This window comes from Malaclemys terrapin, chromosome 3 (assembly GCF_027887155.1).
Source record: "Malaclemys terrapin pileata isolate rMalTer1 chromosome 3, rMalTer1.hap1, whole genome shotgun sequence".
Classification (NCBI taxonomy): domain Eukaryota; kingdom Metazoa; phylum Chordata; order Testudines; family Emydidae; genus Malaclemys; species Malaclemys terrapin.
Genome location: NC_071507.1, coordinates 54740822 through 54812910, shown reverse-complemented (window position 1 = coordinate 54812910; position 72089 = coordinate 54740822). Strand labels below are relative to the sequence as shown.

Below are 72089 nucleotides of genomic sequence, written 5' to 3'. Positions count from 1 at the left end.
ATGTGGTCATTTACACCTGTGTAAGAAGGATGTAACACCACTATTGAGACTGCAGAATTCCAATCTGATAACGTTCTATAGCTGCTTTGCACAGATGCCAGTGACTCGGCAAAGTACAAGGAAATCCCTAACGGTGGACCTATGGACCATGCAAGGGTCTTGCATCTGTAGGCTGAGGCAAATGGCACACAGTAACATATTTAGCAAGCGATCATGCAAGCTACAAAAAAACAGTTCAGAGGAGAAGAAGGAGAAAATACATTCATTAGTTGGGAAGTTATATTTAGAGCCAGGCTGATTTTACACACACACACACACACACACACAGAACCAATTCCCCCTCAGATACATTGCTGCAACTGCACTGATGCCAAATGAGTTGTAGCAGCAACTAGGAGAATTTGGTTTTTGTATCTAGGTAGATAATAGCAATGGGAAAGAGTGGGTCCAGTGAAGCTTGGTGTGTTCCAATAAGAGGACACCTGCCTACTTCTGAATATTTTAACCCTGGGGCTGTTTCAAACAGGTTGAATATTTTGGATTAACTGTCAAGAGCAGTTCTTAATATATGGAGATATACCTATCTCATGGAACTGGAAGGGACCCTGAAAGGTCATCAAGTCCAGCCCCCTGCCTTCACTAGGAGGACCAAATACTGATTTTGCCCCTTCAAGGATTGAACTCACAACCCTGGATTTAGCAGGCCAATGCGCAAACCACTGAGCTATCCCTCCCCCCAAAGACAAGCTAGCAGAGGATGGTTTCAATCCATTGACCTCTGGGTTATGGGCCCAGCACGATTCTGCTGCACCACTACAGTAGGTGGACGTAGCAGTGAGACTGCAGAAAAGCCACACATTCAGAAAGCTGTTACAGCAACAGGTGGGTGACTGATACAGTACTTAGATCAACCTAGAGCCAAAGACAACAATAAGGGCCCGGAAAGAAGGAACTTTAGGCAAGTTTGAGGAGTGGGAAGCGGTCAGCTTAGAAATGGATCACTCTGTTAGTTAATTCCAGGAACAGGGGAAATCAGGAGAGTATAACCAGGATCTGATTTTCTGGGTGGAAATGGGGAGGAGGAGTCTCAAAGCTCCAGCTTCAAGTTGCTACCAGTGGTGCTTTGTGAATGTCATGGAGTGGGTGGAGAAAAAAATAATAATTGCTTCCAAGCATTTCAATGTCTGACTGTGCAGAGCTGGTTGGAATGTTTGATAAAATTAAGTTTCAACAAAATAAGCTGTGCCATCAAAGGCAAAACATTTCAAGGAGAGATTGGTTTTGACAGAGTTGTCCCCCCTCCCTCCTGAAGGTTTGTGAGGTCCAGGGCTCTCTGCTCACTTCTGACCAGAGAGACCCCCTCTCCCGCCCCGCAAATCAAAAGGCTGAGCTTCTTGATTCGCAAAACAGAATTGCGTCAATGGCTGTTTTCCAAAGCCTTCAACAGGCTTTGGGTTTGCTCCAATGAGGAATGAAAATAAAGTTTAAACCCTGAAAAGTGGTCATGAAATGGAATGGCTATTCTCCAGACAGCACTAGATGTGTGGGCCTGCTGGGGAGTTCTGGCTGAATATTGCCACTTGCTCTACCTGTAGCAGTTTGAGCAGGGCAAGACTGAAGCACAATTCTTAGGATGTTGGGAACTTGCTGTCTAAAAAGAACCTGACAGTGAATCAGTGAGAACACAGGGGCCAGATGTCACCACTGGCCTAAGGGGGTGCAGTTCTGCTGATTATGCCAGGGCTGAGGTTTGTCAGAAGAGTTTCTCCTTCCACATGAATACAGACCAAGCTAGCAAAGACAACATGGACGAGGAATACCTATCCAAGTCCTAACCTGCTGACATAGCCAAGCAAGGGGATTAGATGGTATTCCTTCATCCCCTAGCTCCTGATAAGAGTGCAGCAGAACCATGATGATCTGAGCCCAGGGAGTGGGTGGGGAAAAGGGTGAGTAGATATTTCCCTCTTCACCGATTTCCCTCTCAGCCTGGGCAGAGGCATACTGGTTCTACTGCACACTCAACCTACCTGAGGCGGTAGGTGTGGGGAGGAGGTAGATGGGAGGAGGGAGACAGATCACATCTCAAGTTGCTTTTAAGCAGCCTGTTCTGACACATGCTCCGAGTTCAGAGGAATCCAGCCCTCCTTTGCCAGAGGAGGGATTAGTTATAGGGCCGGTGGAAAGAGGAAATCCTGGAAGAGCTCCAAAACAAGCCTATCCATTTAGAAAAAGGTAGATTCTGTGCTCCCTCTCCCACCAAAATGCCCTTGCACTGTAGCTTTCCTAGAAGAATCACGTTAAATAATCCGCACAACATCATACTCTAGACTAGCAAGCCCCCCAAATGTGTCCTCACCTACAGCCCGGGAGAAGGAATCCCAGACCTTAGCTGACTGAGAATACTTACGGGCTTGAAAGTGATTGTAAGTGGGGAATTAGCCCAGGCCCATGAAATCTTTTACACAAACAGCAGTTGAGACATTTTGAACTTGCAACGAATGTGCTTAACCATCAGTGCAGCCCCCTCCCAAGACCCAGGCAACGTGTTTGATATGCAAGCTTGCTGGACTGAGGATGTGTGCCCAGATTTCAATCATTGGGCCAGATTCTCAGCTAGTGTAGGCTGGCATAAGATCCATTGGAGTCAGAGCAACACTAGTTTGCACCCACTGAGGATCTGGCCCACACAGTGTCCAAGGGGCTCACAATGAGTGAGGCCAATTAAACTAACGTGTCTAAACCCAGTGACACCCACACTCCATGATCTAGTATGGCAATCGCAATCGAGTTGGCCGCTTGAACTAACAGGCCCTAGTTTTGTTGGCTTGACTGATTCACCAATATCTCATGGCTTACTTTTGGTCACTACCTCCTGTATGATGGGGGGATTTTAAATGAAACTTGGAGAGGACACTAACTTTCTTATTTTACCTACCTAAATTCACCTTCCAACTGTAACTGGATACTGCTGTTTATTTCTTGCCCTAAACTACTATGTAATAGTGCTGAACCGCGGCTGAGTTTCACCATAGAAGTGGCTGAGCAATCCATGTACACACACACACACACACACTCACACTCTTTAAGATCATTTACGATGAGGCGCTACAGAGCACATACAAAGAGCTGCTAAAATAATGTTATAAAGACTGCAAAATCCAAAGTTAACAAATGCCAGAATTAAAGGTTACTTTCACAACTTTAGTTTGGCTCCTTGTCCGTATGCCTTATGATACAATCTTTACTTACAGGGTCACATACTATTCTTTCCACAGGAGCCCTGCCTAAATCAGTGCACAAGCAAATGGTCTGTTTTGTCTGTGGCTGCTTCAGGATGATGCAAAAGACTCTGGAGTGTTTGGGATAGTGCAATTGGAAAGGTCACAAAATTTGGAGGAGCCAGTGGTTCTCCCCCCGCCCCCCTCAGATTTTGTAACTTGACCAGATCTGGATTTTCAAGTGGACAGTAACAGATACTTCTATGAGCCCACAACTATACCCCCTGCCAAGTTTCAGGTTGGTTTCAATGTAGTTTTCAGACCAGTTCAGAAAAAGGTAAATTTAAAATAAATAAATAAATAAAAGAACTACCGGTTGTTCCTAGCCTCTGTCCTGATCATAAATGGTTCAGGCCTCTTCAAATATTCTTTTAAATCTCAACCTCAGAGAGCATTCATAGAAAATTTCAGACTGAATGCTCAAGATTTGCTAGAATTAAAAGCAATGGAAGAGAGACAGTGTTAGGCAACTTTAAGAGAGATGCTGCTGCCACAAAGGAGTGCTCAGATATCCATAAGGACATTCCCCATTTAAAAAACAAAAGACACTATTTCTTTGTTGAAGTTTAGCTGCCTTTAATTCCTTTGGGGAGATCAGTCATTCCTCAGGAAGAGTTCCCAGCTGTGGGAGTCTGACAAGAGATTCCAGTGTACTCTAGCGCTGCCTTTCTCCCAGTGCAATGAAAGAGTGCTCTTTGTGTTGCCTCTCCTTTGAGGGGACACCACACATGCAAAAACCAACCACACCATAGAGTGAAGCAGAAATCATGGTGGATATTTCCAAAGTCATCTGAGACAGAGACAGACAGACAGACTTTTCTTTTTCATGGAAGGTATGTGTCTATCTAAATCCCCTAGAGTTAGACAGACACCGAAAAACATCTCAAGCCTGCTCCTAACCACAGCCACATCGAAGCTTAAAAGACTCCTGCATCAAGGGCTGCAGATGAAGGCACTGAAATCTTCAGCACAGTTGACTAGCTCTGCTGCAGGTATTGCGTAGAACAGGACTTCATTTCAGGAAGTCTTGGAGTGGATGCCTAGGGACTCTGCTGATTGGCCCAAACATACATGCCAGAAAGATACGCTTCACCCTTTGCAGTGTCTTTGTAATGCAATACAAAATGCATTTCTCTTTGTTCCTATGAGTCAGTTTGGTTTAGTCCTTCCAGAAGGTAGCTCCTGCGTAGAGCAATGAATTCTCCAAATAGGTATCCCCAAGGAGAAATCGTACAAAACAATTGCTTCTGTTTATGAGCTAGCAGACTGATTAGTGTATAGAAAGTTTTCAGTACCTTTTCCATTGTCAGGCTAACTGAATTCTAGCTTGTTTCACAGCTGCAGCCTGAATTGGAGATTCAAATGTGATGCTTTAAAGTGCTTTATTTTCCACCAGAGCTGTCGTGTCAATACTGCACATCATGTTAGCATTAAATGCATCAAAGATGGAAATGGAGGAATTCTCATGGGCTTCTCTTCACTATTAGGAATAAATTGCAAATAGATTTCCCTCCTCCCCCTGAACTATTGAGGATCTTTTTTAATTAAATCACAAACATTCTTCTCTGGCAAACTTTCATTGATGACTTCTCCAGTTAATTAAAAGGTTTAAGCTGTGAGGAGATGCTATGCATAAAAAAATTAAAGAGGAGAGCTTCTTTAGTAGTGATGGTTAATTGAAAATCTCCTCAGACTGCCACAGTAACATGGGCTGTTCCACGCGTATGGGGTCAGGAGGATTAGGACTCAATCAAGGGTTAATTAACAGAATTGTCTAATAGGCCTGGAAGCTGGACTCTTGCTTTCATTCTAATTCACACTGAACTAATTAAGAACTTAATGTAGGAATTCCTCCATTGTAGAAGGTAAAAGCAAGAACTTCCATCATGGAAGATCTTTATAAAAGGTATTAGTGGCACTTAAGTTGTCTGGAGAGCCTTTTATAAACCCTGTTTGCATGGACAGAGAGGGGTAAAAAAACCAAACCAGTCCTTGATGATATATTAAAGCTTTCCAATCTTTAGCATCTGTAGTCCAATTACTGATGTGTATGAAGTGCCGTTCAGGCTCATATCCGCTCCCTCCTCCCCGCTTGCTGTAACTGATTAGCCAGAAGTAGACCAGACACAGGCATTTTTACCAGTGTCATTTAACCCTGTTCCAAGCAGGTCTCAGTGTCTCATAGACTCATAGACTTTAAGGTCAGAAGGGACCATTATGATCATCTGGTCTGACCCCCTGCATGCTGCAGGCCACAAAACCGTCCCTACCCCTTCCCTTGACTCTGCTGTTGAAGTCCCCAAATCCTGTGTTTTAGTGACTTCAATTGGCAGAGAACCCTCCTGCTAGCGATCCCTGCCCCATGCTGTGGAGGAAGGCGAAAAACCTCCAGGGCCTCTGCCAATCTACCCTGGAGGAAAATTCCTTCCCGACCCCAAATATGGTGATCAGTAAGACCCCGAGCATGTAGGCAAGAGTCTCCAGCCTGACCCTTGTTAGCCATTATACTATTTACCTGCCATTGCTTGGTATTCCTTGGCTAATATGTTTTACCATTAAACCATTCCCTCCATAAACTTATCTAACTTAATCTTAAAACCAGACAGGTCCTTCGCCCCCACCGTTTCCCTCGGAAGGCCGTTCCAATATTTCACCCCTCTGACGGTCAGAAACCTTCGTCTAATTTCAAGCCTGAACTTCCCCACGGCCAGTTTATATCCATTCGTTCTCGTGTCCACATTAGTACTAAGCTGGAATAATTCCTCTCCCTCCCTTGTATTTATCCCTCTGATATATTTAAAGAGAGCAATCATATCCCCCCTCAGCCTTCGTTTTGTCAGACTAAACAACCCGAGCTCCTCTAGTCTCCTTTCATAAGACAGATTTTCCATTCCTCTGATCATCCTAGTGGCCCTTCTCTGCACCCGTTCCAGTTTGAGTTCATCTTTTTTAAACATGGGAGACCAGAACTGCACACAGTACTCCAAATGAGGTCTCACCAGCGCCTTATACAACGGAAGCAGCACCTCCTTATCCCTACTAGATATACCTCACCTAATGCATCCCAAGACCGCATTGGCTTTTTTCACCGCCACGTCACGTTGTCGACTCATAGTCGTCCTGCGGTCTACAAGGACCCCTAGGTCCTTCTCCTCTTCCGTTACTTCTAACCAATGCATCCCCAGCTTGTAACTAAAATTGTTGTTAGTCATCCCTAAATGCATCACCTTACACTTTTCACTATTAAATTTCATCCTATTTCTGATACTCCAATTCACAAGCTCATTCAAGTATCCCTGCAGAATATCCCTATCCTCCTCCGAATTGGCAACGCCTCCCACCTTCGTATCATCCGCAAACTTTATCAGTCCACTCCTGCAATCGGTCCCGAGGTCAGTTATAAATAGATTAAATAAAATGGGTCCCAAAACCAAACCTTGAGGAACTCCACTGGTAACCTCCCTCCAACCTGACAGTTCACCCTTCAATACGACCCGCTGCATTCTCCCCATTAACCAATTCCTTATCCACCTCTGGATTTTCATATCGATCCCCATCTTTTCCAGTTTAACCAATAATTCCTCATGGGGTACAGTATCAAACGCTTTACTGAAATCCAGGTATATTAGGTCCACCGCATTTCCCTTATCTAATAAGTCCATTACTTTCTCAAAGAAGGAGATCAGATTCATTTGGCACGATCTGCCCTTCGTAAAACCATGTTGTAATTTATCGCAATTGCCATTAACCTCAAGGTCCTCAACTAGTGTCATAGTGATAGGAATGCTAATGATCAGTCTACTCTCACTTTCCCACCTTTGCTGGCACTGATGGAGCTGCACAAGTGCTTTAGAGCAATGGGAGGAGATTAAGGAAAAAAAACTCACTTTAAAGATCACTGCACAACTGGGGGATGTTTTAAGAAGTCATCCAGTGGGGAACAGCCTCTGCATCTAACTGCGTTAAAGTCAGTCGTACGTGGGGTTTAAATTCATGACTGTGTCTCTTTAACCGTCTTGCCTATTGCCTTAGTGCCCCAAGATGTGGTGGAACCAATAACCAGGTCCTGATGCCCAACCTCTTTGGACTGGATACTTTTTTCCACATTAAGCAATAATAAGGTGAAGCAAAGCACAGAGCCTCAGTGCAATTTCTTGCCCAGAAGGACAGGAAAAACATTTTGCAAAGGTCAAGGATGGCAAATGCTCAGGGCAGTCCTGGGTTGGGCTATTGGCAGACTTGACTCTGAATCAGGGCAATAGCTAGAGAATTAAAGCCACTCAAGGCAGCCAGGAAGTCACCAGCAGCTGAGCAGGGGAAAATGTGAATGGCATCTTTTTTCCTTTATGTGCCAAGTTACAGCTATCAATTTGCCTGTAGACTAGCGCAGCAGAATTAGCGGCTTATATCAAAGCTACTCACACAGTGCCTGGTGCCATCACCTTTTGCTTTCATAGACTTCCGTGTGGGAGCTCAGCATCACACAGGAGCAGGCCTCTGAGAAGCCTGGTGTCTCAATTCCAGGTCAGACCAATGGAAGGACCCAGCAGCATTGGTGGAGCAACAGTGAGAGGGTAATATGCCTACAAGACGGCGCAAGTACATCTTGGTCCGTTTATCACGGGGCGCACCCTGCTGACAGCTCCCTACCAATCTCGTAGTGAATCTGTCACCACTGACATCACAGTTGTCATTAGGCTGCACTCCATGGCCCCTGGCAGCTGTGCCCAGTTCTCGAACTCTCTTGCTCAAAAAGAGCACTTGAACTAATGGAGTATCTTGTTTAACAGCAGTACAGGTCTTATGCTGATGCAGTTGAGCAGTTCTGATTCCATCCAGTAGAGGGCAATGGCGTGCATATACCCCCCCCCCCCACTGCACATAGACAATGTTCATTAGAGCTGAGCCACATTGCAGATCAAAGGCTTATCCAGATGTGAATGCATTAGCTCATCAGTCTCTCATCTGGCTGCATGATTATCCATTAGCCACATTCAGAAATAGAATCACACTTCAGACAGGTGAAATTCAGACAGGAGACTAAAGAAACCAAGCAAAACGTTTTTATCTTAATTGGGTGTTGTCCCTTTATCACTATCCCATGTGCAGATGCTGAGTAGTGTTTGGAGGCCAATCACCACAGGCATCTCTTTGGCCTGATGCCGGTGAGCATTCAGGCTTGAGTTAACACAGCTGGCAATGTGTAGCTTTACATCTCCCATTTGTAGATAGGAGTGTTTTCACACTTGGACACCAGGCTTCGCCCCACACCTTCCTCCTGGAAAAGCTTGCAAGCATGCACAATCCTGACAAAAAAAGCTTAAGGTATCAGGTGACAAAGCACCCAAACTTGTTTTTATTATTATTATATATAAACACTTTTAAGCAAAAGTCAGAAGAGATTCACGCCCCCTAACTCCCCACAAAGTGAGAGATCAAATAGCCCAGCTAGGCAGCTTTGAGACAGCTATCTACTCAGGAGCAACTCTCAGCCCTAGCTACACTATGAAATTGACTGTAAATGCAATTGTTTAATAAGCTTCGACCGTGCCTCATTTGTAATGAAAGTGGTACCAGGGCACAAGAAATTTTTTTACATTCATAACTGATGCGGGAAGCCCAGAGGTGCCAGGGCTACGAACTGCCAAGCCCAGAGGTGCCGGGGCTACGAACTGCCAAGCCCAGAGGTGCCAGGGCTCAGCCCTAGCACAAATTAAGCACTGAGGGAGGGAGCAGTCATGCAACAAACAGTGCACTCTTGCTTGGGAGCAGATGATATTTTCCAGGACTCACTCATGGCTTTATAAGTCAGTGATAAGAACTCAGTCCCATCCACGTTGCTTGGATGTTGCCTGGGTTAGAACATGGCCAGGTCGAATACACAAGGGGCAGAGCTGAAATGTATCAACGCCTGTTGGTTTTTAAGCTCCGGAGCTTCTAGCTCTAGGATACGCACATGACCCCAGTTTAAGCCATCTTCATAAGTGCTGAAAACTAATTATCCCTTTGATCAATGGACTGACACACTGTGCACAGCACGGAACTGAAAACTCATCCAGGCACTTTGTTTCTTAGATGAAAAATTCATGAGACTAACCGCTCATCCTCTTGTCTGATACTATCAAAGCTGTGTAAGTGCAAAGACTGGGTGACCTGCCATCTGATCACTCCACCCTTGCTTTCTCAAAGCATCAGCTTCAAAGTGCTAGCAACGGACATCTATAACCCAGCTACTCAGCTCCCTGAAAGGCACACACAAGCTAGAGGTGGCTGTGATCAGAAGAGAGGGATAATCAGGAGGTGTCAGTCTGTCCCCGTGCAACTTTGAGTCACATCCATTTATTTTAGTGGCATAAGCAAGTGTTTACCTCTGCAGAGCCAGTACCGCTACGGTAGAACATGCTGGATTCTATTCGGGCTCATGCATATTCATCAGAACTGACAGCTAAGTTCTGATTGCAGGGCCATTACTACTCATTGTCTAAGGCCTTGGCTACACTGACGCTGTACAGCGCTGCAACTTGCTGTGCTCAGGGGTGTGAAAACACCCCCCCCCCCCGAGCACAGTGAGTGCAGCGCTGTAAAGCACCAGTGGCCTTGGCTACACTTGCAGATATACAGCACTGTGAGTTAAACCTGACTTCGTGCAGCCGAGTAGGGAAAGTGCTGCAGTCTGTCCACACAGACAGCTGTCCAGCGCACTGTCGTGGCCACATTTGCGGCAATTGCAGTGCTATTGGGAGCGGTGCATTATGGGCAGCTATCCCACAGAGCACCTTTTCCCATTCTGGCACCGTGGGTTGTGGAAAGGGGGCGTGGGTGCAGGGGATTCTGGGTCCTGTCCCAATGCCCCATGATGCATCGCTTCGCATCCCAGAAATCCCATTGTTTCCGTCCACCTTTGGCGCCATCTTTCAACGGTTTCTGTGCAGCGCGATCTGTCTGCGGGAAATGGAGTCTGAACTGCTGAGGCATATGCTGATGAGTCTCGCCAGCACATCATGTTTGGCTGTCGAACTATTCCTCAAGCTCCAAAGTGACAGTGAGAGTGAGGGTGAGGAGTCCGACGATGCTATCAAGCCGCGTAATGCATACGACACAAAATTGCTTGTGGCATTCACGGACATGCTCAGCACCATGGAATGCCACTTTTGGGCTCAGGAAACAAGCACCGAGTGGTGGGATCACATCGTCATGGAAGTCTGGGATGACGAGCAGTGGCTGCAGAACTTTCGGATGAGAAAAGCCACTTTCATGGGACCGCGTGAGGAGCTTGCCCCCACCCTGCGGCGCAAGGACACGAGATTGAGAGCTGCCCTGCCAGCGGAGAAGCGGGTGGCTATTGCATTCTGGAAGCTGGCAACTCCAGACAGCTACCGGTCGGTCACAAGCCAGTTTGGAGTGGGAAAGTCGACCGCTGGAATCATGTTGATGCAAGTTTGCAAGGCCATTAATAGCATCCTACTCAGAAGGACCGTGACTCTGGGTAACGTGCAGGAAATAATGGGTGGCTTTGCACAAATGGGGTTCCCTAACTGTGGAGGGGCGATAGATGGGATGCACATTCCTATTCTGGCACCACCCCACCTAGGATCCAAGTATGTTAATCGGAAGGGATATTTCTCTATGGTTCTCCAGGCGCTTGTGGATCACCGTGGGCGTTTCATTGACATTAACACAGGCTGGCCCGGAAAGGTGCATGACGCACGCATCTTCCGGAACACTTAGCTGTTCAGGAAGATGCAGGCCGGGACTTTTTTCCCCAGAGCGGAAGATCACGGTAGGGGAAGTTGAAATGCCCATTGTGATCCTTGGAGATCTCACTTACCCGTTAATGCCGTGGCTCATGAAACCCTACACAGGGAGCCTTGACAGCAGCAAGGAACGGTTCAACTACAGGCTGAGCCGGTGCCGAATGACTGTGGAGTGTGCCTTTGGCCGTTTAAAGGGCCGCTGGCAATCTCTGCATGGGAAGCTGGACTTGGCCAAAAACAGCATCCCCGTAGTTATATCTGCGTGCTGTGCCCTCCATAATATTTGTGAAGGGAAGGGTGAAAGCTTCACTCAGGCATAGACCTCCGAGGTTCAACACCTGGAGGCTGAATTTGCACAGCCAGAGAGCAGGGCTATTACAGGGGCCCAGTGAGGAGCTGCCTTAAGGGAGCAATTTGAGGCTGAAAACCAGCAGTGATATCTGGTGCCCTGCACGGGAGTGAAGTGCAGTAGTTCCAATCTTTAGGAATCAGTGTCTGCTTAGCAGACAAGCAGACTTGCAGTGCCTGTTTATTTTCTGGGCTATAGAATCTTTTACTTTATGCAATAAAGAATGTTTTCAAAGCCAAAGAATCCATTTATTGAAAAGAAACAAGGAGGTGTAGTGGGGAACAGTACAATCACAGATTCGCGTATGTCCTGTCTGGTGTGCTGTGCAGTGAGTGCTGCACTTCAGGACAACTATACTGCATGGTAATGGGGGTTGAGTGCAGAGGGTAAAGGTTGTGGTTTTCAGGGCTGGGTGGTGAAGATACTGCTGTTGGAGGCAGCAAGTGGCGTGAAGAACACAGAAGTTGGGGAAAGTGGGTTGGAGGTGACAGTGGGGCACAATGGAAACAGTTTTGGGACAAGGGCTGTGGCGGGGGGTGGCGTTTGCGGTACCGCTCCTCTTTCTGCATGGCTACCAGCTCCTGGATAGCATCTGCTTGGTGATCCAGGATGCTTATGAGCCTATCAGTGCTTCGCTGCTGGTGCACGGTGCTTTGCCGCCGGTGCGCTGAGTTTTCCTGGCGGATCCTGCTTTCTCTTTCCCTCCAGTTCTGTGCTCTCTCATTCTCTTTAATAGATTGCCGCATCACTTCTTGCAGCATGTCTTCTTTGCTTTTTCATGGTTTCTTCCTGAGTCTTTGCAGTCTCTGAGCTGGCGATAAGAGGGACGGCTGAGGTCTCAAGGTTGATGCAGCTGTATAGGCAAAATGCAACATTTAACAGAGGCAGCATTGTTTATACCAGACAGAGTAATGTTTCCCCCTGCACTTAAGGAGTAGAAAACACACAGGGTCTATACAATAGCATAATTTTCCTGTCCAAAACAGAGCACACATATCCCACAGGAGCCTCAAAATGGTGAGTAAGGGGGACTGATTGTTTCAGGGCTGCACTGTCCTCTGGGTTTCTGTGCCTTGGGGAGAGCCAACAGCTTCAGGGGACACCTACACTGAACACTGTCCCAACATTTTCCACAGGAGTTCATTCTGGACGATATCTCGCTGCTGAGGGTGACCTGGAAAGCAAGGGAGGTCTTACTGCAATGCGGCTTCCGCCCTGGCCCATATGCAGCTTGCCTGTGTGCAGCAATGGTGCCCCCGCCCCTCGCAGCACAGTGGCGTGGACACGTTAGCCTGGCTGGGACAAGGACCACGGTGGCTCTCCCGATAAACCTGCGCAAGCAAGTAGATTGAGTCTACTTCATTTGGAGGCCATTCACAGCGCATTGGGTGGCCACACTGGCGACGCAGCACTGCAGCGGCAGCGCAATACTTGCTATTCCTCTCAGAGATGGAGTACATGAAGCACTGCAACCACGGAGATACAGCGCTGCAAATCCCTTGCCAGTGGGGACGGGGAGTGAGTCACAGCTCTGGGGGAGCCTTTACAGCGCTGTAACTCGCAAGTGTAGCCAAGGCCAGCGTGATCAGAGCCTGCAGCGCTGCACGCTCACTCGCAGCGCTGCAAGCTACTCCCCTTGGAGAGGTGGAGTACATACAGCGCTGCGAGAGCTCTCTCGCAGCGCTGGCGGCACAACTATACTTGCGCTTCACAGCACTGCCGCGGCAGCGCTGTGAATTCCCGAGTGTAGCCAAGGCATAAACAGAGCTTGATTTTCAGATCCCAGGCTGAGATCTCAGGGCTACTGGTTAGGAAAAATAAAATTATCTTTCAACTTGCCAATAGTGTGAATTTGATCTGGAGTCACTGAGGAAGAATTAAAAAAAAAGTTAGGAATCCAACAGTGTTTTTTTTTTTAAATTAAAACCAAAAAACCTCAATCAATCAACATAAAAACACTTCACTAACATACAGAACTGTTAGAACTTGCTAGTTCCAAAGGCTGTTCTTTTTTTAAGCCAGAAAGATCAACAGATACAAACAAAGCAGGTAAAGACAGGCAATCAGTGTTCTAGCAGGTCTGAAATAAAGCCCAGCAGGGCACTGTAATAATTCCACTGAATAAGCAATTAAACAGAGTGATACAGGACAAGGAGGATTTCTAGGTAGGGTGACAAGAAAGCAGAAGCCGATTGGACTTAATTGCACTGGGAGGATTTTGCTCTAGCGGGCAAAATATGTTCCAGCCAGAGTGGGTTGCCCCATTTATGGGGAGGGGCGGGGGGATGTTTCACAGGAATAGACATTTGAGACATGCAGAGGAACCCATTCCAAAAATGTTGGTTTCTGATCTCCTTGCACTAATGAGCACATGGGCAGATGATGCTCAAGCATATGCATCATCTAAGAACGGTAAAACCTGGAAGGTTTCCAAACTCCATGGCAATTACCAACTTTTAAAAAATTAAAATAACCTTCCTTTGGGTGTCGGGCTATTATTCAGAGTGTCTTACCTCATTATAGTTAGCGCAAGCAGCAGGGTAGGAAACAGGGGAGGGTTGCCTTCAGTTAGCAGCAGATGCAGTCCCTGGGAGGAGTAGGAAATGCTGCCATCCTGTTGCTGTTGCATGGACATCACAAATCCCCCATAGATCCTTCATTAGAACAAAAACAAGAGTAGGGAGCACGCGAGTCTCAGGTTGGGCTCCCCTGATGCTCCTTGGGCCTCTTTGGCTAAGAATGTTCATGGACAGAGCTACCCTGGGTAAACAGATTCAGTAAATAGATGTGGCAATTATACAGACTATCATTCTCAGTGGAACAGCAGTAGGGAAGATGATTTGCATAAGAAATGTGGATTATTCATGTAAATGAATGTGTTATTTGTTTATAAAAACAGATTAAGATGTGTCTAAAGGCCTAGAACTAAGCTATATGTAAGAGTTAGCACTTAGCTAATGCCTTACGCACTTCAAAGTGCTCACGTGCATTTATCTAATTAATCAGTGGGTGTGTCCACACAGTCTACTTCATTTGGAGTTTGCTCATTATGGAGAGGGTAAATATTCCCCATCATTAAGGTAATAGTCACCTTTGTAGTAGGTGCTTGATTTTGACGGCCAGTAAAAATGCTTGTTTTAAAATATATACATAGAGTCTTTTCAGCTTCAAGTTTCAGCAAACAGAGGTGGGTGTCAGGAAAAATCAGAAGAGTTCTTTCTGGGATAGAGAAATTTGAACTCATGTATGGAAAAAAGTCTGGGGTTTCTTAAAGCACACACACAAGAACGGTTTGGCTAATAGGCTAGCTTCTCTTCTGTGCCAGAACTCTGCTCAACACAGGGAGGTGGCAGGGCTGGGGGAGTCAAGGAGTTGCATATACTTCCTGGTTTTCAGGGCTGACCCCAGCCCTGAGACAACTAAGCAGCCCAGCACCTGCTCTAAACTGTGCCACTGATGTTGGGACCTTCTGGTGGAGGCTCTGACACCATACCCCCTCCCTGAGCCTCCCTTTCACCTTCAGCACATCCCCTTCATAGATGCAGGATCTGGCCTTGGCCCACTCATACCAACAGGTGGTTCTCCTCTGACAACTCTGCTGGGCATTTGCAGCCAGGTAACAACCGCTTTGTACCACTTGAGCGGTGCAATGGGCTGTAGCACAGTAGAGAATCTGTATGGGAATGAAAGGTTTTAGGAAGGCTGCAAGCGTAGCTTTGAGCAGTTTTCACACAATTCAAGCAGGAGACCAACCTAAGTCTCATCACGCAGTTAAAATGTATTATCCAAGTTTTAAAGACAGACAACAAAAAGTTCCATAGGACCAGTCTTGTTTCCTTGCTGGCTGCTCACAATTAACTCCAGGTAAATAATTTTATTGGAGAGAAGTTTGTAAATGAGTCCAACACCCACACACCCAGGACATACTCCTTTAAGATCAAACAAACCAAACCAAACCAAAACAAAAAAAACCCAAAAAACCCACAGAAGCTGGAAGTATGGAAACGCAGAGTTAGGGTAGGCCACACAACCTTCATTCTGCCCCAGATCCCAGCCAGTCTATGAGCCCTCTGGCTTCATCCTCTTATAGCAGGAGTGAGTTTGGTGCTCCCATACTCTTAAATACTTAACCAGGAGTACTACAGATGCTCAGCCTCCCCTCTGAATTACTGCCATGGCTCAAAACTATGTTCTTCTCTCTCCCCAGGTTAATTGTTCAACTTTTACAAAAAACCACACACGCACACACACACACCCCGCAGTTTATTCCCTGTTCCTGAGTTTGATAGAAGGTTCCTTTCTTCTTGTATTTGATGCAATTAGAGCTGTGAAAAACTCAGCAATTTCAATCGTCAGATGGTCATACAAGTTACAAAATGCTCATCCAGATTTCAGACACAAGGATGTCCAATGTGGCTCAGATCTGGAGGTTTGGTTCAGTCATGTACACAGATGGGGAGGTGGAAATTACATCAGTATTGCCAACCTGAAGTGTTCAAAACTCAGCAGTCCGGCCCCAAAATTAATGCACTTTTAGAAAAAAAGCGCACGATTTTTAAACCCAAAAGTTTTAGGTTCTTTGTGTTTGCCATCTGATCTTTGAGCATTTAGGGTTCATGTTCCCACTCCCCTCCCCCCACCTCACAAGAGAAGGGCTAAAAGCTTACTTTTTTAAACAGAGATTCTCATGCTCACCTGATGCCAGGAGCTGGGCCTTTAAGAGAAGGCCACAGAGATCAGGAGACTTGTGATAAAATTGCAGGAGTTGGCAACAATGACTGACTCTCCAACATGAGGTAATGGTCTACAGTGGTTCATTGAAAAGAAACAAGCAGTGGGGTGGAGTTTACCTGCGTTTACAATGGGCTTCATTTTTAACACACCCCGAGAAAAGCAAGTGGCCTCCCTCTTTAAAGGTGACCTGCCAAGGAGATTTAGCAAACTGAGCTTGTGACTCAGTAGAGAGATCTACAAAAAGCCTGGAAGGTTAAGAAGAGTGGGAAACTCCAAGAGTGGTTTTGCCACAGGATTTCCTGTAGGGTACCTGGGAAGGCACAACAAGAGCTCTCTCACCTGAAGGGTGTGATGGGTTGAACCTCCTTCCTTAGAGGTTTCTAAGGTCAGGTGGCTGGGATGATTTAGTTGGGGATTGGTCCTGCTTTGAGCAGGGGGTTGGATTAGATGAACTCCTGAGCTCCCTTCCAACCCTGATATTCTATGAATCCCCCTCTTAGGGTGCCACCTGATGTGCTGGGGTCTCACTGAGCCCACCCTTTCCACCAGCCTGGGTTTCCTCACCCTGTTCTCTGTGCTAGGCTCTCAAGCCTTCTCCAGCACACACAGGTAAGGCCACACCCAGCTGCAGGCACAGACTGAAATCAGCTCTGTGTGGGACAGCTTAGCTAAGGGAACAGCCAGCACTCACATGCACCCCTCCTTTGGGGTATAAACCCAAAATAATATTGTCTTGTGCTGTATAAAAAAAGACCTGCACAGCACAAGCTCAAAAATTCACCCTCTCTCTCAACGTGGAAGGCGATATGCACAGCTTTTTGATGCCTCCCCTCAGATATGAATTGCACAAACTGGGTTTTGTAATAAACTACAAAAGGCAAATTTTAAATGATTATAAGGGATCATAAACAGAATAAAGCAGATCACTGAGCAAATAAAACACCACATACAAACGAAGCTTAATACCCTCAAGAAACAGGTAACAAAATGTAATTTCTCACCTTAAATGTTTTCGGCAGGTTGCAGAGTTTCTGTAGCTTACAGTTCTAGTTATTTCTCTTTGCAGAAGAGATCTCTGTCTCAGCCTAGACTTAGCCCTTGCCTTTCCCTCAGTTTAGTTCCTTTTCCTTCAGATGTTTTTAGCAATCTTCCTTCTTGGACAGGAAGGGTCCTGTCTTCTCCTTGGAGAAGAGTCTTGATTGACTTACTTCCCAGCCTTAAAATAGAATTTACATTAGGAAGGAATATTTTGTTTCTCATTCTAACTCCCCCCGCATCCCCTCTTAATGGAAAAACACTGAAAGTCCAAGATGGCGGTCTAGAACCAAATGACCTGATCACCTGACCCAGTAGTGTCAAAGCAGCAACCCTGGCAACTTCTCAGGAAGGCAGGAGATTAGTATCTTCCAAGTCTTATTATTCTTCTTAATGGCTCATTGAGGCTGATTGCCTACTGTCTGGTGGGCGTTCCCCCAAATGCCCGCACAGTTGTAATTGTTACAATATCAATATTCCTAACCTGAGATACAGAAATGATACATGCATACAAATTGGATAAACACATTCAGTAGATCATAATCTTTTCAGTGATACCTCTCATGACCCATCTTGCACAGAACATTTTAGTTAGGGCATATTCATATCATAACAATATTTATATTAAAAATAGGGGGTGCAGTGTCAAAGGGACCTGGGTGTTGTATCTTTAGCGAAACCATGTCTCCAGAGTGTTCATCAGGCAATGGAGTTAAATAGGTGTTAACAAAAACAACTAGTTTAAGTAGTCTGACCGAGGAGTTCTTTCCCCTTTCATTTACTTAGCATAATTCTAGATAAAAAGGTGTTTAAAGAAATTAAAGCATCCATTGGTACCTTATCCAGGTTAGCACTTACATTTTTCCATTGTTGCAGTTACATACAAGGGGAATAGGCTAGTGCAGCCACAGCTTTGGAGTCTTTTAGACTAGGCAAGTCCTGAATTTCTACTGGTAAAAATATTAAGACTTGGGGTTATTTTTTGGGGAGGGAGAAAGGGGTGACTATTTATGAGTCATCTTTAAAGGCCCAGGTACAATAAGTTTTCTTAAACCACAATCCAAAAGAACAGCACCATCAGAGTTTCCTTCAGCCAAAGTCAGAGCAAACTGATCAGAAATTTCTAATCTCCACTTCCTCACTCACTGGTTTCAACTCCTGCACCATGTGCTCAGGGTCTTCTCAACTTCCTTTCGCCTTCCATACAGCAACAGCTAGTTTATGCCCATAGGTGTCTTACAAAAAGGAGAGAAATTCTGCATCTTCCCAAGAGAGAAAGCTACTGGTTGGGGGATCCCCTCTTTATTTTGTCAAGCCTTAATGAGCATCACCTGGAAGCATCTTCCTCTTCCATAACTGGCAGCTCTGCTGGGTGAGGAGGAGCATCTCCTTATTTCTTTCTGCAGGTGATTAACCTCTTCATGCCTGTCTTGGTGGGGGAAGAGGGGAATGTACTCTCTTTGGATCTACACCTAGGTTCAGATTCAGGGCCCTCCTCAAAGATGGGGGTTGCATTTATGGTTATGGTTTGGACCAATGTTTAATTTGGCAAACCTTATTGTGGGTAGAGAGGTTCATTCTTGTGGGTTTGTGCTAGGGCTGGTTGCAAATTTTCATTCAGAATGTTTTTTCAAGGGAACAATGATGTTTTCATGAAGTATAATTTTGCATTGAAAATTTCTGCAGGGAGAAAAATCCCATTTTTTCGCTAGCGCTATTTTTCACACCTGGAATGTTGCTTTGAAGGAATCCCCCTGCCCCCAGCCCCAAAGCAGATCTCAGCTAATGCTGCCTAGTTTTACGTAATTTCAAGATGAAACCACAATGTATCACATTGTTCCCCCCCGTAAAACCAGCCCACACTGCATTGAAAGTCAGCCTGGGAGCGTGGAAATCTTTGCGAAAAATAATAGCACTGACTTCTTATAGCACTAGATCTCAAAGCACTTTGCAAAGGAGGGCAGTATCATTAACCCCATTTTACAGACTGGCAAACGCCAACATCCACAAATCAACTTCTATTGAAATGAATGGAAGTTAGGAGCCTAAATCTCATGGTGATCCAGGGTGGAGGTCACTGGTAGCACAAGGAATAGAACCCAGAGCTCCTGAGTTCCACTCTAGTACCATATCCATTAGGCCACACTGCCTATGTGGTAGGGTTTGGGTTCGGCTTCAGAATGACGGCCCCAACCATTTTGTTGCAGGGCTGTCATACAGTTCCAGCTCCCTGGACTGTAAACAGCTGACCATTCAGGTAGCTTTAACTTGCACCAGGGAGCAGATCAGCCTGAGGATCACTGCAGTGAAAAGGGTGACTTAAACCCACTCTCCGTTTGGTGCTGAACACAGCTTGCCTGGATCAGAGGATCTGCCTCACTCTCTGTATGTTATGTAATCAGTTGATAAACAGGGGACTTCATTCTCATTCACCTGAGACATTTCACCAGCAGGCAACAAAAATCTACATTCCCAAACAGGTAGCTTCTGCCCACCTCAGATAGCTACAGCTACCTAAGTGCCAGGCATGGGCAGTCCTAGGTAGGGTGACCAGATGTCCCGATTTTATAGGGACAGTCCTGATATTTGGGGCTTTTTCTTATATAGGCTCCTATTACCTCACCCCCTGTCCCGATTTTTCACACTTGCTACCTGGTCAGCCTAGTCCTAGGCCTTGCTTTGTATTCCATGTGGCATTAATCTCTGGTGTTGCCTTGCTGGGGACAGTGAGGTTGTATGTTATAGGCTTTTTTTCCTTCATCTGTGGAATGTCAGCTTCTTTCATTACACAGATGATCGGAGAAAAACAGAGATTTGCCCAGAAAGGGAGACATTCGCTCCCCTGGAATCGGTGGTATAACAAATCAATCCCGACTGCACTGCTAAATTGAACTTCCAGCGTGGTGAGGCTCCTTCGCAGGTGTCATCCAGGGTAAGACACAGCAGGAAGCCGAGGCATTTAGTGAAAAGCAGCTTGCTGGGAAAAACATTTCCCTTCCCCTCCCCCCTTTTGTGTCACAACATCTCGGAAATGTAATAAGCTCTGTCTGTCTGTCTGTCTGTGTGCGCAGCCGGGTGGAGGGGCCTTCCCTGATCCCTGCTGAACAATGGTTAATTTAAAATGAGCTCCCCTTGCCCCTCCCCATTCTCAGGTGAGGGATCATAAACCAGGTGCTAGGGCTAGAAGGGACGTCTGTACTGAACGCTCCTTATGGCAGCGTGTTGAGTACATACCCACATAGGCCCCCAGCACGGGTATAACTAGTAATATAGACGGTGAAGTACTGCTTAGGTGAGTAAAGACACACCTGAACCCCAGTGTATGTACCCTACACAGCTCTCTACACACCCAAGCTGTGCCTCCCACAGCTAGGCTGCTATTTTTCAGCAGTGTAGCATCCCACTTGCCTTCCCGCTGCTTGAGTCTTTCCCTGCCGCTGGGAAAGGCTCCAGCAGGGGAAAGGCTCTGGCTGCAGGAAGGCAGCGGGGAAAGGCTCTGGCAGGGGAAAGGCTCTGGTTGCAGGAAGGTAGTGGGGAAAGGCTCCAGCAGGGGAAAGGCTCTGGCTGCAGGAAGGCAGTGGGGAAAGGCTCCGGCAGGGGAAAGGCTCTGGCTGCAGGAAGGCAGTGGGGAAAGGCTCCGGCAGGGGAAAGGCTCTGGCTGCAGGAAGGCAGTGGGGAAAGGCTCCGGCAGTATCCACATAAGACCAGCATCCCCGCGGCCAGAGTCCTTTCTCCGCTGCCTCGCTTCTGCCATTGCTGTTGATTGCCACGTGTAGCTACACGCCGCAGTTTGGATGCAGTCTGCTTTTCACTTTGGCCACTAGCCAGACATAGCCTACATGCCCCCCACCAGCAGTGTTCAATGTAGCCGAACCTAGAGAGGGGGGGATACTGCCCATGGGAAAACAGGGCTCGTAACAGTGTGATGAACTCAACTCTGAGAGCGCTTTCTGTTACAGAAAGAAAGAATACGCCTGTTATTAATGCACTGAACTGGAACACATGAGAGCTAGGTTCAAGTGCAGGCTCTGCTACAGGTTCCCTGGGTGACCTTGAGCAAGTCACTTAATCTCCCTGAGCCTCAATTACCCAGCTGTAAAAAGAGACTAATAATACCTTTGTTCTCCCACCCTTCTGCTATCTTGACTGTAAGCTCTTTGGGGCAGGGACTGTGACCAGTGCCTAGCCCAACAGGGTCCTGAGCCGAGTCAGGCCCCTAGGTGCTACTCCAGTATAAATAATAATGACGACTCTGCTTTTTTTTGCTACTCACAACTTGTTTTGATTTCAAGTTCTAAATATTATCCCTTGTGGGAACCCTTGCCCTGCCCCCCCCCCCCCACACACACACACCCCTCTGCTACTTGCACCTGTGTTTCATTCATGGTCAGTCAGAGCAGCAGCACAAAACTTGGGAAGAAAACAGTCATCCTGCAAGCAGATAGACTCTCTCTGCCCAGCTCCCAATGGGCACGTGGCCATGCACGCACCGTTGGCAGATGTAGCAGGGAGGCCACAGACAGAGGGGAGTGTGGGTGGGAGTTACCGTCTCACCACCTCCTTCAGGTCAGCCCTGGAGCACTTTATGGGAGCAATGGGGCCCTGCCTCGCACTGTCTATAGCAGTGGCGGCCATTCAGTACCAGCCTGGGCAGGATTCAAACGGGTGATCCTCAGAAATGCAACGTGGCCCAGCATTGCCAACTCATGCGATTTTATTGCAAATCTTGTGCTATTGGGTGTTTTTCCTAAAGCATTTTATGGGAGAATTGCAACTTTCATTTTTAAAACCAAGAAAGTTTCTATCCCTCATTGTGGAGGCAGTGACCTTAAAGGCCCCAAGCACCAAAAGGAAATTAAAAGGACCCAACCTTTACTATTTTTAAAATCTCATGAATTTTAAGCCAATCATGATTTTGGGGGAGCTGACCCTTATGAATGTTTGGGTTTGGCAATATTGTATTTCATATCCCATCACCAGGCTCTTGATCCACCCCATAGCTGACTTTTCCTAAGCTGCAAAAGGAAAGGGATACCTTATACCTTGTCGTTTTAAATGTCCATCCATCCAGATGTATTTCCTAAGGGAAAACATTTTTCTCAGGATCTCATACTTCCTTGGTTGTGTTTGCAGACTGGCAGTCTTCCCTCTAAGGATGGAGCACCATCTAGTGGTGCTTTGTGTAATTCATGGAGATATTACTGTTCATTACTAATGAAAAGTCTTCTAATGAAGAAAAACCTGTTTCTGGACCTTAGGCTAGGTCTACACTATCGGGGAGGGGGAGCGGGGATCGGCCTAAGATATGCAAACTCAGCTACGCGAATAGCATAGCTGAAGTTGGCGTATCTTAGGTCAATTTACCTGGCCGTGAGTACAGGAGCAAGTCAACTGCTGCCACTCCCCCGTCGACTCCGCTTCCACCTCTCGCCGCGGTGGGAGTTCCGGCGTCGACAGCAGAGCGATCTGGGATCGATTTTGTCACGTCTACACTAGACGCGATAAATGGATCCCCGATAGATCGATCACTACCCGCCGGATCGGGTAGTGTAGACATGCCCTTAGAGTCTGTTACTGTGTCAATGTATATGAAAACAGTGATGGTGGTGTATGTGATAACTGATTGCATGCATACAATGTCTTCCATTGAGCATCTTAAAGTGCTTTTAAGAAAGGTGCATGAGTTATTACAAATGGGGATATTGAGACACAGAGAAGAAAAGTAACTTGCCCAAAGTTACACAGCGAGGCAACGGTATTCAGAAAAAGGACTCTCTCTCCAGCTCCCTGATCCCATGCTATAACCAATAGGAATCAGCCTGAAAACCACCAATTCATCTTATATATTTGGCCAGAAGCATTCAGTGTCTGAAGGCTGTTTGGTGGAATCATGGGGTGGATAGCCCCAATGCTGCCTTGGCACCTACAGGGTTCATTTGAAAACTGCTTGCTCATCTGAGGCTGATTGGGGGCCTCAAAACAGCTGTAAAGATAAAAGGGCTTCAAGACAGAAGGGCAGGGTGACCACCAGAGAGTGGCGCTCCCTTCAACAGATTGACAAAGAGTGTGGCTGACCCCAGGGCCACCCAAGCAGCTAGCTCCAGGACAGCAGCTGCTCTGGCTTCCCCCAGGACTGCAGCTTGGGGGGGAGGGGGGCGGGAGAGAAACAGCCTCAGCAGCCCCTGCTGGAGCAGCACTGGGGCCAGCTGCCCCGGCCACTGCTCAGGCAGCCCCAGGCAGTTAGCCCCCAGGGACCGCCCAATCAGCGGCCAGTGCAGCTGGCCCCTCGGGACCGCCCAAGCAGCAGTCCAGGGCGAGGCCAGAGCAGCGGCTGTCGGCAGACCCTGGCAGCGGTCCCAGAGCAGTCGGAGCAGCTGCTGCTCAGTGGTCCCCGGCAGCTGGAGCCGCTGGCCCTATGCCCCCCCAACAGCAGCCGCCCAGCAGCGGCCCTGTTTATAGTAAAAGTCATGGACAGGTCATGGGCCATGAATTTTTTTTATTGCCCGTGACCTGTCCATGACTTTTACTAAAAATTCCCATGACTAAATTGTAGTCTTGGTTATAGCAAGAAATTGATAGACACAGAACTAAATGACTGATGGTGTGAAGGGGAGAAACAGACTCTGAGTCAGTGTAGCACCCCACACAGCTCTGAGAGGGTGCGAGTGGGTGAAGGCTGTCTCGGACAGGTGGTCTTGCACTCTTAGATTTTAATTGATAGCCCAGAAGTAGAAAGGTTGGAATTGCCAGACTGGATCAGACCCCAGGGGTCCATCTATTCCAGTACCCTGTCTTCAACAGAGGCCAGTGATGGTTAACAGAGGCCAGTGATGGTTGCCAGAAACCATGCAGTAATTTGTAATAGGATAATTTGTCCCCTGGGAAAGTTCCACCAGCTAAGTGTGTATGTGTGAAAAGGTAAACTTGCTCCCTTTCAGTTTTATGTAATGCCTCCTTGCTCTTGTACTCAGAGAGGGCATTGCTAGTCACCTTCTCTACATTATCCATTATTTTGTATACCTCTTTCATGTCTCTGGTTGTTCATCTCCACTCTAGGTAAACCATTTCAATCCTTTCATCAAAGGCTCTCTGTTCCCACTACTATTCGTCTGAGGCATCCAGTCCAATCTTCTGCTCCTTCCTACCCATCTGCTATAGCAATATTGCCCATTGCAAAGATAAGCGTCTCTGTAAATGCCGGTGGTTACAAATGAATGCATCCTTCAGAAACCATTTATATCATTTTCCATGATGCACATTGTAAACGAGGAGTAACAGATCTTCAGCATTACCCAGGAAATGTTACTCTGCAAGTGATATAAAAGCTTTACAACACCCGAGTATGCACCATTGCCAAAACATTTTATTGTGAGCCAGATAATGTCGTTTGCATTGTACACGTTTTCATGTAATAATTCCAGGAAAACATTCTTTACAATTGTGTAAGAGCAAGTCACATGGTTCAGTGTAGTTTATTGTTACAAATGCTTAGTGATACATGGCACAGATGAATTCTGTTCCTTTTCTGGATCAAATAATCAATAGCAAAATAATCTCCCTGCAATTATGTTGCTCAGCAGTAAATGGTGAGAAAATAAATATGTATAAAATAAACTGGATATAGCCAACAATCATACCACTGTATAACATAACAACCTTGGAAATGGGTCCCTCACCCCAATTCTAAGTATAACCAATGCAAGAGGCTATTCAAACCATGCCCAGCACTTAATCCTATTATTTTTGGCAAACTCCCCCAGCTGTAAATGATTCCTGTTCACCCTGAGCCCACTTTACATAACAAACCCAGTGACAGGTCTTCCCCAGCTGTAATGCCAGGCCCCAATCCACAATGAACTGCCTATCCCAGGGAGTGTCTCGGCAAAGCTTGTGGCAAGATCAGGGCCCATGATTCCTCAAATGTCCATGTGGTTCATATGCTGTTGGTATTACACTCAGTATATCAGTGAGCTGAGTGCAAATTAAATCGGCCTTGTTTAGTTTGCACTGTCCCAACATGTTCATCTGCAGGTCAGGAAGGAGGCTAGAGGGTTGCTTGCTTGTGGAAAGCCGCATGCTTTATCACAGGATCTGTTAAAAGCACCTTGGGGAGGGGGGGGGTTCTGGGTCTGGGATCTCTGAAATGACACCTATGCTCAGGAAGCCATGCCATTTTCTACGCACCGTACAGTTCTGCTAACCCAGGGACGGGCACATTGGAGAGATCTGAACACTAGTATCTATCTATGTCGCAGCAGGCCACACAGGCAGATATGTTGTCTATTATAAATAAAACCAGATACAAAAAGTACAAAAATAAATATTTTAACAAGAATACTTTAAGTTAGAGTAACTACATGAGAACAGACTAACTATAACTGTAGAAATAGACTAACTGCTGGGGGACAAAGCATCGTACTTTAACTAGTCCAGCTAATGAGCTATAAACATGAGCAGCAGGTGAACATGCCCTTGGGCGAGGCTAGCCCCCGCCCCCTCTGCTCCCCCACTGGAGCCCAGAGCACACCGCCCCGCGGCCACTTGTCCCTCGCTCTGCCCCAGTGCTGGGCGGGCAGGCAGGTGGCGCTGCCAGAGTGCCCCCGGCCCTCGTGCTGGGCAGGCGGGCAGCCCGGCAGCCCAGCCATAATAGCTCCAGTCCCAGGTGGGCAGGCTGGCGGTACAGCCAAAGCATCCTCAGCCCCAGCATGATCCCAGTGCCGGGAGGGCAGGCGGCATGGCGTGGCCTCAGCCTGGGGGACTTGCGCACCGCAGCCCATAGCCTGCCTGCCCCAGCCTCTTGGCCACAGAATGGAACAGCAGACAGGAGGGGGCCTGGTGGAGCATGGGCTCATTACACATGTGCTGCTCCGTGGACTTTACTGGGGTATTGTACAGTATTCGGTAACCAGGATCTGAATTTGGCTCAGTTTCTTGTATTCTCTCTCTCTCTCACACACACACACACACACACACACACACACACCATTAATGAGGCTGCCTGGGTAAACTTCATTTGCCCCCCTTGTGCGTATGCATTATGATACAGTCTTTAATTACATGATCACATGCTCCGCACCACACAGACGCAACCCCTGGCTCATTCAGTGCACAGGCTGGACTTGCTCTGGGGATGAGTCAGGGTGGTACAATGCAGGAGGTGTTGTCAGTAGGACCCCTGCTTCATTTGTTGCCGAGCTGGAAGGTGTGTAATCAAAGAGGCAGGGAACTGCAGGCAGAGCAAGATTAAGGCAGCTGAATGCCACCCTGGGGAACTGGATTTTGTCCCTGTCTATGCCACACAGTCCCTGTGTGATGCTGAGCAAGTCATTTCAACCAAACTTACTCCGTGATTGTGTGACTGAAAGACTATCTCATAAGACATACACACAAGGGGGCTGAATAAAGGCTGTACAAGCAATCTTAATTCTGGAATTTCTTAACTTTTGAGTGCTTGACTTTGCAACCTCAATAATCTTCTTTGAATGTAGTTAGTGACTTCCTAGATTTGAAAACAGAACACTGCAAAAACCAGCATTTCCATTCTGTAGCATCATCTTGATGCCCACATGGGTCAATCAGCAGGGTGGGGACCTTTAGATGCATTGCACAGCCCTGGGCCACTTCAGCTAGCAGAGTATCTGAGAGCAGGAATATGTTCCAACTCTCATTGTGGACCAGCTCTAGAGGGGGATGGGACATTCTGCCAGTGGGTATCACAGCTGTTTGCTGACAGCAGAGGAATGTAAGACTCAGGAATCTCTGGTTCCATTCCCGGTTCCGGAGGGGAGTGTGCTTTAGTAGGCACAAACTCTTCTGTTCATTCCCCCCGTGACCCCTTTTACCCATATCTTCCAACCAGCTCCCATCCCAGTCCTGTGTCGTCTCCTACCCTGGTTCCTTGTCCCAATCCCATTCTTCTCTCTTACCCAGGCCCAGTCTGTACTCCTCAGGCTTCTCATCCACCTCCCAAGTCTCCTTGCACAGACAATCTTAGTCTCTCCTCCTCTTCCAGTCCCCATCCCCTTGCCCAGAGCATACCAGTTCCCTCTTCCTTGTTCATCAACTGGCATAATCAGCATAGGTCCATTGACTTCAATTTCCACCTGAGGATCTGGCCCTAAAGCTTAGACTTCAGCTTCCAAATTCATTGGTAGTTTTCAGTGATTCTTTTTACACTTGGCGGGAGGGATGGACCTGAATTACATTTGCCTGAAGGGGTTGTGGAATTTGAATGTGTTTGCGTCTTTAGCGCATAAGCCATTTGGGGCAGGGATCGTCTCTTTTCTAGGTTTGTCCATCGCCCAGCATAGTGTGGGCCCAATCCTAACTGGAGCCTTTGGGCATTACCATAATATACATATCTATTACTAATTGTAACAGTGTCCAACTACAATCAACCTGAAAACTATGGGGAGCCTTACAGATTCAGGGCATCCAATAAGGGACTTTTCATCCTGGTAGCTTTGCTCGTTATAAGAACTACATGTCACCCTGGTCTCTCAGTGAATCTACAACTCTGCAGCCCCATGCTAACAGCTGATTCTCAGAGGTGTCTGAAATGATGTATTAAAAATAAAAGCTGATCTTCATTTCACTGCATCTCGGGTCTTTAGATCCAATCTGTTCATAAAAGTAGATCCTCATGGGATAAAATCTATCCATATGGAAAGAGCCTGATCCAGCAACCCCTATTCACTTCAGTTCCCCTAATGCACTTAAGCCACCCCATTGGCTGACCTGGGACTGCTCGCATGAGTAGGGATTGCAGGATTGGCCCAAAGTATCCAGCATGTATAACAAGTTGATAAGGAACAGCCCTCCATGTCCTGGGAGGGGCCAGTGTGTCTAAGTCCAACTCATTCCTCCTCCGCTGCTTTGCTTTAGGAATAGAGAGTCATCATCATCCACTGTAAAATAACGGGGAAAGTGGGTTGAACTAGCACATCCAACTGGATTTCAGTAACATTCACAATTGAGTAGGAGGTCTGTGGGTTCTCTGTCTGTGGCCACACAGTATGAGGACCTCACATATGGTCCAATCCTGCTCACATTAGAGTCAATGGGGGCTTTACCATTGACTACAGTGGGATCACAATGAGGCCCACAGAGCAAGAACTAAGATCTGTGCTCTTCAGATCCCATAACACATAACCCATCCCAAGGGTGCAAGAGAAGCAGCTCCATTACGATGAGGAACCTATAGACACTGGAGCATGTGTAGTATAGATTCCATCCAGCAGCAGCCAGTGATGTGACCACATGCACACATCCAAGCCATTCGCTACATTTTATATCACCAATTAGCCCTCCAAGAAAGTATGATCTCTTGCATTTTATTGGTGGGCAGATGATCTTGTGGCTAATGCAAAGGTTTGGGACTCTGGAGTTCTCAGCATTAATTGCTGTGAGACTGTAGTTGCTCCGTGATTCAGTTTCCCCCATGTATAAAATGGGGATAACTAACACTTCCCTATCTCACATGGGTGTTGTGAGGCCTGGTTAATGATGGTAGCATTTTACAGTCATTATGCACAGGTGCATGGCAGTGCTGATTCAGGCCCTGTTGTTCTAATAAGCCCTTTACTACAGCCGGCAAAGAGGTCTAAGGCATGGAGCTGTATTTCAGGGAATGGCCAAGTGCAAGGCCTTACCTCAGATTCCTGGAGATATATCCCTTTGCCATCTTTAGTTAAGTTCTGAAAGGCCTCTGTGAAGAAATAGAATGAGGAAAATTAATTTGATGGCCAACAGGGACAAAGACAACTCAGACTCGCCAGCCCAGGAGTGAACTGAAATGCAGAGCCTCTAGCAGTTCTAGGGGGACTCAACGCCATCCAGGATAGTTCGAAATGCCTGTGTTGGGCATATGGGACATTTGCCAGTGACAGGTGGGGTGGAGTACGAACTGCCTCATGGTGCTGTGATCATTTGACCCCCGGGGAGATCAGAAGGTTTCCCTCTCTATGGCAGCTCTGGCTGGGACACGTCACAGGTCCTCCTGCTTCCTGCATAATAGGAACATCTCTTATTCCCTTAACTCCTTGCACAAACAAGCACTGCAGTGCCAGATACAAGATCTGCTCTCTCCACAGAACCAAACCTTTCCAGGTTGCCTGGCCTAGGAGTCTGGGAAAGAGGCTTAGGGCCTGATTCTCCTCTAATTCACTCCATGATTTCAGTGGGGTTACTCTTGCTCTACACTAGTTTATATGAGAAGAGAACCAGGCCCCATATCTTGGATCTTGCAGCCCCGGGGACTGAGCTGAATGGCTTTGCAAGGGGCCCCAGACTTGCTCTGGAGTCCAGCATCAGTGACATGCTGAGTAACGTCCATACCCCCCATGATCTCCACTCGCAGCATGAAGCAGACGAAGCTCTCAAAGCTGATTTTCAGGTCAGGGTTGCCGTATCTGATCGCCATTAGGTTACAGACTTCATTGCTGAGCGAAATACCTACAGAAAGGAAGAAAGGGAACGATGAGGCACCTTGCAGCCATTCAGAGCATCACAGGGTAATTGCAAAACTAACAGGACTTCACCCTTCTCCAGCATCTTTCAGTGAGGCTCTCAAAGTGCTTGATAGACATTAACTATGCCTCAAACGAGGGATTGACCTAAACCAGGCCCTCAGATCCAAATGCGACCCCCAAACTTTGAGTGGTTCAAAATTTGGATCATCTCTACTCACAATATCCATGGGAGGTAAAGCAAGTAATATAACAGATCCCTCTACCCGCCACTGCAATGCAGCCACCTCTGGGGTAAGGCACAGAAATTGTTTAGCAGCAATATAACACAAGAGTTTAGGAAAAGAGGTGAAGAAGAATGTCCGGCTGAAACTAGTGGGGAAAATTATCTCCACACCATTTTCAGGGTCTGGATATCTCTCCAAGTCCAGGTGGTTGTTTTTTTGTCTCACAAATAAATGCAGGTCAATTCACCCCAAGTGTCTTTCAGTATTTGTGCCTGGAAAGCACAACCCTTATGATTTAATGTAAATAATGGCAATACCTGGATTTGGAGGTTATCTTTCACCTCTTTAGTGTATTATAGCTACAGTTTTGAATGTTACCAAGCAAAATGACTTTAATAACCAGATGGAGACAAACTGCCAATAAATCATGAGCATTTAAAAGCCCTGATCCTTAAAAGAACTGTGTGAGTGAATCCTTTCTCCCACTCAGAGCCTCACTGAAGTCAGCGTGGCTCTGCCCAGATCAGGGAGAAGGAAGGACCTGCCGCCGAATTGCCGCAGAAGAATGAAGCGGCGGTAGAGCTGCCGCCGAAGTGCTGCCGATCGCAGCTTATTTTTGTATTTATTTTTTTCCCGCCACTTGGGGCGGCAAAAATGCTACAGCCGGTCCTGGCCCAGAGGCAGGGGTCCATCTGTCTGGTTCTCCTGGCAGGATCAGGGCAAGGATCTTAAAGGAATAAAGTCTGACACTGCTACTGCTTGTGTGCTTGTCTAGCTGGCATAGAAGGCCAGATCCTCAGCAGCTGTAAATCAGCATTAGCACCACTGACTTTGATGGGGCTGGACTGATTTGTACCATCTCAGGATCTAGCCCACACACACCCCCAATTGGCTAAGGTGAAGTTAGTTATGACGCTGTGGGGATCCTATAGGTTTCCAAATAGGGCTTATAATGGAGAGTTAACTATGGAGTGGTTGCCTTCCTACCCCAGTAGAGAGCTGACAATGAGACGTGGATATACTGTACACAAAGCTAAAGTGAAACTTCATGCTGCAAATCACTTTCAGAAGCCAAGGTCTGGGGTCCTTGCGACACTGATAAAGTAGGCTTCACCTGACTGCTGGGAAAGTGGTTGGGAGAGAAGCTAGAGGGAGTAGCAGAAGTAGCTACGGTTATAGGGGAGAGGGGGTTCTGTGCTGTTTGCCCCTCTTACTGGCATTTAGTATAGTCTTTTAGTTCTTTCCCAGGTGGGGGGATTTTGATGAGGATGTGGTTACTTGCCAAAAGTCGGTGACCTGCTCACCTGTCTCCTGCACAGCTGCATGCAATTCCACTAAGTCCAGATTTCCTGATCGATCAACATCTTTCTTCTGGAAAACTTCCTGTTTTTTTTTAAATAAATCAAACAAGCGAAAGAAACAAAAATGAATCTGAGCATCTTAGAAGGGGAGATCTGTTGGTCAGCAGCATTGACACGCAACCCCCACTTCGCTATGTGTGGGGCTCATCAACGTGGAGGTGTCAAAGCAATTCATTACTTATACTTAGTAGTAGTAATAATATAGGAAAGTAGTAGATTTTTCCAGGAATCTCTATTAACTTCCTCTGCAAAGCAGCCACACAGAGTTGGGAGTTGTACATGGAAAAGTTACAGGCCAAAAGTCTGTCTTTATTTACAATCTGACTCCAGCGGGATTTCACAAGGGGTAAAGTCAGTGCAGAATTTGGTCCCAAGGAATCTGTTTGCGATGTGCGGATGAAGCACCTATTCAGGGATATGGTGTTCCCACATGCAAGAATACGCCCTGACTAAACTTCGCAGGGTCCAGAGTTCTGATCCCAGATGAACCAGTGACTTCCCTAAATCAGTTGGGGCTAGATCCACGAAGGGACTTATGCATTGCAATGCCTAACTTCTAGTGCCCTGCTGCCAGGTGGAATTCACAGCCCTGAGTTAGACGCCCAGGCTCCCTATACCAATGAACAGAGAGAGTTAGGCGCCTAAGAATGGGATTCTCAGAAGCCAGCAAGCTGAGTGGAGAGTTGCCTAAACTAGCCAACACAAAATGCTGGGGAGAGGAGCGAGGCCTAAGCCCTGCCCCCAAGAGTAGTTTGGTGCATAACTCCAGGCCAGAGAGAGGTGCCTATATCTGCTCAGGATTCACAGCCATAAACGCTCTCCTGGAGTTGGATGCCTCAGTCCCTTTGTGGATCCTAGCCCCTGACTTTCTTGTGCATCAGTCACAGACAGCAGGTCAATTGGGTTTTAAAATCAGGCACCTCAGTGAAAACAGATGCTGCACCAGCATTGATCTTTCTTAGCTATACACCTCTTACAAAGGGGTATCTCCATTCTCACTGGATCCTCCCTCACCTCCGGTGACTGACCTGCTTAAGACTATGTATTTCCCTGTGTCTTGACAAGCAGGCAACTTTCCCATCCAGTCTTCATAGCTACCCAGAGATCAGACTGGTTTCTTGGGATTTAACTATCAGAGGGGTAGACGTGTTAGTCAATCTGTAAAAAGCAACAGAGGGTCCTGTGGCACCTTTAAGACTAACAGAAGTATTGGGAGCATAAGCTTTCGTGGGTAAGATGCATCTGAAGAAGTGAGGTTCTTACCCATGAAAGCTTATGCTCCCAGTACTTCTGTTAGTCTCAAAGGTGCCACAGGACCCTCTGTTGCTTTTTTGGGATTTAACTGTTTCCTAGCCAACACCGATTGAGAAGTATACAGAGAGGCAAGTAACATATTTTTTTACCAGATAGAAAAGCAGCCTCTTCCACAGGACCCTGAATTCCTGAATACTCAGTGTGCCAGTGGCATTAAGCTTAGTGGAGGAGTTAAGGTCGATGATGTCTTGGTAAAGGGGCAGAGACTCCAAAATTGAAAAAAAAAAAAAGGTCAGTCCATATAATTTTAGGATAGTGGTGATGCTGATTCTGGGAAGTTCCCCCTTCACTATGGGCCGGCTCCTGCTCCCACTGAAATCAGTGAGTGTTTTGTTACTGATTTCAATGAGAGCACAATCTGGTGCTTTACAAAACAAACTCTGTTTCTTCCTGACTGAATTGTTGTTATTGGGAGTTAGGAAATAAGTGAGCAGGGCAATGCCCTGATGATGTAGAAATCACAGTGTAAGTCCCTCCCCCATGAAGAATAAAGCTCAGGTAAGGTATTAGGTGCGTCAAATAAATATACAGCCCGAGCTAAAGGATACGTCCAGCAGTGCCAGGATACCTTGGCAGGCATCCAGACTAAATCTCAGCCGAAAGCTCTGGAGATCTGGAAAAGAGAGGATTATTCCGGTGAATCACTCAACACTGCTCAGAAAAATAGACTCCCAGGGCCTGAGCCTGCTGCCCTCGAAATTCAGTGATGAAACTGCCATGCATTTCACTGGGGATAGGATTGGGCCCCCCAAACCTTTTGTGACACTGTTCCTCTCATTTACAAGTTACATCACTTGTGATTCAGCCTGGGCAAGGGAAAAACGTGAGACAGTAGGGCCAGATTCCACTTTCAGCTGCATGGGTGTAATTCCCATGGAAGCCAATGGGAGCTCCCTGCAGCCATGTGATGAAGAGCAGAATACGACCCATTAACTGTAGCTAATATAAGAAATAGCAGTTAAAGAGCACCCCAAATATGATTTACTGGGTGACCTGAAGCAGTCACTTGATCTCCTTAGGCCTAATTCATCTGTGGTGCAGCTTTACTAGCCACAATGAATTGAAACTCTTGTGCTTAGTGTTTTTCTCTGTGTCTCTTACAGACAGGCAGCTTTTAAACTCACAAGCATAATTGAAAACCTAATTCTGAGCATTCCTGGGCCATACACGAGTTACGTGAAAAGAAACAGAAATAAACTAATCTTGTTGCAACTCATGGTTATAGATTGCCTGTAGGCTTCCACAGAGCAGATGCCATAACTCACAGATCACTACTCTACAGAAAGCGAAGATGCTGTAATCTCATTATAGCTCTGTTTATTAAATATGCATCACGCACAGTAAAAGTTTTGAAACAAATGTCTTCAAACTGATTGCCTATGAAGAGTAAAGACACTCCACCTGGCTTGGTTAGTTTCCTTACAAATTTCACAACACCCAATGGGTCACTTTCGAAACATACTGACATGAAGATAAAAAAGCAATCTTCATTCACCCTTGAGAAAATTAAAGGAACTTGCAACCCTTCAGATGTTTTATCTCCCCAGAGATAGGTTCAATGAAAGAGACTAATGCTGATAACACCCATTATTAGAACTGATCAGGAATTCTATTGTCTGCAAATGCCAATTTGTCAAACCAAAACTTTTCATGGGAAAGAGTCAGTTTTGACAATTTTTTTTACTTGAAAAAATTTAGGAAAAAAAGTTTTGAAATTGTCAAAACTTTTAATTTTGATATTTTCTAACAAAGAATTCTGTTTTTCTGGTTTGGAGCTGGATTGAAGATGGATCACTTGATGATTACCAGTTCTGTTCATTCCCTCTGAAGCACCTGGCATTGGTCGCTGTCAGAAGACAGGATACTGGACTGGATGGACCACTGGTCTGACCCAGTAGGGCCAATCTTATGTTCTTAAGCAACTTTTGTCTTTAATTTAAGCTAATTATAATAAAAAGTCAAAATTGAAAATAAATGTTTCAACTAACTGAATCCCGTTTTTTTTCAAGCTTTCAGTTTGTGAAAATATTTGAGATTTCGACTTTTCATTCCCATTTTTGATGGGAAAATTTGTTGAAGTCTCAAAAGTTTGCGGCATGAGAAAGCCATTTCCCACCCAGTTCTATTCATTACCCTCCCATGCCTACATCAGCCCTTATCTGCATAAGCATAAAGGGACTCAGCCAACTTAATGCTCAAATGTTTCAGGCATTGTGTTTTTGGGCCATATCTGTACCAAATCCTGAGAACTGATCCTTGCCGGGTTGGAATCCAATTTGGAACCTAAATTATCAGAAAAGGTTCAAACCCGGGGTTTCAAACCAGCTCCTCTACTCCCAGAACTCAGGGAGGGAGTTTGGGAGTTACGGGTCCACTTCAGGCTCTTCTCTAACTAGTACCTAATTAATGTTACTAAACTATTATCTCCTAGCACTTACGTGTCCAGATGACATTATTCAGGATCCTCTGGAGTTGGACAGCGTTTATTTCCGGATGCTAGGGGAGACAAATACTATTGTAATAAATTTCCCCTCCTCTGGATTTCCCAGCATGTCCTGTCTTCACTATCTGCCTTTTCAACCCCCGTCCAACTCCCACAGAAAGACACCTATTGACTCTGGGGGTGATCAATTAGACCTTTAGATTGTTAAAAGCACATTCTCATCTGGTATAAAATGGTCGAAGCTCCATAGACATTCATGCATTTACAGTTATTTATACCAGCTAAAAATCTGGCCCATTATTTTCAAAAGACCCTCTTTCTCTTTTGTGTCATCTGTGACATCAAGCACATTGTCAGCAAAGATGGAAAAATTAAAAAAATATTTCCATTTCAGTTTTCAAAACAGAATTTTGTTTGTTTTATCAATTTTTTCATGGTTTCCAAAAACTGAAATTGAATTTTCTGGAAACTTTTGATTGCTGAAAAACTTCAGTTGCTGAAACCCAAAACTGTCCAAACCACAGAGAAACCCCCTGTGAAAGACAGTTGGAATGAGTGTCGCAAGTATTTATGTGCACACTCATCCAACCAAGGAGTCAAGAAAACACCCCACGACAACAATCAAAAGTTACACATGAAATGAAAATAATGAAAAACCTGGAAAAAAAAATTTTTTTTCTTCCCCCATGAAAAATAAATCCTCAAAAATTTTCTAAAATGTTTACAACCAAAAAATGTTTTCAGAACCAAAAAATTTTTGTGGAAATTTTCATTTGTGAACATATGCTGTTTTTTATGTGCAAAAAAAATTATGCACAAAATTTTGACCAGCTCTAATTCTCAGAGTTAAACAGGGCCTGATCTTCAGAAGAACTGAACAGCTACAGCTGGTATCAATGGGAACTGCCAGCACTCAGCACCTCTGAAAATCAGGTCCATAAATAATAATAATTAATAACAATCTAAGAATAAATATTGTTTCTCTACGAGCAAGACTAGTAATCGACTAATAGAGTCCGAGGTCCATTGTGGTCATCTAGTGTGACCTCCTATAGAACACAGGCCATAGAACTTCCCCAAAATAATTCCAAGAGCAGAGCTTTTAGAAGAACATCCCATCTTGACTTAAAAATTGTCAGTAATGGAGAATCTACCACGTTGCTAAATTGTTCCAGTGGTTAATTACTCTCATCATTAAAAAGTTACGCCTTATTTCCAGTCTGAATTTGTCTACCTTCAACGATTGTGTTATATCTTTCTCTGTTAGACTGAAGAGCCCACTATTAAATAATTGTTCCCCATACATATCAGATGATTGGAGCGGCTTTGCTAACGCCTTTCTGAGCACACCCAGAGTAAATTAGTGGCTTTCAGAAGCCTAAGCAGACCCAACATGAGCGGAGTGCTCGTGAATTTAACGAAGAGTGCTTTTCGCTAACTGGCATGTTTCTCGAATGCTTACGTATTCCACAACTCCTTGAGTGACGTTCACACTGTACCCTCACGCCGATCTCCTACATTCCCCACCAGTTTCCAGCACACTCCAGCTCCCAATTTCCCCAGTACATTCTGACTTTTTTTTTGCACAATTGCTCTGGCAGAGCAAGCAGCTGGCCTTGAAGCATTTCCTTTGGCAGTTAATGTGTACGCTTACTTGTTCAAAATGCTTATTGAAGAAATCCTCCCAAATCTTGCCTTCGTGTTTATCAATTATTTCCTTTAGGGAACAAAAAAGTCAACGTTAATTGAAGAAACAGAAGCAGGAGTATCCAACATACGATCACATTCTTCCCAAATTTCACTGCATTCCCTGTCCTGCCATCACCACTGCAATTACTTGCCCAGCTCCCATTGTGGTTTCAACTTCGCTAGTACACAAAAGGAGAAGAGTGGAGAGGAACACAAGTAAATAAAAGGAAGACCCTCTGCAGGCAGATGGAAAAGAAAGAGTGAAAATGAATTGTGATGATCTCGCCAAAAGGAATGGTTTGCACAGCAGTGAAAAAGCATCTGTGTCTGCTGGCCTGTCTGTCTTGTTCTGGACATTTATACCAGTTATACCATTTACACCTTCATGGTACAAGAGATTCAATTTATAGAACAAGACATGGCCTCTCATTCTGAAAGTGCTGTAACACGAGGTCTCACATTCCAACTCAACCCCGACCCATTGCTGCCACAGGAGAAAAGCCAAAGTCCTGATCTGAAACACAGCTTCCGACAGTCCACCTCCCTCGTTCCAACTAACCTTGGAAAGGATGAAACTTGAATTTCCGCCCATTTCGCTGAAAATGGAAAACAATGGAAATGTTAGACGGTGTCTCCCTTATCACATGTGATTTTCCACCTGCCAAGCAGAATGCCTTCCTCTGCATCCCATGCAGGGACCCCAACCTGCCCACACACAGCTGCTGTGTCTACAATAGGGATCTTCCCCACCATTGCAACTCCATTAGTGGAAGCAGTAGTGTCAATATGGCTCCAGGCAGCTGCTGGCATTTTAAGCACTATATCAGCTAACCCTGCACAGAACAGGTCTCCTGGATGTGATGGAAAGAAGGCCAGTGGCTGGTTGGGCCTAGTCTGCATTAGAGCTTTCACCGTTGCTACCAGCCATGGTGATGAACCAGTCGTAGCAATGGTGGAAAATGTAAGGGGAAATATCCTAGTGTAGACAAGGCCAGTGTCCTGTATCTCCCCATACAGTATGCACAGTGTCCCGAGTGCTCCTAGTTCTGTGCCCTTGCCCTGTTGCACTTCTCTGAAAAGACCGGGACTAATAGCATTGTTTAGGCTATGGAGCAGGTACTTATCCTGCCCCGTAGCAGACAGCACTGACCTATGACTCCACCACCCCGGTGGAAAGGCACAACTATCCAGGAGCACCAAGAAAACACTACAAGCAAGGGAATGGCATCATCTCACCGAAGGATGTGTTTCCTGGAGAAGACCCGAAGGATGAACTCGGACTCCTGCTGGGGTTCCGCGGTGGAGGGGACGATGACATAGACCCCAGGCTGCAGCCGGAAATCCTGAGTCACTTCCCGCTCATTCAGGAAGAGATGCCTTTGGTTGACGGAGGGGTTCCTGGCAAAGAAAGCTGGTGCCAGCCTTTTGTTGCTTTTGTGGTACTGTCCAGGGAAGAAATAAAGGAAATTCCCATTGGTTTCAGGGGAAAGTCATCTGGGAGAACCCAGGGGGCATGCTTAAAGAAAACCTGCCAGAGCACATCCAGTTTCCATAATCCACAAGCAAAGGAGGCAGACATTAGAGATCTAATCAGAGAGCCAAAAGATCATTCTCCTTGTCTGTCCTCCTGCCAGATTGTCCTTATGGTACATTCTCATTGCCCAGTTTTAAAAGTCACCAAGCAATGGGGCTTCCACCCAAGTCCCTCTGCAGCCTACTCAGATCTCACTAGGAACAGCGGCCCGGAACTTCAGCGGGGGACAGGGCAAGAGTGGCCTTACGCCACCTTTGCATCCTTCTTATTCTGGGCTGCTGCAGGGGTCATTTTAGCCCCCAGTGAAAGTTATAACAGCCAGGAGCTGCCCTAAGCTCCAGCAGCCTTCTGAGCACTGCACTACCCAGAGCAGCACACAGCGCCCTATGTTGAGGGCTACATCCTCAGCTTTTCCCTCATGCTCCACAGCTCTGCCCCAGTATGCCCCATGCACAAGAGTTTTTTTAAGGGGGACTAGGGGTCGTGGATTTATAGGGTCACCTATGGTGGTGGTCCTACACTGTGTCTGCACCAGGACAAAGTGGGGTGAGGGCAGAATTCCACCTTAAGTCTTTGCTACAGCTTCCAGGCCTCCATGTGTGTGTGTATGTATCCCTGATACCCCAGATCCTACTCAAGGATGCAGCACTCTTTGCTCTTACAAATGATTTTTATTCTGCAAGCCAAAATACTGCAGCCTCCTTACATGGGCTGTGCCTCAAAACCGCTCAGATGTTTCACTCTCTTGCAGAATGGTGGAGTTCCTATTCTTCTCCCTTTGTCCATATTTCTCTCATGCTAATGCAGCAATCTCTCATCTAGGGAGGCATGAGGCTGCCCCTTACCATGCATCATATATTACATTCATAGCTTTTATGCCTCTGTCAATACCGTGATTCACTGTAGTTCCAATTCCAAAAACGGTCTCGGTTTTACATCTCTCAGCATTAATCTCGGTGTTTGATACAAACCTGAAACTGAACTCCCCATCACCACCATCCCTGGTGTCCCCATTAGCATGGATGCAGCACAGACAGTGCTGCGGTGTTCTCCTAATCCGTGTCAGGCCCATGTGTGCTAGTGCTAGCAAATTTAATCTCACTTGTATTCCTAATGGTGCCCTAACATACCTAGTTCAGAAAGAGCCCATATCTGAGGCTACTGTTTCTAACACATGCTGGGGTGACTGTTCGCTAAAGTTAGTTCTTTACCAATCCATGTTCCTGGGGACACTGATTTTGGAAGTGAGTTAAGTGGTTAGCAGGGCAGTAGGTGCAGGATTCCTAGATACAAGATCAGAGCTAGATCCTGCCCTGGCGTATGCCTGCTATAGCCCCTTTCAGATCAAGGGGTGTAAGTCAGGGCAAACTCACTCCTCAGTTTTTAACTCCCAGGAGCCCACCTTAGGTTCCAAAGTTCCAAGAGGAGGTGAAAGGGTTAAGAACATCCTGTAAATGTTGGCAAAGCCCAGGTGGCAGAAGACACCTGCAGCCTTTTCTCCAGGCGATCCCCAACAATGAGCTGGTGGGAGGGTGAATTACCTTGAGACTCCTCTAACTAATTCTGGGCACCTTCCCAGACCTTGGCTGATCCCAAGAGTAGGAGGGTGGTATGCCACTTTTCCCTCCCTCTTCCCCCATTGCTGCTCAGAGCACAGCTCAGATGCAGCCCAGGAGCAGGACCTTAATGCTGAATTGAGGTACGCTCCTCTCAACACAGCCCGAGTCATAGCTCTGTATTAACGGTGATTTCTTGTAATGCCTTCTAAAGCTTGTATTAAGGCATTTTGAACTGTGGGTCAAGAAACAAAGGCACTCGCAGCTCCACAGGTGGTGGCATAGAGTCTGAATGGCCCCCATGTGATGCCAACGGAAGGCAGAGAGGGACTTACCTCTGGGCCCACCTAAAGGGGAAGAAAGAGAGAGCATCCATCAGTCAAGGAGTTCAGAGCCCTTTGGCTCACAGCTAACAGCAGATGTAGTTTAACAACTGGAGGAGATTCAGTGGGGCTCCTTAGCTTAAAAAGCCCGAATTCCTCCCTTCGAAAACCTTTCCAAGGCTATCCACAGCCCATTCACCAGGGTGGGCCAGTAAGGCTGGGGTCGCTGAAACACGTGGTGGCAACAGGACCCTCAGCACTTTCAACAGTCAGGAAGGAGGCTCCCTAGGGAAGGGGGTCCCTTGCTAATGTGGCCCACAGGACGTTGGTGCTGCGGCTGGAGGAGCACAATGCCCCAGCAGGAAATGGGGGAGGCTTTGTACCTGACTAAGGCACAGTGGCCCTAGTTTTCAGAACGGCTGAGCACCCACAACTCCAGCTGAAGTCTGTGGGAGCTGGGGCTGCACATTCCCCCAGAATGGCTGGGGCATAGAGGGGGAACCTATAGCACTCATTCACCAGTATGTTACACATGGCTGCAATATCATACCCAGGGCCAGCTCCCTGCCCCTCCCCACCCTCGGTGGGGTGATTTTGCCATTATGGATGGTAGCCTGAGAAGGACTCCGTATCCAGCCTCTGCTCAGGAGGCTCCTATCCCTTCCCTCAGCCCTGGTGCGCACATGCGTGTGTGCGCACACAGACAAACACACACACAGCTGGGCACGGTGAAGCCCAGCAGTACACACTGGGGTAGCAGGAGCTCCTTTACCGCCCAGCAGTCTGACAAAGACTATGCAAACACAGATCACGTCCTGAGCTTGATGAAAAGCTGAAGGAAAGACGTGTCTGAAGGGGCCCAACCCCGCCAATTCAAGAGGAGATTCTTGGATGAATGGGAGCCACATGCAGACAGGGAGGTGAGAACACAGAGCCCGTTGGGCTTTGCAGGATATGTAACTCTGAGGCTCTGGAGAGCTTTCACTTGGTTCGGAGGTAGGAAGTTTCTCCTGCTGGGCAGAGCGGCCCATTTATTCCACCACAGACCAGATTTCTACCCACCTTGAAGATGGAAAACCCTATGGAGAGGTGAGGTGCCCGGTTTCGGTGTTTGCTGCTGGGTTTCTGGATCAGGGACACCAGCACGCTGCAGGAATGCAGGGACCTTTTGCTGCCGTCACCCTGCAAAACTTCCAGCCAGTACTGGGGATTCATCCAAAAAGTGTCTGAGAAGCAAAACATAAAAACCTTCTGGCCACGTGTTCCATCACACGTTTTGTTGCTGGGTTTACACGTGATACCTGGCTTCAGGCTGAGTGGGGGAAGCAGCTCATTTATAATCCCCAAAGGCCCCAACCCAGGCCAGAGCCCTGCTGGGCTAGGTAATACACAAACATATAGTAAGAGAGAGGCCCTGCCATGGAAGATCTCACAACCTAAGCAGACAAGACAAAGGAGGAAGGAAGAATTATTTCCCCTCATTTTAGTGGGAACTGAATCACTGGGGCACCAATTGCCAGCGGTGCTGAGCACCTGTGGTTCTCCTGGACTTCAACTGGACTAGTGAATGCTCTGCATCCCTGAAAAAAATCAAATCTTAAGCGGCTTGCCCAAGTCACAGAGTCAGGCATTGAAACCACTTCTTCTAAGTGCCACAATAGGCCCATCACCACAAGACCATCCTAAGGAAACCACCGGATTTCAGTGGTAATGGAGAATAAGCTGGCTCCCTTGCCTGTTCATTGCCAGGCTTTCTAACCTTTTTTACAAGGTGTCGAATTTTGGTTATGATAGGGTGACATTGGGCTTTGGGTCTTGAGCCAAATTTTGCTTTGCTTGAACAAATTCCTCTCTTTACTATTTACGCAGAAAAGTCTAAATCCGGATCCCCTAAAGAGCCACCCCAGTACCATTCACCTTTGTAGGGCCTCAGCCTGCCACCCGCCGTGCTTCCTTTGACCCATCTCCCAATCTGCAGAGAATACATCCACTTCTTCCCATCTTCCTGGCTCATCAGGTCAGGAGTCAATTTACAGATCATCAGATCTACAAAGTGGGTCTTAAAATCTTGCAGAGACATCCTGTGAAAAGACCGCCACAAGATGCTTAGTCAGCAGCCAATCCGTGTGGTTAAAAAGTAGAGGCTGGCTATCCCCAGCATGCCCGATTCTGTGTTACATATGGTAATCCTTACATATTATTAGCTTAGGGTTACCATTCGTCCGGATTTACCCGGACATGTCCTCCTTTTCGCGCTAAAAATAGCGTCCGGGGGGAATTTGTAAAGCACTCACAATGTCCGGGATTTCCCCCTCCCCCGGCAGAGCGAGCGGCTGGGAGGGCTGCAGAAAAATCCCGGGCTGGACTCCTGAGCAGCTGTAGAGGAGCCGGAGCCGCCCTGCATTCTGAGTTGGCCTCTCCTGCAATCCGGTCCGGCAGCACTGTGCAGGGCCAGGGACCGGGTTTTGTTGTGCAGGGCCAGGGACCGGGTTTTGTTGTGCTGGGAAGCGCAGCCACGTGTCCGGCTCGGCTCGCACAGAGCCCAACACCCTGTTCTGAGCAGCAGGGTAAGGGGGACCGGGGGCAGGAAGGTTCTGGAGGGGGCAGTCAAGAAACGGGGGGGGGGCTTTTGGGGGGGAGTGGAGAAAGTTTTGGGCAGTCAGGGTACAGGTAGGGGGTAGGGTCCTGGGGGGCAGTTGGGGGGGGTCTTAGGAGGGGGCAGTTAGGGGACAAGGAACAGGGAGGCTTAGGGGTGGGGTTCTGGAGGGCAGTTAGGAGCAGGGGTCCCAGGAAGGGGCAGTCAGGGGACAAGGAGCAGGGGGGTGGGGAGCTGGGAGTTCTGGGGGGGGGCTGTCAGGGGGCAGGAGTGGGGAGAGGGATCGGAGCAGTCAGGGGACAGGGAGCAGAGAGGTTTAGATGGGTTGGGAGTTCTGGGGGGGGCTGTCAGGGGGCAGGAGTGGGGAGAGGGATCGGAGCAGTCAGGGGACAGGGAGCAGAGAGGTTTAGATGGGTTGGGAGTTCTGGGGGGGGCTGTCAGGGGGCAGGAGTGCAGAGAGGGATCGGAGCAGTCAGGGGACAGGGAGCAGAGGGGTTTAGATGGGTTGGGAGTTCGGGGGGGGCTGTCAGGTGGTGGGGAGTGGTTGGATGGGGCGTGGGAGTCCCAGGGGTCTGTCTGGGGGTGGGGGTGTGGATAAGGGTTGGGGCAGTCAGGGGACAAGAGGCAGGGAGGCTTAGATAGGGAGTGGAGTCCTGGGGGGCAGTTAGGGGCAGGGGTCCCAGGAGGGGGCAGTCAGGGGACAAGGAACGGGGGGAGGGTTGGGGGTTCTGGGGGGGCGGGAAGTGGGAGGGGCAGGGGCGGGGCTCCTCCTGTCCTCTTTTTTGCTTGCTGAAATATGGTAACCCTATATTAGCTAGTAAAGAAGTTAATGTTTGCTCCAACAGCAACATGCAGCAGTGGTGAATGCATAACTAAAGGCCCAACAAAGGACAGCAGCAGAGGGATTATTATGAGAATACAAGCAAAAGAACAAGTATAATGAAACCGGCTGAAACATTGCCACCTAGTGGCAAAAATATATGGGACTGGGAAGCAGTTGAACAAACACTATCTGCCTGACCAAAGCTTTGCCCGGGTTTGTGTTGAAAATATAATGACAAAAATAGACTTTAAGGTCAGAAGGGACTGGACAAAGATTCTTCCTCTACTCTTGAAAGCGCTCTTGACTTCACATAGAAGAGCGCTTGTATCATACAGGCTGTTTCTCACGTCCCTTTACCACCAGATGGCAACGTAGCAGCCCCATGTAATTTCTCCCTTTGTTTAGTTAAAAAACAAAAAGCGATCCAATTGCTATAAAGCATCATGCACATATCTCATCTTAGAGCGCAGCAGAGAGACAGATCAGCATTAGCTGTGGCCTTGGCGCTGGGTGAAGGAGGAGCGGAGCTCAGATATTCACAGTTCCATTACCAGAATTCTCCATCATCTTGGTTTCTCCGCAGCAAAATCTTCTCCTTCGGGCTGAGCAGCTCCCAGTTCCCAGAACTAGGGACAGAAACAAGGCAGCTGATTTTGAAGCAATAATTAAATAAATGCTCCAAATCTATCTTCAAGTTCAAGAAGTTCAATACAGACATCTGCCATAAGATCAGTTCCCGCTGTAACAAATCTCTGGCCCCAAGCAGTTCACCGTTTGCACTAGACGCTGCACTGTGGACACTCAGAATGGCATGGCAGAAGCAGGAATAGAACCTAATTCCCCCTATACCTAAAGCATAGACTTGAGCTAAAGGCAAATCTCCATCAGTTGCTAGCCATAGAGATCCTATGTAAAACAGCTGAGCAGTTCTGTTGTTCTTCTGTAGAGAGCACTAATGATGGATAGCACACTGGCCAGCAGATCTAGGGGTTGTCCCATTCCATGAGAATTTTTGAGATTGTGAATTTTTTTTCCTCTCTTGAAAGAATGAAATGTCAAAATCTGGAAAAAAAATTATACACATTTTTTACTATAAATTCACTTATATTTCTAAAGAAAGTCATTTTGACCTAAAAATTTGAACTTTTTCATTTTGAAAATATCAAAATGGAACATTTCAACAATTTAGAAACTTTTTTTCTCATTTTTTTTTTAAATGGGAAGTTCATCAAAACAGGCCCTCTCCTGAAAACAGTTTTGGTTTCAACTAATCAGCATTTTCCAAAGAAAAAACATGTTGGAAAATTCCCACCCAGCTCAACTGGCCAGTTCATTAGATTATACATGCTGCTTCCAAATGTTTAAAATATAGACCTTGGGTTCTATTTTGTTTGTCAATTCTGTGTCAAAGGACACGTAATCGGACGAATATTCTGCATCAAGTACCAGAGGCAGCTGGAAGTGATTTACAAGTCAGGCCTACGGTATGCTCTTCATTCTTTCTTCAGCATGGCCAGCTTTCATGTTATCACGTGACAGATGCAGATCAGAGGAAAGTTACTTTCTCTTCATACAAGGCAAAATCCAGACATGTTCCCAACACCCCCTCATAAAACCTGAGCAAAGAGGATTTGTGCAGGGAACTAACTGGAGCTGCCAAAGAAGAAATCCACCCCAACCTAAAATGAGAGTAGGTTGCAGAGCTACAGCACAGTCCTTTTGCAGACTCCAGCCTCTGAGCTGGAATAGCAGCCACCGTCCCTCTGTGACTGAGGGGCAATGGCTACTATACTTACTATGCCCTCTGTAGAGGGAAAGGAAGTTCCCAGCTGCTGCATCCATGTAAACACAGATTCGGGGCCCTTCCACCACTTCCCTTGCCATCTCTACTTGTGCCTTCCCACTTTGTCATATTCAGAGCCAGCCTGATGCCTACTTCCCTGAAGAGCAGGTAGTTCAGGCCCTGCCCCACTCTAATCTCAGAATCCCAGAAGTTGCAGTATATAGAAAATCTTGCATGATCCGCAGACAAAGGGATGAATGTCCTGATATACGATATCAGATCACCTTACTATTCTAGCTGTCCTGGGAGCAGCCTCGCTGATAATCAGAAAACACCTGTGTCTGATGCTAGATCCCACCATGTTCATCATTTTGCATTATGAAGAACCCCCTTTACGTTATGTTTCTTTTGACAATAAAAAAGCAGAACCAACTTTCTGTGTTTTAAATACTCGGAAGTAGCATGTGTGAAATAACTAAGTTAGTTGAACTGAATTAGCACTGGCTGATCTAGCAAAATATCTCCATGAACTCATTGCCTTGAAACCAAAGCAGCCCCATCTGTTCCATTAATGCAGATGTCATCAGCACTAATTTATGCCTGCAGGTGGCAGCATCATTTCATCCACCCAAACTCTCCTCAGCACTAGCCCTTCCCTGTTTCACTCACCTATCGCTCCACTCTCCTTTCCATTCAGTTTTCCCCCATGGATTTCTCAGTCTCACTAAATTTTCCGGTCCATATTTGCAAGTCACCTGCACAAAACAAACAACATTGAGTTTACCGGGGTCTTTGTCTGGTTTATATTTGCATAATATGCCATGGTGACTCCTCTCCTTTTACTGATGTCAACACGTGTGACGATAACGGTGCGCGCGCTATTCTTTTCAATTACTCTGCTCAACGCAGAACTCTGAACTGAGGCCCAGAGTGATTAAGTGTCTTGCCCACAGTCACGCAGAAAGCCTGTGGCTAAGCTAGGAATAGAGCCCAAAGCTCCAGGGTCCTAGTCCAGGGTCTTAACAATAAAACCATCCTCACACTACAATATCTGTGTAACTCCCTAGCAATCAACCTGGAGTAGTGCCTGCATAGCCAAGGGCAGGACTGGGCCATGAAGACTAGTTCTATCAGTAGGATGAATAATCCAAGGCAGCCTAGAACGTTGCTACAAGAAGCTTAATTTTAGCATATCCTGAAGTTGACTGTAACTGGGGGAATGGAGGGGAGGGGCATTGTGCCTGACCTAGGGGGCAGAGAGAGGGTGAAAGGAGTTTCCTCTCCCCACACTCGCCTTCTTGTGTTTTTGCGCAGGTTCTAGGCACAGCAGCCGCGCTTGTGCTCTCCTGCATGGAAAGAATGTTTCAAGGCAAGTGCTGCTGCTGGTAGCCCTCCCAGACGCGACAGGGCTGTGGTCCCCGGGCACTAGGCACCTTGTGAATGGGATTCTGACTGAGCCTTTTCACCTCTTGTTCTGAAGGCACCTCATGTCAACAATGACCTAACGCTGTTATAACAGATGGCTGTCTGGTGGCCTGTGTGAACTGAGTCTCAGTCCATTTCCGAACAGTGATCACACGAACCACCACCAGAACTGGCTCTCATCTCAGCAAACACACCAAGGAATAAATGGGGGCCAGGGAGGTTAACTCTTCTTTACCAGCAGAGGTTGAACCTTTGGGTCAGGGATGAGCCCAATGAGCAGGGTGAGGAGTGAGGACACTTGCCCCCCTGCTTGTGCCCCTGCTAACGAATAAATAGGATGCTGATCACTGAGATCATCTTTCACTCAGCGTTTGCCTCATGGCCCAGGATCTGGGAGACCTGAGGTGGGCAGTGGCTTGCCAAGCCATCTGTTTGGTGGCCTTTTCTGCCCCGGTAACAGCAACAAGAGCTCTTCCCACCCATGCTCCATCCCATCCAGTTGGTTTCGGATCCAATGCTCTATCTACTGCCTATCTCTTCCACTAATCCCTCCCCCCGATGAACTGAACCTATCCGATCTGGAGGCCAGGCTGTCTGATCAGTTGCAGGCTTGGACAGGGCTTCTTCAGTGCCTTTCCCTTAACCTTTGTATCCTGCTGTGACACTAAATGGTGGGACATTCTACCACTCAGTGAAGGTGAGCAACCCCGGTGGGCCAGCCTTTGCTCCACAGTGGTCCCACAGCCAACCAGAGATGTTAACTGGAGGCTCCTTCATGGAGCTGTGAGCATGAGCCCATGGCTGGTGCCATCCACAAACACCCCTAATGCCTGCCCCTTCTGCGGCACACCCTGCCACGGATCTACCCAGAGTGCATCAGGCTGCAGCACCTCTTGCTGGGATTATGGCTGCACTTTTCCACACATCTGTCCCTTTATGCACTCCATGCCTGTGGCCCACAAAGTCACAGAGCCTCCTTGGCAGTCTTCTCCTGGTGCTGGCCAAGCTGGCCCTCAGTACAGAAGGGTGCCAAGTGCTACGGATCTCAAACCCCAGTCCACAGGGCTCTTAGGAGCCTGTATGTTCCAACCCACCACTCAGTGACCTGTTAACAATCACCGGCCCTCGAAGCTCAAGTCTGACAGAGCCCTGAGATCTGAATGGTGGAACACCAGGGATCCTGACTGGTTCCCTGCTTCTATTTAAACAAAGCAGAGAAACAAGAAGTCAACTGTGAAAGTGGATTTTCCCCGCTGAGGACTGCCTCCCCTGTGCTACCTGCTCCTATTGCCTGACTCAGATCTCCTGGTAATCTGACCCTGCCTGTTTCCTGACGCCTGACTCTTGGTCTGCCCTCTGGGCTGTCTTGGCCTCTGATATCCTGGCATCCTGACCCGGCCTGCCTCCTGGCTTTTGACTCCTTTTCTGATCACCAGGCCTGACTCCTACTCCAACCACTAGGTCCAACCACCCATGTTCCAGTCATGACCGAGGAGGAAGCTTGAGGGGAAGGTGCTCTGCAATTGTGGGGCCTATTCCTGTAACTTGCTCACAACATGTATCTGGGCAGAGTTCCTCTGGGCAATATCCACCATCTCTTCGAACTCCTTAGTGGAACAGTGGGCGCCATCTGGGGTTCGATGCTTTGTGTCCCCATCCAGTTTCTTCATTTTAAACCTATGCCCCCACATGCCTATTCCTGGTTTTCATTTTCCGTCCCATGCATTCAGATGGCTTCTGGGCTCTGTGGCCCCTCACTTGGTTGCATGGGTGTCCTAGGTAGGCTTAGGCCCACCTGCCCAGAATTCAAATAGGTCAGCCCCTTTCAGTTTAAGATAAAGGGAATTTAGACAGCTCGGCTTAGCATGCTCTTGTAGGTTATACCGTCAGCAGAGCCCATGAGTCAATTACAGCCTGAGATTTACACTGAGGTCGAGCCAGTGTCCCCTATGTTTTATTCCAGCTGGTAAAAAGAATGCAGTTTTGAAAGGAAAACTGTCTGAAGCACTCCTCATTTTCAAGCCACCCTGACATCACTTAAAAGGGAGTGGATGGCACATGAGGCTCCCCAACAAAGCACACAGCCTGCTCATGGTCTGACCAAAGGCTGCAACAGGGAATGCTGCTGGCATTAGAGACAAGTTTGGAGCTAGAGAACCAGCGTTGTCCTTACCTTTCTAATACCAGTGACTGTGTAGGCATGGCCAGCCACCAGCCCATTCTCTAGGACCCTTGCTGTCTGCATATAGGGAAGAAAAAGAGAAAAAACTGCAATAAATGAATTAATAAAGCAACAGCTGAGCCCAATGCTGCCCTCAGCTCTGAGGGTGCGGTTCCCAGTGGAGTCAATGGGAGCTATACTTGTGTATATGAAGATAGAATTTGGCCCCGTGTAACTACAGACTGGCTCCAGCTGCAAAATTCTGATCTGGGCTCCCAATGCCGCCTCGTCTGCAGGGCATTTAGAATGGGGGTTTTAGCTGAGCCCATTACAAAGACAGGGGCCATTTGCAAATCTCAGACATAGGTTTGCAGTTCAACTTCACTCCCTACCCCAAAGCCCAGACCCATCTCTGATGGTAAGAAATGTGGAACACCAAGGGCAGTTTAGAAAAAACATGCAAAACTTAAAAAGAAATCTGTGATTTTTAAATAAAGAATGTGAAACATGATAATGTGCATCATCTTAGATACCACAGGGATGGTAGCTATAGAAAAATGTGAGAGAGATCGGTATAATAAACTGCTGCTCGGCTTGGTGGAGGGAAATATTCCCAGGAAAGATGGTGCTGGTGGTAGCCTATCCATCCATTTGACATCAGACTGGGCCTCACCCCTAAATGCGTCTGGCAACCCATAAGAGATCTGCTGTAGGTTGCTCTTGTCAGTATATCCCATAGATCAGGAGGAGCCTCTGCCAGTTTTACTGTCATATTAACTCCGCCTGTAAAATCCACCAGCGCTTCCGACACTTGTCCGATCTGCAGATCTTCATAGGAGCCATAGAGCCTAGCAAGAGAGATATCAGTTTATCGGCTATTAATTTGTGGTACAAACATAGCTAATGCAGTGATATTAGAGAGGGGTAAACCCCAGGATGGGCTTGCAAAACCAAAGTGAAGGTTGAAATCTATGATTCATTTTATATGAATCCTCAATATTCAGGAGGAGGGGAATACAGATAATTGATTTCAGGTTTGGAAGGGATTTCTGGTTTCCTCTATTTCTAGTCTAAGGCCCTTCACTAAGAAGTATTGAAAGGATCTCCTACACTATTCCTTTCATAATCATATCTTAGCTAGTTTCTTCTGAATATCTACTGAATCTTAAGACTTTAGTCCACTGTCTGATTTTCCTCACCATTAACATATTATTTCAAAATAGCAAAGCAAAATGGAATCTTCTCAAATTTAGCTAGTCTCTCATTGACAGAAGGCTAGTGTCCAGTGAAATTAATTAATTTTCCCTCTTTCATATTGTCTCCCTTCTAATATTTATTTAGAATTCTCTCCCATTCTTGGGATCATTTTTCAGACCAAATACATTAAGCTCCTTCAGTGTCTCCTTGTAAGATTATGAAGGTCATGTATCATCTAATTTGCTCTTCTCAGTGCTGTCTCTTTCTTAGTGTTGATGAATGAGCTGGATTAACAGCCCTGGAGGAGTGGGACTGGAGTGTTCAAACGTGACTTTATGGAGTGGTTCAAAGTGAGTCCTTCAATTTTTGGGTGCCCAACTGGAGTCATCTTAAAAGGGCCTGATATTTAGAGGGTAGCTGCTCAGCCATGTCTGAAAATGAGGCCCCTCTATGGTGTCTCAACTTGGATAGCCAAAAAATGGAGGCACCCCAAATCACCAGTCATTTTTGCAAATCTTGGCCTAAAGAACTATATGAGTCACAGAATAAGTACAGGTTTCAGAGTAGCAGCCGTGTTAGTCTGTATCCGCAAAAAGAACAGGAGTACTTGTGGCACCTTAGAGACTAACAAATTTATTTGAGCATAAGCTTTCGTGGGCTACAGACCACTTCTTCGGATGAATGTAGTGGAAAATACAGTAGGAAGATAGATACACACACACACACACACACACACAGAGAGAGAACATGAAAACAATGGCTGTTACTATACACACTATAAGGAGAGTGATCAGTTAAGGTGAGCATTTATCAGCAGGAGAGAAAAAAAACTGTTTGTAGTGGTAATGAAAATGGCCCATTTCCAGCAATTGACAAGGAGATATGAGGAACTGTAGGGGGCTGGGGGGAAATAAACATGGGGAAATAGTTTTACTTTGTGCAATGGCCCATCCACTCCCAGTCTTTGTTCAAGCCTAATTTAATGGTGTCCAATTTGCAAATTAATTCCAATTCAGCAGTCTCTCGTTGGAGTCTGTTTTTGAAGTTTTTTTTGTTGTAATATTGCGACTTTTAGGTCTGTAATCGAGTGGCCAGGGAGGTTGAAGTGTTCAACTGGTTTTTGAATGTTATAATTCTTGATGTCTGATTTGTGTCCATTAATTCTTTTGCGTAGAGACTGTCCGGTTTGGCCAATGTACATGGCAGAGGGGCATTGCTGGCACATGATGGCATATATCACATTGGTAGATGTGCAGGTGAACGAGCCCCTGATGGTATGGCTGATGTGATTAGGTCCTATGATGGTATCCCCTGAATAGATAAGTACAAATAAGTACAGTGTTTGCAGTGGCAATGTAAACTTCCCCACCCCACCAACCATTTCAAGCCTACCCTAGAAGAACCTTCTCCCAGGGTGAGAGTGTGTTTCTGTCTCCATGACCACTGCTTCTTAGGTTCCTATGCAAGAGTTCTAAACCGGGGCTAATTATCATGGTGGTAGCTTTTAATTTTTAAAGTATAGAGATCAGAACCACACACAATATTCCAGATATTGCAAAATTTACAATACCTATTTGTTAGAGAGAAAACTGCATATGCAGGAGGCAACAAATTGTAGACAGAGATTATCTGCATAAAGCACGATGATTCACTTACTTGGCATACGCCTTCTCCAAAAGGGCTCCCCAGAAGAGATTCTTACAAACGGAGGAGAGAAAAACCAGCTGACCAGCCTCATTGACTGGCAGTCGGTCATCGACCACCACATCAACCCATTCACCAAAGTGCCAAAACTGCAAGGGGACAGGAACGAGCAAATATTACACTGGGAAGTAACCTGCTCTTCAGCAATAGAAAAGGACCCATCTATTAGCTATGGGCTGTAACAGGCTGTCAGAGTAACGTGTAACCTGTTAGAGGGTGATGATTCTATTGTGGTCAGTGGGTTCTGCTGCCTCACAGGTGCAGCTAGTTTTTATACATGGGTGGGGTAAAGAGAGATGGGAGTAGCTCTCAGGCTAATTGAGAGACCAAGTGTGTAAAGATTTGGAACAGATGGGTCCTAAGGGCAGCCATACTGGGGGGTGTAGGAGTGGCGAAGACTTAGGCTGGAGTAAGGTAACCACAGGGGGCAGCCAAAGCTGGATAGAAGGATTGAGCATAAGCTTTTTATATTCACCAAGGGGGGGGACTTTATTTTGACTCTCTGAGTGTGTCACTTCATTTAAAGAGGGGTTGGGATGACACCCACTTCCTGACTTGAGTTACCTATTCACAGCGCTCACTGAGGGCAACGGGAATTGCACATGGACTATCTGAGAACACAATCTTAGTCACGGCCCCGTCAAGTATAAGGAATAATTTTTGAGGACCTCCAGTGCTAGGGGGACGAACGCTCACCCGGAAATGGAAAATGCCAGCGTACTTCCTATCAAAGCTTTGGTTTTGCGGCATGACCACGGCCAAGATGTCTTGGTGGAACGTCAGCGCTTCCAACGCGGCCAGGAACCAGCAGTTTTCTGTACCAAAAGAATGAGCAATTACACTGGGGTGGAATCAAGACAGAATTATTGCTGTCATTGACAAATATTTTTGGAGGAGGCAGCGTGTTGGATGCTTTTAAATTATAACTACATCAAAAAAATTAGGATGAGCTAGATTTGTGTTTTATTAAGTCAAAACAGGTTTAGTGCTTTAACTGTCCTTTCATAGCCTTTTCATTTGGAATGGAGTACAAATGAATTTGGAATTTCACAAAAAAGTTTTCAGTTAAAATATTTAAGTTTTTGTTTTTAAATGAAAACACCTTTTTTTCCCCCTATTTCAACAACCAGAATTGCCAAAATCCCCAAACTGTTGGGGGTTTTCTATGAAAACTTGAATTTTTTCACAGGGAAAAAATAATTTCCTGACCAGCTCTAACAGTAATGATCTGTGTTTATTATACCTTGTGTCTGAGGATCTCAAAGCACTTTACAAATGTAATGAAGCCTAAGAACATCTGTTACCCTTTTAACCTGGGTAAACTGAAGCACAAATATGACTTGTCCAACCAGTAAGTCAGTGGTGGAGTTGAGAATAGAACATGGCAGTTCTGCTCTAACCACTAGGCCACACTCCCGTTTAGAAGAAGACAAGTCTTCATACACCTTCACTAACTTACCCACCCTTCCTCGTCTCACTTCATAACAGATGCAAGTCAAGGTTGACACAAAGCCTGCTTTGTGCCCACATACACATATTGCAGTAGTCACAGGCCCTTCTGCTGTCTATGTGATATGAAATACATTACATGCTCTAATAACTAGGTACAGTGATGAAGCTTCTATTGTTATCATTTACGTAGGATGCATGGCACTTTATAGACAAGTATGAAGACAAGGTCCGTTCATGTTCCAGCACCAACATTAATAAAAATCATGTTTATGGCATACAGTGGAGCTTTCAACTAGTTGGGACACTTCTCACCTCTTTGGATCACATCTTAGCCTAGAACATTAGCTTGTTTGTTGAGCATATTACATAATTACCTAATCCATTTTATGCAGAGCTGGAATGATATTGAAATCAACACCCTTTATATGCAGTCTTACACAGTTCAAATTAAGCTCAAATTGCTCTGTGTATAGCTATATATACAAAAGAGAAAGCAGCCATACCAACCAATCCTTGGCAGAGATCAAGCCTTCTTGTGTTTGCAGTATAAAATATTGGAGTTTTATGAAGTTCCTGGAAGGTACAAGACCAAAAAAGAGAGAAAGAGAGAATGTCAAATCATTGCAGTGGTCCTGCAAAACCCTGAGGACTGAATGGCTTCTTCTGAAGCCTCTTCACCACTTATGGAGTGAGTTTCTGAGGAGTCAAAGGTCTCTCTGACATTCAACCGCATTGCTTCTGGAGGTCTCTATCATGTGTCTAGAAGAGGGTGTAGGGAAGTCACCTCACTCCTTTCTGACTAGACCTGGACAAATCAGGGATTTTTTGCTTTGCTGGCAATTTCAAAACGTCAGAAAAAAAAATCATTCTGGGTTGATCAAAACGGTCTCACTTTGAACAATTTGTAAATGTTTCATGATTTTTTTTTAACAAAAACTGCGAAACCGAAAAACCAAAACGTTTCATTTTGAAAATATTACAGTGAAATAATGTTTGAAATGAACAATTTGGTGAAACTGACACAAATTTGCAAAACAACAGTATTGCCAAATTGGCATTTATCACCAAAAAAAAGAGATGGGGCTGAAAAATTTTACCCAGCTCTATCCTAACAGGGCTACTCCTGCGGCTGAACAGGTCAGGTATCAGATCCTGTACTGATGCCATGAAATTACTATATGATTATCACCGAGACATTGTTTGTGGTTCCAGAGTAAACTGATTTTTAAAGATACCTTAGGGATTTTTTCTCCCTTTGTTCCTCCCATAGTATAAATACACAGCAGAGTTGAGATTGTTTCAGTGCCATAACTATGCATTTGTTACCTTAACATGTTTGGATTTCTTTTAGGTGTAGCCTTAACTTTGAATTTCCTGAGTTTGAAATGCCTGATTTGGAGATAATTAAAACAATCCCTATAAGGTTTTTCACTCTTGAGTTACTAACACGTAGATTCAAACTTAACTTTAACATAGTTTCTTGTCTTGGAATTCTATAATGCTGCTCATTCTTTTACTCTTAGTACTGAGATTCCAATGATGTAGTTCACAACAGAGGCTATCTCCTGTCATGTCTTCAACAGCTATGACTAATAACTGGGCTAGACAATGAAGAAAAAAAACCTAACTGATAGCTGCTGAAGAACTTTCTGTGACCGTAAAAACTCTGAGTAATAGTTCAGAAAGAAGACATATTATTACTCTCCAATGCCTCTCCGGGCAAATTCATAAAATAAATGCCAAACTTCTCTTTCACTATTATGATCCACAAATTGCTCAATTTAATTTTCACACTGTCGTCTTCCCCATCAGGGGTGGCAGAGAAATGCCAAGCACTCAAAAGACACTTAGAGTAATTAAATACTAACCCTTACCCCAGATGAAACTGCTCAGCCTGTACTTAGGCAAACAGTCACAGAGTATGTCTGCAATGCAATTAAAAACCCGCGGCTGTCAGCAGCATGGGGATTTCAGAGCAAAAGGCCTCAAACCTGTGGAGGTACTTCCAGATTATACAGGTAGAAATACAAAATTTGGAGGCTTTTCCAGAGCACTGGGCCCACATTGCCCCATCCATTCAATCCTGCCACTATGTTACTTTATTACTGCGCCTATGGTGATGAGCAGAAAGGTTATATTAGACAGATGGATCGACTGTGGTATATTTTTCTCAATGCACAGACATTCTCTGCATATGTCACTCCCCATCGAATCAAGATGATATTTTACTCAGGGGTGTCTGAACATTACAAATGCTCCATAGTGTCATGGGCCACAAAAATGTCAAATAAATCTAGCAAGTAGTTCTGGGGCATGAGAGTATGGGGAAATTTTTTTCTACCATAAATCAGTTCTTTATTAAAAGAAAGGAGAACCATAGTCTGTATTTTGGAGTAATGTCTTACAAAATCTAGTCTGAAAAAAGAACGGGTCAACACCTTGTCCTTTGATACATGAGCACTCAGTGACATTTGAGGGCATCTCTGTTTAAAAGGGAAAAGTAGACCCAAATCCAAATAGACCCAAATACCAACCAAAGTTTGTTAATCAATTAAAACAAACTGTTCTAGGTCTGTCTGCAAAACATGTGTTAACCCAAGGTGAATGTTAATAGCTGAGTTACGTATGAATCCTTGAAAATGGGGCTGTTACATCTGCCATTTAAGGCCTGATTTTCAAAGCTATATCTACAGCTCCTATTGATTGCAGTGGGAGGTGTGGGAGCTCAGCTCTTCCCAAAAACAGACCAAACCCTATGGCCAGAGTATAACTTAACCAATGAATGGAGCCCTCCATTAAATGGCAGGATTTGCGTGCAGACAGGACAGCGTGACGGGTTGAGAAGGAATCTCCCCTGCCCCTGACTGCCCCCTGCCGCCCCATCCAAACCCCCCTCCTTCCTGACTGCCCTCTGGGGCCCCACCCCCATTCAACCGCCTGTTTCCCCCCCTGACCACCATCCACACTCCTGCCCCTGACCACCACCCTGAACTTCCCTGCCCTCTATCCAATCCCCTCTGCTCCCTGCCCCCTTACCACGCTGCCTGGAGCACCAGGGGCTGGCGGTGCTACAGCTGCGCCGCCCAGCTAGAGAAGGGCCATGCCGCCGCCGCCACCACGCAGCACAGAGACCGGGTCAGACTGGGCTCTGCAGCTGCGCTGCCCCAGGAGCTCACAGCTCCACCACCCAGAGCATTGCGCCGGTGGCGGAGCGAGCAAGCTGAGGCTGCGGGGGAGGGGGGACAGCAGGGGAGGGGCCTGGGGCAAGCCTCCTGGGCTAGGAGATCGGGGGCCGGGCAGGACGGTCCTGCAGGCCGGATGTGGCCTGCGGGCCGTAGTTTGCCCACCCCTGCTTTAAGGCATAATTAAATGAAGACTGTAGACGAGTGGCCACCTCACAACACCCTTGGTGGCCCAAGAGCAGCCCTGCAGGCAGCCTCTCACCTCATTTTTCCCTTCTTGGGTCCCCAAATAAATTCTGCATAGGGTTTTTCCAGTCAAATCACACCAGCTCTGCTGATTTATTAACTTGAAGTTCAAAACTAGACACAACAGTGTTCCCTCCAGCCGGGTACAGCCAAAACTCCCCTGGTCTGGTCAAAGTCCTTCCCGCCTTAGCCCTCCCGAGCTGAAGCAATTCCCCTGACCTCAGGGTCTTTCCTGCAGGAAGCTCTTGCTCTCTCTGCAATCTCACTACAGCCTCCTGAGCTTCCCCCTTACTGTAGCCACTTTCTCCTCTTTATAGGAAATTGCCTGATTCCCTTCAGATGGGACTCATTCTGTAACCAGGGTTAACTTGCTCTAGGATCTTCAGCCCAAGGGCAAGCCACCCTGTTTCAAAGACCTATTAGTAGGTTGTTCCGTGCTAACATGGAACATTAATGGCTATCCAGCATAAACAATCCCTCACATAAGAGCCATTCACTGAACATGACTTACATGTGGCCTCTTCCACTGTAGGTTTGGTGGCAGTTTCTGCAGCAATGATCCCATTCCAATGGAACGAAGGTCAGCTGGGAAGTTCTCATCCTTGAACAGGCATTTATTCTTCAAGCATGTCTCCAGCAAGGTCTCGTAGTTCTGATGAAGAAGTTTGTTGGGTTTTTGAAAGGCTCCCCTGCATGAAGGCACCCGTGGCTTTGATTTCCCTCGTCTCAGGAACGAGAGCAAGGCCATGGTAGTGGTAGGAGAAATTCCCAGCTAGTGATACTTTAGGGGTCTTGTCACTACACAATGCCAGAGGACTCTCTCGACCTTCCTCGTGCGGAAAAGTGTCTCCTTCAGTAGGGGTCCTGGCTGTTAAAGTAATTGTAATAAGCAAGTTTAGTCATAACTGGTTTGTGCATTTTTCAAGAATAACCAGCAGGGAGTGATGAATCTCAAAAGCAGAGTGGGCATCTTACCATCTGTCTAGCATAGGTTCTATCATTGCACCCAACAGTGTGGTATCTGAGGCTTCAACTCTGGAGACCTGATCCAATGCACATTGAAGTCAAAGGAAGGACTCTCATTGACTTCAATGGACATTGAATTGGGCCTTAAATGCAAGACCTTGATAACTCATTTTAAGCAACACACAAGGATATTCTGAGACTGTCCCCATATTACCTCCCCGGCACAGTAGACTATTCTAAATCCCTTCTAAGACTTTTTCCTATCATGCCACAATCTTAGTAACACCTTTATTCCAGTCACCTGGAGTCACGCAGACATTACTAACAAAATGCCCATCTCTGGTGGCATAACTAAATGAAGACCTAGGAGTAGGTTGTTCCATGCCAACATATAACATTGCTAGCTATCGATCTTAAAAATCCCTTTATACAAGAACCATTTACAGTACGACAACAAATCAAAGAATAACACCAGCTAGAGAAAACAGAAAGCCATTACTCATAATCTGCTTTTGGATTTCCTCTGCTGAGTTTTCTTCCCCTTTCTAACTGTGTTTTGATGGATGGTAAATCCTCCTATTCTAATAGCCATTCCACCCTGCTGAATGCAACACACCCACTATAGAAATCACACTGAGGTTTCTTTTCCGTTTACATTCAAGTCAAGACAAGAATTTCTCCTCTCCTCTTATGTGCTGTAACCCAAAGTGTTAACAATGATCTTGCACATATTTTTATGGCACATGCCTGTTAGCTTTTAGCATGGCTGCTAAAGGAAATCCAACAGAACAACATCCTTTAGCTCAAGTGGCAGAGTCCCCTGTGCATGGAGCAAGAGAATCCAAGTTCTATTCCTGCTGTAATTGGGAATTTCCACACAGCCCAGGTGCACATCTTAGTGATAACCAGGAAGTTCTTAAGGGACCCTGGTTATGCTACTACAGTATAGACTGAAAAAATGAATTAGTCTTGAAAGAAAAGTAGCTCCCAGGCAGTAATGAGAGGGTGAGTTTTGGGAGGCTTTTCTGCAGCAGATACTCCGCAAAATTAAATTTCATTGCGTCGCAGTAACCTTAGAAATTGTACTCACTTGGAATCAGACATTCCAGGCTCAAATGTGGCTCTCATCAAGGAACTCAAGTTGAGCTGGTTTCCCCATTGATAGCTCCTCAAGATTCAGAAGCCAGCCAAAGTGCTATATTCTACCTTCATTCCACATACAGAGTTCCCACTGGCACAGACAGGAGTTTTAACACAAAGAATGGGGGGAGAAGGTGACCCAGAGGCTGCAGTTTGTGTGGCTGGTGCCAAAGGGCCTGAGATGAAAAGAGAGGCCTCTCTTATGTTAACTGTTATGGGGTTTTTCCTGTGTCGTGATTACCAGCCATTGACTTCAGTGGAGCTATGCTGAGTTACACCCACCGAGGAGCTGACACGTGGGGTCTGATTTTTCAGATGTCCAGAGCCCCCACAATACCAGATTAAGTCATTTGCAGCCCTACCCTTCTCCGTGCCTCAGTTTACCAATTCATTACATTTGTAAAATACCCACACTTTACAGGCATGTTTTGAAGCTTGTTAATTATAAAAGCTAAGACATTCAAAAAGGGGTGCCTAAAATTAGACTCCTAGATCCACATTTAGGTGCCTAAATAAACGGCCTAAATTTTCAAACGTACTGATCCAGCAACTCCTAGTGACTCCAGTAGGACCCACTGAAAGTCAATGACATTTGTGTTCCTAAATACCTTGGGTACCTTTGAAAATTTCCCCTTAGGAATCTAATTGTAGGCACCTAATTTTGAACATCTTTGCCAAACTGCTTTGAGATCTTTGGATGACAGATGCCATGTAAGTTAAAAGTAATGCAACACCTAATTACTTACATCATGGGCAATTATTACTCAGATGGCTACAGGATCCTTTCCCCACTTATTTTAATCTTCTTCTTTCCCAACAGTCTCAGAGCCTTGGGTGGAAGGGGCTGAAGATGTGCAAAGTACAGTATATACAGATGCCTGCGTGTATGTCCGTCAGTAATGTTACTAAATGTGGCTCTGAGCATATACTATTTATTCCACCTCCTGTACTGGGGGCGGAGTATGATATGTGTCTTCCTTTTCAGTAAGTGCAGTTTCTAAGGACAAGCAGCTGTGGGTAACAGACAGAGGATAAGTGCTTTAACTGAAAGCTGTGAATGAGAAGGCTGGCTAGATCTGGCCCTGTTCTCTTTTCGCACCTCCCTCTGGTATGTTTACTACTGGAAGCAGTGTGTCACCTGACTTATACCTCTGCACTATGGATTAGCAGTATGTGACCTTGCCTGACCTTTCTCACACTGTTAGATGCTCTGAAACTGCCAGGCGCTAGGAATGAGAGTCTCAACAATCCACAGTCAAAGCTTTTGCATGTAGTAAAAGCAGTAAGCGTATAAAGTAACTCTCTGAAAGCCTCTCACTTCCTCTTTGCCGTGTGAGTGCACTTATGCCAGCAAATCCTGAAGCAGGTTGTTTTCAGGGGCCAGATCCTCAGCTGACGTAAACCAGCCTAGCTCCATTGAAGTCTTTACACTGGCTAATGATCTGCCCCCAAGTCTGTAGCTGTTAGGGGTATAACAAACGTCTCTGTGCTGAAAGGTGAATTTAGTGGACAATGAAATAGTCCTATCTTTTATAGCTGGTCATTCGTCATAGCAGAATGTTACGTATCAAAACAAAACACCAGTAGTCAATCTGGAAACCTCACAGCAAAGCTGAGTTTCCTAGGTTTTGGTAAAACTTGCGCACAATAATACATTCTGAAGACAGCACGGCAGGCACAACATCCAATCTTTGATTAACAAGCGCGTGGGTATTTTGGTACCAAAACTCTAATCCTGGTTTCCATTATTTTAAATACATTTTAGCAAATAAAGTTATTCTGAAAAGAATCACTGCCTTTTGTTTGTTTAAGTGAATTAAAGCACTTCAAGGTTAAAGACCTTCCTTCAAATCCTCAGTGCTTAAACCATTGCCCTAAAGGGTTAAGAGTAACATCTTTCAATGTCGAGATTTTCAAAGCAGTGCCAGGGATTTGGCCATAGACTTCTATTGATCTTAATAAAAGATGCCTGGCTGAATTGCCTGCACGGTTCTGAAAATCTCAGCCTACCAGTCTACATGCTGAGATCCACATCGCAGCTTTTAAGCACCTCGGCTGAAATTTTCAAATTACCATTCAGATCATCAGATGCCACCTGAGCCCCATGGAAACCCATGAAAATATGCCATTTACACCTGCAGAAGATCTGGCCTGTAGTGCTCATAGTTAAGCACCTGAATCCATATTTAGGCACCTTAATAACTGTCGTGATTATCAGCGATGCCGAGCACATATAACTCCAATGTAGTCAATGGCCCCTTCCAATCTCTGCAGCGTGGATTATGGCCAAATGTAGCCTAAACTGTATCCCCAAAATGCATAGCTCTTGATCTTGAAATGGAAGTGTGCACAAGGTGTAGATTAGTCACCCCTTTATCCCCCCATTCCCAGGAATTTGGTGGGCAAGAGCCTTTGATGTGTGGAACCCAGATCATTTGATCGAGTTGGTCTAGTTGTTAATCTAACATGGCTTGCACCTGTTCTGTTTGAACTGATCCGATATGAAAAGACCCCGACTTCTCTTTCTTTCCCATCTCCCGTTAAAGAGCAAAGAACAGCAGCAACTTCTCTGTTCTGTACAGCTAGTCGCAACATGTTGCAAATATGCCCACTTGAGCTGCTAAAAGAACGTCATCCAAGCATGATAAAAGAAAAGTAACTACAGCAGCACCACCTGTGCGCCTCTCCTCCACTTGGAAAATCCTAATCCTCATAAGCGCATGCAGGCACCAGACATCCTCTGAACTTCAGCACCAAATCACTCCAACTATCACGTACAGTTTAAATGTCCTACCTTCTTCCAGGTGGCTTTGCTTCCTCACAAGAAACAGTAACGTTCCACTGTCAACAACACTCCAGTGGCACCTGTTTTTATATATACACTGTATACATATGCACGTGATATATCCTGTCTATGCAAATCGGACACGTAGTTTCCACCTATCAAGCATAAGAGAGGGGAAAGAAAATAGGTTTTGTGGTATTGAGCAATAATAGGCATTTTCTGGAGACCTGCCCAGGAGGCAACGTCCTGGTCCCACTGGTGGACTTGAAAGAACACGTCAGTCCATCGCCTTTACCAGAAACTTACACATCCACTGTTTAAATGGAAGGCAGTTTCCTTGTTTGTATAGTTGTTTTTCTACCCAATCTCAAAGATGAAACAGGTGACACTGTTCACACCCTGCTGATAATGCATGATGAGTGGATTTATTTGACTCCATCCACATGCATTTACATTGGATATCTGTTTTCAGGAAGGGAATCCAGCTCAGAGCGGAATGAGCCTGTACAGTGTTTAGAATTGTGTCACGTCGATGATTAAGACAAGTGCGGTTTCTGAAAAAAATGGAAATTCCAGGGATATGATCTTCTGCTACCACCATACAAATCATCAGAATTATTCAATAGCTATGGTCAAACCCTGTCAGCTCTCTAGACAGAAAGGATGGTCTTGTGGCTAAAAGAGGGTCTGTCTTGCGGCATGGAGCTCAGGCAATTTGACTCTTCTGCAAACTCACTGTGAGAGACCTTTGGCAAGTAACTCAATGTCACTGTGCCTCTGTCACCCCTGTGTAAAACGGGGTTAATAATACATAACTTTCTCTATTGAGATTGTAAGCTCTTAGGGCAGGGGCTCTCTCACACTCGTGTATGTACAGTGTCTAGCACAATGGGGTCTTCAGGCCCCATTATAATATAAATGATACTAAGATATTGACAAGCAGGAAGAGGCCATCTGGCTTTGTTTGCCAACTACACATCCTTGACTTTACCAGTTAACAGAGTTACTTATCCATATGCTGCAGTGCGTGTATCCAGCATATTATGGTAGCCAACGTTCATACTGGTAATCTAGACAGCTGCTCCAATTGAAGTCTCCTGCAAACCAAGCCAGTAGAAGCTGGGCTGAGATTATCACAGCTACAAGTTGTCTCTTTACAAGTATTAAACCATCTTATCTTACCAGTCTTTTTATTGCTCTGTTTTTAAAAAATGAATTATAATGCAATTATTTATCATATGACTATACCATTGAATGCAATATTAATTCCTAGCCAGACAGGACAATTTTTGCAAGAGAAAATAGGCTGCTCAGGGTTTCCTTGATGCTTTAGAAATGTGTTGGCTTGACAGGTAGGAAGAAGTAGGTACAGCACAAACAGCAGCAGTGCAGCTTTCTCCACACTGCCCCACCCACCAATGTACTGCAATGGAGGCCACCTCCAAGACCAAAGGGGAATTCAGATTCCATGGTTCCTTGAGACCTTGACCTCCCTGCCTGTTAGTGCTCCTCTGACTCTTCCACGCCTTGGCCAGGCCCTGGCCCACCTGCTTATACATCCTGCCACCAGCACAAAGAAGGGCCCATAGTCTGGGGAAGGGGGCTGCTGGGACTGTCTGAAAACCTCCTCCACCTGAAGCAAAGAGGATGCAGGAACATATGGAACAATGGAGTGAGACAGTGGAAAGGCAGAGCAGTGGAGAGAGAAAGCGTAGAGGGACATTTACTATGTGGGATCTAGATACCTGTAGCGGGGTGGTTACCCCGCTCCTACCCGGAAGGGCTTAAGACAGCCTTGGGAGAGGGCTGTTGCAGGGGGGAAGTAGCTAGTAGGCTGTTTGGGGAAGCAGCCGCAGCTGATCCACGCCCCAATCAGGCCTCAGCTGGCCCTATATAGGAGGCTGGGAGCCAGGAGCTCAGCAGTCTCTCTCTAGCTGTAGAGGGAGATGGACCTGGCTGCAGGGACCTGAGCAGAGTATCTGAGTGGAGTAGGGCTGGGGAAAGGCAGAGGAGCTGGGGAAGCTCCAGCCTGGAAAGCCCCAAGCTGCAGCCTAGCAGAAGGCCAACGGGTACTGGGGGTTGCAGAGGGCAGCCCATGGGTAGGCAGAGGCAGCAGGTCCGAACCCCTTTGCCTGTGATGAGTGGCTGATACTGCAGTCTGCCCCAGTGAATGGGGGCTAGATGGAGACTGGACAGTAGTCAAGACTAAGGCAAAGTGGGGATAGTGGGTGGGGGTTCCCCTGGGAGGGGGAGACCCAGAACTGTGGGAGTACTGCCAGGGGGCAGCACCCAGAGAAAAGGGCACTGGGGTCCTGGGAGGGACATGGGGCCAGTGGCAAGGTGGATCACTGGCCTGCAGAGGGTGCGCCAAGGCTGGCAGAGCTAATTCCTGGAGATGACCAGCAGGAGGCGCCGCAGGGGTGAGTCTCACACTCCTACAAGACTCTAAAAGAAAATTGTCCCCACTTACACACACTTCTTCTGTCTCTCCATTGCAGCTCAAAAATCTCCCTCCCTTCCATCTATCGCCCTCATTGCCTCTTCTCTTCCATTCCACCTCAGATACTTTGTTTCTCCCTCCATTACTCCCAATACTGAGAAGCTTGGTCCATCAGTAAAAATGCAGCAAGGGAAACTCTCCTTTCCATATCTATTAAATTAATGACTGGTTTAACATTGGGGAACCCTATTACCCCTCATCTACCACCAAGCCCCATAAGTGCTGGAAGTAGGGGTGCTGGGGGAGCTGACGCACCACCTGGCTTGAAGTGACACTCCATTATATCCAGGGTTTACAGTTCTGTTCAATGGCTCTCAGCACCCCCACTATACAAATTGTTCCAGCAGCCCAGCCTCGCCCCTGCTCATTCTGCACCCATTGCTACCTGAAATCTTTGCCACTTTTCATTAGGTATTAATGCTTAGTAATGAACAGACCTCAATGCCTCTGTGACTGTCCTGATAGGAAGTGGGGGGTTTTCTGAATACATTCCTTCCTCAAACCTCCTGGAAAAGAGACAAAAAGCCATGAGTTTATGGGACTGACTGAATCACCATTTGTTTTCAAAGCGAGGTGCCCTGCTCACCTTACCTCAACCTCAGATAGATGCAATGGAAGACACACCTTTCAATACAACAGGGAAGTGGACAAAAACAAAATCCCAAAACACTGTGTCATCGACACTGTGCATCGACGTGACCTTAAGTGAAACTAGCTGAATCTCAACAATGTTGTGTTTAAACCCAAAGACTCACCTCCTATTTTACAGGAATGTGGGTGTTATAAGATTAAGAAAACTAAGGGCCTGATTCCACCACCCTTCTTCATACAAACAAGTACCTTATCTAGCAAACCTAGACAGCTGCCCCATTTATGTGATGGTCACCATCTTGACAGAAGAGATTGAACCAGGGACCTACAGAGCTAAAAGCGTCAGCTGCTACAGCTTGATCTGAAAAACCAACCTCAGCAGCCAGGCGCTGTAACAGACTGACATCCCCTCTGTAACTGGGACACACAACATGAATTGACTAGTGGGTTACTAGGGGAGTATCTAAATTGTGACCTTTCCACTAGTTATTGATCAAACCATTTTATTGAAAACTGCCCTGTTCTCAACACTGACATTTTTCATGAAAACTCATTGTTTTTTGGAAACTTTTATCAATTTTAAAATAAGGCATTCCCAAAAATTATTTTTACACACTTTTGATATAATTTCTCACCATATGACTAACCTGAGCAACATAATCACATCTGAAAATGTCCTGTTTCAAAAGATTAACAACAACCAACAATAAAAACTGGATTAAACTTTTCAATGAATAGGTGGGAAAATGAAACAAATTATTCTGACATTTTTCTCACTTTTTTTCTGCCTTATTTTTCAACCAGCTCTATTTTCCACAAGGTGAGGAGACTGAGAGACCATCAAAACAGACTGTCTCCCTCCTGGAAGGAGTTAGCAAGTAAGCCATTTTTTTTAACCTTTGTAAAGATTGGGAGGTAGACACCTCTGAAAAAATTGTGAGTCTGTGGGCTCATTTTGCTGAAATAAAACCCCCAAACGGGGGAACTTTCTGTTCATAAAAGTTGAGGATGTGCATTTTGCTTCTTATTGTTTGGCCTGTGATATCCGTGATTAGCTTAGTGGTTAATATAAAGCTCCTTTTGTAAGTGTCTGACTACTTCTCAGCTATAGTGGTTAGTTAGCTTAACTTTCACAACAAAAGTCTGAGACCCCTGTCCTGCAATTCATGGCTCACAGACACTGACAGTTGCAAGATTGGAAACTTCGTTCAGTGTCCGATAAGCACAATTCAACCAAATTTTCTACCTTGACTTTCCTAATAATACTAGCAGATGACATGTTCTTCCCACTTGGAAGACTGTCCGATCTTTTCAGCTATACTAAACATGAACTGCAAAATGCATATTTCATGTCTTGACTACAGTTCAAGTACTGTACTCTTGACTAGTACTTCAACCTAGTGAAGTAGGTCAAACCTCTGACCAGCACTAGGCAGGTAATGTTATCATCTTGAGGTTCTGCTATCATCTTGAGGTTCTGCAAATATGTACATAATATGTTATACCTGGATGACACGTCTCTTAATAGATCACTAATTTGTTTGGCATGCATTTTTAACTAGACTCTCTCTTGTGGTTAGTTAGGACTGGGCAGAAAAACAAGAACAAAACTTATGAAGTTGTTTTTGTTTTTTAAATATTTAGATGGAATTGTTCTGACCAGCTATAGTAATGGTTAAAAGTTAGCATCAATCCAGTAAGTAAAAACACCCAAAATAAATGCTGTGAGCCCGATTCTGCTCTGATACATCAGAGTAAAGCCAGTGTAATTCTGTTACAGACTGCTGACTTCAATGTATTTATGTGGATTTACACCTGGGTAACAGAGTAAAATCTGGCTCCGTTGTATTGATCAATTTATACTAATAATCTCTGTAAATACTCTGCAATAACTCTCTTGTGCTCTCCTACTATTTATTGAAGTTCCCTTAACAGTATCGCTTTCATCAACATCAAAGCTATTGGGGACAATGTACATTTTAAAAGAGCATATTGTTCATTAGAGGCAGCTTGTATTGCACAGTGCAGAATAGCAAGGCTTGGAGGTAGAACTGATTGAAAACTTTTCTATAGATTGTTTTTCCATTGGAAAATGCTGTATTGTTGAAACTGAATTTATTCATGGGAATGTGTCAATTTCAATGAAATTTCACTTTGGAAAAAAATGAAAAAAAGCATTTTGATAACCTCTTAATGTTTTCATTTGACATTTTTAGAATGGAACATTTTGATTTTTTGTTTTAAAAAAAAAAAACAACTTTTTGGTTTTGAATGACCCAAAATATTTTCTGAAAAAAATTTAATTGTGGGAATCTTCCAAATTATTTCTGGTTGTCCCAATTCAGAACAAAAATAAATGTTGAAATCACCGAATAGCCTGAAAAAGTGGAAATTCCAGTTCCTGTCCAGCTCTATTTGGAGCCACTTAGCCATACTAACCCTGTTAACAACAGTTTTAACATTTTTTTGCCATTGTATAGTTTAATTTTAGTTTCAGACACTGCCTAGTCACTTTAATGTGGCAAGCTGTCACAGAAGCCTGATAGTGCAGCATTTTTAAGGACATATCCCTATTAAAATAACATGACTGTACAATGCAAAATTCACTAGGTATATGAAGAGAGGTATCAATAACAGTTATAGATAACGCACAAAGGTTCATGTCACCATTGATCATATGACTTGTTTTATATGGCAGCTATATTTATCTGTCAGTTTTCGAGCAGGCTAAACCAGATTCCTTGGACAAGCAGTATTTCTCCAAGTTTCAGAGTAACAGCAGTATTTCTCCAAGTTGCTCCACTGCCCAGAAAGTAGGAAAGAGAACAGGCTTTTATATTGACACCACTTCCAGGAAGGTGAGGTAGTGTTTGTGTAGAACTGTTTGAGCAAAATATTGTAATTACTATTACAATTTGTATTATGTAAAGCACCTACGGGGCCATTAGAAATCAGGGACTCACTGTGCTTGGTGCGGTACAAATGCAGAGAGAGACAGTCCCTGACCTAATGAATTTACAATCTAAACACACACAAACTTGGAGGGGAAACCAAGGCACAGAGCGATAAAGTGAATTGCCCAAGATCACACAAGCAAGTCAGTGGCAGAGCCAGAAATAGAACATGTCTCCTACTCTCAAACTCTCCACCAGACCAGGGGTGAGCAAACTTTTTGGCCTGAGGGCCACATCGGGATATGGAAATTGTATGGTGGGCTATGAATGCTCATGAAATTGGGGGTAGGGGTGCAGGAGGGGGTGAGGGCTCTGGGGTGGGGCCAGAAATGAGGAGTTCGGGGTGCGGGAGAGGGCTCCGGGTTGGGGTGCTGGGGGTGAGGGCTCTGGGGTGGGGCTGGGGATGAGGGGTTTGGGGTGCAGTAGTGGGCTCCAGGCTGGGACCAAGGGGTTCACAGGGTGGGAGGGGGAATCAGGGCTGGGGCAGGGGGTTAGGGTATGGGGGAGGGGTGTGAGGGCTCCAACTGGGGGTGTGGGCTCTGGGGTAGGGCTGCGGATGAGGGATTTGGGGTGCAGGAGGGTGCTGTGGGCTGGGACCAATGGGTTCAGAGGGTGGGAGGGAGTTCAGGGATGGGGCAGGCTGTTGGGGTGCGGGGGGGGGTGAGGGCTCTGGCTGGGGATGTGGACTCTGGGGTGAGGCTGGGAATGAGGTGCTTGGGGTACAAGAGGGGACTCTGGGCTGGGATTGAGGGGTTCGGAGGGCAGGAGGGGGATCAGGACTGTGGCAGGAGATTGGGGCACTGGGAGGCTCAGGGGTGCAGGATCTGGGCAGTACCTCTGCAAACAGCTCCCAGAAGCATGTCCCCTCTCCAGCTCTGAGGTGCGGCCAATGGGAGCTGCGCGGTGCACCTGCAGATTGGGCACAGGGTCGCCTGGCAATGCCTCCGTGTACTAAGTAGGAGCCAGAGGGGGGGTCGAGCTGGGGGGGTGTCATGCCGGCTGCTTCCTGGGAGCTGCGTGGAGCAGGGCAAACCGCTGACGCCGCTCCCTGGTGGGAGCTGAGGATCAGATTAAATGGTCTGACGGGCCAGATGTGGCCCCTGGGCCATAGTTTGCCTACTCCTGCACCAGACCATGCTGCCTCCCCAAGTAGTACCCACTTAGTTCTTGGATCTACACATATTGCGCCTAGCATTTGTTCTCCTTAATTCAGCAAACATTTGTAGCTGCCTTCATGAAAATCAGCACAATATGCTGATAACTGTGAAGTGTTGTCCCTGTTTTATAGATGGGAAAACTAAGACATGGAGGTTAGATGGCTTGCATGAGGCGTCACAAGAAATTCCATGGCAGGTTCAGGGACAGAATGCCAAACGCTTGACTTCCAGTGTGCTTTATCTCCTGAGGTATGATATGTCCACCTACCTGAAAAATGTAATGACACAGAAAGTTTGTGGCCATTATTTAATGTCTATACTTTTAAGATAGAAATAGAGACAATCATATTGGCTGTTAGACCCAAAGAATTAGTATTTTCCTAGCATTTTTCATCCAACAATCTCATGGATATTAGATGTATGTCCCTGTGGAATAGACAAAGGCTACATACAAATAATGATCACTTCACCCAGCACTAAAATATATCCACCCTGGAGTGTCTTGTAGCTGTTTAACATCAACACAAGGAACAGGTTTACACAGGAAACAAAGAAAACAGTATCCATTTGAAACTGCAAGGGGAATTTAAGTTGTAAGATGTAATAATACCAGAAGCAGAATTTAAGAGACATGGAGGTTAACATCTCTCTCTTACAATGGGCTCTCTTATGTTACTAGTGGTCAGGACCTTAATTTTACATCTCACTAGAAAGACAGTACCTCTAAAGCACCGGTGGTCACCTAGCACAATCATCATGGGGCATAGATTCAGTGCTTCTGAATCACCAACCCCACTTTCTACAGCATCTAGCTTCTTGAAGAGATTAAGGGGTGATTTGATCACCATTTATATATCTATAAATAGGGAACCAAAAATTGATAATAGGCTCTTCGATCTAGCAGACAAAGGTGTAAAAAGATCCAATGGCTGGAAGAAGAAGCTAGACAAATTCAGACTGGAAATAAGACATAAATTAACCATTGAAACAATTTACCTGGGGTTGGGGTTCATTCTCCATCACTGGCAATTTTGAAATAAAGATTGAATATTTTTCTGAAATCTATGTTCAAATTCAAACAAGAATTCAGGGAAGTCCTGTGGCCTGTGCTAGGCAGGAGGTCAGACTAAATGATACAGTGGTCCCTTTCTGCTTTATAATCTCTGAATCTAGGTTTTCATTGGTTGTCTCCCATCCACGGCCTGACCTGGGTAAGCTTGGCTTAGTTCATGACAAGCAAGGCAATCACAAACAGACTGTAAAGCAGAAGAGTTCAGCCACTCAAAAATAGCTGGATAGATACTAGAATGCTCTTGCAGGTGTAACCATTCTTGAATGGTAGAGACAACTAGGAGATGAAATTGGCCATTTTTAACAAAACAGAAACATTTTGCAAAGCCATGGTGATTTCTTCAGAATTATCCGTTTAAAAAAAAAATAAAAAATGCACATTCAGTTGAGATGCAAATGCTTTAAAGTTGTTTGTTTGTTTTAATTTTACTTTTGCACCATCTCTAATAACTAATGAAGAATCTGAGGTAAGAACCTTGACCTTCTGCAGAAAATGCAACAATATAATTTTCTGCCACAATGGATATACTTGCAGAGCAGATAAATCACCACTTGGATTCAGAACTATCCAACTTACTAAGAAAGGAAGACCACATTTAAGAGCCTGAAGATCATATTATCCCTAACTTGTTCATTCTTATTCAAATGCAAGGATTGTTTGTTGTCATATTGTATGGCGAACACAGAGGGCCAAATTCAGCCCTAGCTTCAGCAGATATATGCCAATTGTCTTTCATGCAGAGTTGGAGTTGCTTATGCGAAACACATTTGGTTGAGGGATTCCTGAATTTAGCTGGAATTTGGCCTAGGGACTCTTTTCACTATGAAGAGTGTGTTATATGAACCACCCACCACCTGCTGGGAAGGTGTCAGAGCTTATGACACTTTTCCAAAAACATCTCCTGACAGCTGGTAGCTTTTCCAAAAATGCCTCCTGACAGCGTTCTTGGCAAAGGACTCAGGGTTTGTCTTCACTACCGCGCTACATTGGCGCCAGTAGCCGACATAGCATGGTGTGGACACCGCTTTAAGTCGAAGTAACTTACGTCGCTCAGGAGTGGTTTTTTCACACCCGGATGATGTAAGTTACATCGACTTAATGGTAGTGTAGACCAGCCCTCAGTGGAAGCATAGGCACAGGAACTAGGGGTGGAGGGGGTGCTGTAGCACACTCAGGTTTTATGCTGGGTCCTGACTAGGGTTGCCAGGCATCCGGTTTTCGACCGGAATGCCTAGTCAAAAAGGGACCCTGGCGGCTCCGGACGGCACTACTGACCGGGCCATTAGAAGTCCGATCGGTGGCGCAGCGGGGGCCCGGGGCTAAGGCAGGCTCCCAGCCTGCCCTAGCTCCGCACGGCTCCCGGAAGTGGCTACCAGGTCCCTGTGGCCCCTAGGTGCATGGGCGGCCAGGGAGGCTCTGCATGCTGTCTGCACCCCGAGTGCCAGCTCCGCATCTCCCATTGGCTGGTTTTATTGAGGGTTGTTTTGCATTAAAAACATTTAAAGGGGAAAAGTTACTCAGATTATGGGCCAACCAAATTAAGTGTCCTGTTAAATAATCTTTAGTAATTACTGTAAGACTATAGGGTAAAATATTCAAAGTTGGGCACCTCACTCTAAATTTAGGCATCTAAATAAAAGGGGCCTGCTTTACAGGAGGGGCCAGAGGACCTGTAATGCTTCAAAGGGACTTCACTGGGAGAAGACTGCTTGGCTCCTCTGGAAATCAGCCCCCTTTTATTTAGGTGGCTAAATGTGGCACTAGAGACCTACCTCTAGGCATCCTAGTTTGATAATATTTGCCATGGTTTTCTTGTACCATGCTAGCCACATATATGGTATATGGTAGACAGGCTGGATTAATGTAGCTCATATTTTAATTGCATGGTTATATACCCTACTGTAATGTAACACAATTAAAGAAAAAGAATATGTTTGCTAACAGAAGAGCTAAAATGCCAATGAACTATACTACTCAGCTGGCAGGTGTGGTGCCAATGCAAATATAAGACAGATCCGGGAGAGCCACACTAGTGGCTGTTGACACACATAAAAATGAAATCCACCACAATACAAGCTTCCTTGCTGGCAGGTTCTAAGAAGACCTCAAAGCCCAAACAGGAGTTGGAATCTAAACTACCCTCTTGACCCCGGAGGTCATTCCTATGGGTCAGAATTGAGGTACATTTTGGGGGCAGTATGAGAGATCATAAGGCTTCTCTCACACACGCACAAATAGAGATATACAGTTAAAGAGCTCTGTCATTCTAGATTCTGTGGGATGACAAG

At 46.0% G+C, this 72089-nt stretch overlaps 1 protein-coding gene across 1 annotated transcript; it reads right to left on the bottom strand.

Annotated features, from left to right (window-relative positions):
• Positions 1-26131: 26131 nt before the first annotated feature.
• LOC128834624 (calpain-14-like) lies at positions 26132-57384 on the bottom strand. The gene is made up of 20 exons (XM_054023558.1): positions 57148-57384; positions 53712-53781; positions 52453-52571; positions 51709-51845; positions 49529-49703; positions 48868-48933; positions 45939-46024; positions 44038-44112; positions 41985-42148; positions 41120-41293; positions 37891-38098; positions 37214-37250; positions 36620-36682; positions 34961-35018; positions 33071-33135; positions 32612-32680; positions 31152-31230; positions 29490-29606; positions 28805-28860; positions 26132-28060 (listed from the first exon to the last, which is right to left on the bottom strand). The coding sequence occupies exons 1-20, from the start codon at positions 57382-57384 to the stop codon at positions 28034-28036; spliced, it is 2082 nt and encodes a 693-aa protein (XP_053879533.1). The 3' UTR covers positions 26132-28033.
• Positions 57385-72089: the final 14705 nt, after the last annotated feature.

Coding starts and splice junctions, on each gene's coding strand:
- LOC128834624 (XM_054023558.1), bottom strand. CDS start 57,384: ATGGCCTTGCTCTCGTTCCTGAGACGAGGGAAATCAAAGCCACGGGTG. Junction 37,251..37,890: donor TCCAGGAAACACATCCTTCG/GTGAGATGATGC, acceptor TTCCATTTTCAG/CGAAATGGGCGGAAATTCAA. Junction 29,607..31,151: donor TGCAGCTGTGCAGGAGACAG/GTGAGCAGGTCA, acceptor TCCTTTCTGTAG/GTATTTCGCTCAGCAATGAA.